At 34.1% G+C, this 72089-nt stretch overlaps 2 protein-coding genes and 3 pseudogenes across 2 annotated transcripts; 2 read left to right on the forward strand and 3 right to left on the reverse strand.

Moving 5' to 3' along the window:
• Nucleotides 1–1814: 1814 nt before the first annotated feature.
• Nucleotides 1815–2692, forward strand: LOC125810687 (F-box/kelch-repeat protein At1g74510-like; annotated as a pseudogene).
• A 3062-nt stretch (nt 2693–5754) lies between these two features.
• Nucleotides 5755–7530, forward strand: LOC125810698 (uncharacterized; annotated as a pseudogene).
• An 887-nt stretch (nt 7531–8417) lies between these two features.
• On the reverse strand, nt 8418–19179 carry LOC125810708 (uncharacterized; annotated as a pseudogene).
• An 11009-nt stretch (nt 19180–30188) lies between these two features.
• LOC125810716 (uncharacterized) lies at nt 30189–31003 on the reverse strand. Its single transcript, XM_049490195.1, has 3 exons — nt 30950–31003; nt 30600–30731; nt 30189–30530 (listed from the first exon to the last, which is right to left on the reverse strand). The coding sequence occupies exons 1-3, from the start codon at nt 31001–31003 to the stop codon at nt 30189–30191; spliced, it is 528 nt and encodes a 175-aa protein (XP_049346152.1).
• A 5421-nt stretch (nt 31004–36424) lies between these two features.
• Nucleotides 36425–37986, reverse strand: LOC125810724 (F-box protein At5g65850-like). The gene is made up of 2 exons (XM_049490207.1): nt 37044–37986; nt 36425–36498 (listed from the first exon to the last, which is right to left on the reverse strand). The coding sequence occupies exons 1-2, from the start codon at nt 37984–37986 to the stop codon at nt 36425–36427; spliced, it is 1017 nt and encodes a 338-aa protein (XP_049346164.1).
• Between the last annotated feature and the right edge of the window lie 34103 nt (nt 37987–72089).

Raw genomic sequence — 72089 nt, forward strand, 5'->3', positions numbered from 1 at the left:
GTTAAGAAGCCAAGATTAGGAGATATATTATTGTCGAGGGTAATCGTGCGACTGGGGGACGGAGTGGTTCCATCGAGATGGCCAAAGAGGTTATAGCCATACATAAGCATGGAAATTTGGGCTTTCCAGGTGGTGAAGTTGTGACCATCGCTTAGTTTGGTGGGTAATTGGGATGCGAGATTGAATTGAATGATAAAATTGGTACCCATCATGTTATCAGCATTGACAACTCTGGGATTGTTGCCATTATGATTGGTCATTGTTGCTGATCTGCGTGAGGAGAAGAAAAAAATATTTGGATCGTACTCGTTAGAGCGTGAAGAGCCCTGATACCATATAAAGACTGAATGTGCTGGAAGAGTATATTATTATTAATGCAGGCAGAAGGTATTAAATAGAGCATGAAGAGCCCTGATACCATATAAAGACTGAATGTGCTCGAAGAGTATATTATTATTAATGAAGGCAGCAAGGTATTAAATAGAGTTGCAGGGGAAATAATAAGACTCCTAAACAAACTGAACTAAAGGAAGCTAAATAAATAATAACTGTTGAACTAGTAACGCAATCCTAATACGACTAAACTACTAATAGATGTCCTAACGCCAGATGTTCTAATACTTGTGTGAGAGAAAAACTCCTTTTTTCAAAAATGTTTGAGTGTATGTGTATGAACTAGGTTATTTCATGTCAACCTAAGGTATATACTTATCTGATGGGAATGCACTATGTCCTTTTTTCACGGGCACCAATCCGTGGTGGAGCCAAAATTTTCAATAAGGGGGCTCAAAATCTACAAAAAATAGACATACGAAGTAGTCGAAAGAGGTTCTACATCTACTATATATACCTAAAAAATTATTTTAATCATGTATAAATTATATAATTTTCTGCCTAAGGTGATTCGGATGAACCCCCTAATTGTAAGGTGGCTTCTCCACTGGCACCAACCATGATAGAGTTGACAGCTTTTTCAGTTGTCCTCCATTTGTCTAGGAACAAATGATAGAGTTAAATTAGCTACTCAATGAAAGTATATGCCGAATAACAACCCCATTCTCATTCATATGCTTTTTGTCGCTAACTGAATTCCGAGGAGTTCAAGTAAGCTAAGTTCTTATTTTCTTGTACTTTTTTTTAATCAAATAAAGTGATACCCAATGCACATATTTTGTTGACAGATGGGTTACATAAACTTATAGAGGTTGAAGGAGATTATCGTATACACTGTGCACTCACGGTCAAGAAGTTTATGTTTGTGTTATCATAAAATCAGAAATCATGGAGAGATCTATTGTAGTCATGAGATTTATATTTATATAAAAATTAACTACTTTTGCATTAGTAGAGTTATTTATCAGTTTGTTAGCAATCCATGTTTTTTAATAAATTTAATCTTGACGAAATTCACTATTTTATGTATCAAATAGACTTCACAATAACCAAGTTTGCAGTACAAAATTGAAATCAATATTTCTCTCACCAACAAAGAATTAAAGGTCGTTGAGATAATTGTGGTGTCCGGACCAGCTTGCACGCAGGGGTGGAGCCACCTTGTTCCACTTCCTCATTATAAAAGATCTAAAGGCTGCAAGTGGATATACAAAGTAAAGTTTAAGTACTCAGAATTTCATTCATGTTTTTCAGTAAATATCTGCATATACTTGTATTGGGATACTTATTAATTGATTGGGTGTTAACACAATTCAAACGCGAATCAACAGGAATATGGAAGTGTAGTTCATCGAACTCTCAATTTGAACAATGGAAGCAGAGGTTTATCCATATAGCAATACAAATTAATGCTATATGAAATGAAAGAAAAAGAGCAAACAGAGATATGCATCACTGTTGGTAATGTTCAAATTGACATAAATACACAATTTAGAAATAGAATCGCGAGTGATTCAAACACTTCACTTTTCGTGGCAGGAATAAGAGGACTATTATCTGCAGCTGACGCTGATTACCTTCTTGGTGAATGAAGTTGTGCAACTCAAGTTGCCGAAGCAATCTGATGCTCTAAATGGAGAAGTCTCTCTAGATGACCAAGCTGGTAATCAATGTCATACTGCAGATAATAGTCCTCTTATTCCTTCAACAGGCCAAGACAACTCCATTAGCTCTCTTGTTCACTCCCCCTGGTCTGATTACGGGGCTATTACATCTTTGAATCGTAGCTTTCGCTTAATAATAAGGAGTGTGGAAGTTTACAGACTGTGTCATCAACATGGGGTGGTTGAACATTGCGTTTAGTTTTCTTGCTATCTACTTGAATGGGAAGATTGTTTTATCCCAGTCATTGTCATTGGATGCATGTACCATCAGTGAATCCTAATGAATGCTTTGTGTTCTCAGATGAGGAGTCTTTTGCAGTTAGGACAGAGCTTCTTGTGTTTGGAAAGGAGATTTTGTCCATATCATTTATCGTTACGGTATAAACACTTGGTCATCTAGAATGCAAATGAATGCACCAAGGTATTTGTTTGGCTTTGCCAGTTTTGGGGAGATTGTCATTCTAGCTGGTGGTTGTGACTCACGGGGTAATTTACTTAGAACAGTAGAACTATACAATTCTGAGACTGGAACATGCAAGATTTTACGAAGCATGAAAAAGCGGTGTAAGATGTGTTCTGAGGTATTTATGGATAGAAAGTTTATTATTTTTTCTATGTTGTCTTTAAAGTTTTGATGATTCAACAAACTTTGGACCTGATCCCAGACGAACCTGAGAGTTTCGTACTTGTAAAAAGATAAGTTTCCAAGAGTTGCAGCCTGCTGTGATTGGTGCACATCTTTTGGCAGAACAACAGACTCTCATCCAATGAGAGTGCTCCAAGGATTTGTGTTCATCTTATATTAGTCTTTTCTTCAACAACAAAAAATAGTGGCTATATTATTAGCTTCTTGACAGACCCTTTGCTTGGGTAAAATAATTAAACCATGCAGTCTAAGAAACTACGTTAAAATTCTTGTGTATTTCGATTCTTATGTAGTTGGACTACCTCTAAGGATATTGACTTGCTTGATCTATGACCTGGCAGACTACCGCCAGATCAGTGATCCTGTATCGTTGGTATCAGAGCCTTGGAACTTTCATGGTATATATAAAAGAGAAGTTAGTTATCCGGCATAGATATAATTTTTTAGCCGGACATAGTCACGGCTTAACTCAGAAATAAAAACTTGAAAATAAAAGAAAGTACCTTGTAGCAAACAACACACTTTACTATTCCTCCGGCCAAAGTCCGGTAAGGTTACAATACTTGAAAATATTTTACAAGTGGGGAGAGAGAAAGAAAGAAAGAAAGAAGGAGAGAGGGTTTCTAAAACCTGCTCTTCTTTAATGAAAAACAAACCTATTTATAGAAAAAAAAAAAAAAGCATCTATGTACAGGATACTGGGCCCCTATCTGGGTCCTGGTAACAGTGTATTTACTGTTGGTGAACAGTGTTGCTACAGTAGTGCGGGCCCACTACCGACGCGCCTAAGCTTTACACTTTGTCTTTTAATTTTGCCAAAAAATCTTCGGCTTTCTTCAGTGCATCCACTGGACTTTCTTCTTCATATTGTTGGGCTTCGTGCATATCTTCACTTGTTTCACTACACATTGAAGAATCTGATTTTGCGTAATGACTTATATTTAGAAGAATCTTCTTCTTGACTTCTTCTAGATATCTCATAATCATTTCATTTTGCTCTCCTTCATCATGATTAGAAATTTTTCTAGCCATATGTTTTACGGAGGTCGAGTCATCAGTCATGATTCCTTTATTAGGAATTGATTTATAATCGTGTATGGTTTTCGTAATTAGATCCAGCAGTTCTTGTCCGTATATAGACTTTGTTTGAGGATCTTTCTTTATCAACTTGTCCCAAAAATTATTATAATAAGTTTTGTATAGACAAGGGATTTGTTCCTCAGTAAAATCTACATCCGGAACCCATTTATGAATCCATGGAACAGAGAATTCTATAAAAAAGTATATCTGTTCAATTTGTTGAAAATAACAAATATGTTCTTGATGATATAATTTGTTGAGATCTGGGGAAACCTTGACCCATTCTTTGTATAACTTGTGAAATGGTTCGGGCAATATTTTTATTGTTGGCCCGTGGTATGACCACCAGTTTAAAAACCAATTTGGTATAGGATTCGCAAATATCTTGGCACATACTTTTATAAACCAAGTATGTTTATGCCTCTCATTGTTATAACAAAGAACTTTATTAAATGCCTGAATATAATCCCAATAGGTAAAGCTTACCATGACTTTGTTTAGACTGAATTGTCTTTCAGTCATTGAGGAAATACCCCAATCTTCAATATGAATGATGTGTTTTATAATCATTTTAGAGAAGTTATAAACATTCTCACTTGTATTATATCCTGAAAAATGTTGAAATTCAACACCTGTGCTTATTAGCAGTGTTCATCTGATCATGTTCCAAGGATTTGTGTTCATCTGATCATGTGATATTCACTAGTCATCAAAATTTTTAGTTGTTATTGAAGATTTTGTTTGTGCTTGTAAGTTTGATGCCAAAATTTTCTGCATATTCATGTTTGAATCGAAGGAAGATTCATATGACTTCTAACCACATTTAAGTTGATCATGACAATATTCAACATATGTATCAGTTTATATTTTACTTTTCAGGCATATTAGTTAACTTTATGATATATATATATACAAAGAAAGTTGAATAATATATGTATCATTTAAATTTACTATTTGCAATACAAACATTGTATCAGGTAGTTTGAGGTAAATGTGCAATACAAACTAGTATTACTAACTAAAGTTAGATTACCATTTTGACCCTATATTATTAGTTAAATATTAATTAAAGGGAAAATGGCCTGATATACCTCTCAGTTTTGTCTTTTAGAGCTGATATACCCCTCATTATATGAAAGTGACACATATATACCCTTACCGTTACACAAATGACTCACATATACCTATTTCTGTTACAAAAGTAGCTCACATATACCCTTCATCTAATGGACGTGAAAAAATTAATTTTAAATTTATATTTTTAACTTTTAATATAGAAAATTTCATGTAGGAGTATTTATGATCCTTCTAGCAAAGTTAAAAGTATATTTTAATTTTTTTCATACATAAATTATTTTTTGACTTCTTTGATTATATTGTTTGAGTTTCTTATTCTTTTTTTTCTTTCATTCTTTAGTGTAAAGAAAAAAATTTAAAACTAATCTTTTTGTGGCTATATTATAATTTAAAATATTTTTTTCGTCTATATTGTAATTTAGTTTTTATATTTGTATAAAAAGAATTAGGATATCTATAATAAATTTTACAAGAAAAATTTGTGAAACATGAATAAATTTGACCATCAAAATAATAAATTTAAATTAGTTTGATACAAAAAAAGTATAAAAAAATACATGTGAGGAGGATCAAATATACCCCATATGAATTATATATATATATATATTTTTTTATTATTATTATTTTTTTTTTTATTATTTTTTTTTAAAAATAATTAAAATAAATTTTTCCACTACTATTAAAGAAAAAAGTATATGAGATTTTGTACAATATTACTCTGCATCCACCTTATGAGTATGGACTTAGCAATAAGGTCATTGATATCCCAAAAGGTTAATAAGGTCAAAGGGCATTTTTGGCCCAAAAAGTAAATGGAATTCAATATAACACATATCATGTTTTCTATATAACTTCCCACATTATAACATTATCCTTCCGGTTTCCCTAAGAAAAATGGAGTCGTGGAAAGACTTGAAGGGGAAAGTAGTGATGATTACAGGGGCGTCGTCTGGAATTGGGCGAGAGTTGTGTCTCGACTTGGTCAAAGCCGGTTGCAGCATCATTGCTGCTGCTAGGCGTATTGACAAGTTGAAATCTCTCTGCAACCACATTAATTCAGAGGTGTTAACTTGTTATATTCTGGATAATGACACCTCGCAGGAAATCAACAAGGAAGAAAATCGAGTAACCTGGAAATCATGAAGGCATTATGGAAAACAACACAAAGAAGAAGCTCAAGACAAATCAAGATAACCAGAATCCTAGTCAGATTCATGGAGCCACACATGGAAGGCAAGAGATCTCAAGTCAAGCAATACAAACATTTGAAGAAGTAAAGAGAATATATGTAAATCAATCAAGGAAGAATATATCAGCCAAGATTCAAGGAGGGGATTGAAGATCAACCAAGATTCAATGAGATCATCTAACAAAGGAAGGGATTGATTTAGTCATGCACATATCTGATATGGACATGATTCAACAAATCAATCAAAATAAATCAAGGACTCAATTTGAGGATCCTTGATTTAAAACTCCCTTGGGTTTCCGAAACAGAGCAGCAGTCGTCCACATCTATATAAACCTCTCTTAGTCTTTGTAGTGAGGTACGTAACTTCACTTGAGCTTATAGTGCAATCTTCTTTTATCTTTCATAAAACTGTGTAATCACGTGAGTGAAACAATTGAAAAGAAAAGAGAAAGAAAGATTATGAGTGTAGGTTTACAAGTAGAGGAAGTGTAAAGGTAGAACATCTGATTTGCATATTAGACAAGATCAAATCACAGAAACCCTGTACCACCGAAGTTCACTTCAAAGCTCTAAAGGAAACCCTTGAAACCCAAGGGGACTGGACGTAGGCACCACATCGGTGTTCCGAACCAGTATAAAAACTATTTGTGTTTTTTACTTACTACAATATTTATTACTGTTTATCTATTCAACTAACGTGCAGAAGGAAATTTTAATTCACCCCCCTCTTGACTTTCAATAAGGTCTCGAACGAACATTCTCCCTCGAGCTTGATGTCACATCCAATGCTGCTACTATTGAGGTCGTTGTACAAAGAGCTTAGAATGCCTTTGGACTTATCGATACCTTGATTAACAACGCCGACATTAGAGGTATGGTTGAAGAGAATTGTAATTTCTTAAAAAGATAAATTAAGCTTTAGATAACATCAATGATTATACACTTCAACATGGTAACAATATCATATAATATATTTATATAGGTAATGTGAGCTTTTCACTAGAACTCTCAGAGTAGGAGTGGGAACATATCTTCAAGACGAATCTCAGAGGCGCATGGTTGGTGTCAAAATACATCTGTAGACGCATGCGCGATGCTAAACAGGGCGGAGGATCTGTTATTAATATGTCTTTAGTTTCTGGTCTGGATCTAGTACTATTACCAGGGTGTATTGCCTACTCTTCTTCGAAAATGGATCTTGACATGTTCACTAGAAATTGTAATCTTAAAACTTCTACCATTGATGTTTTATCAAATTATCCATTTAATTTCTTCTCTATTAATTATTCAAATTATTGCAAATTATGGCACTTGAAATGGGAGTATACAATATTAGAGTGAACTCAATAGCCCCAGCAATTTACAAATTTGAGATAACATAGAGTCTTATTCAAAAGGAATGGTACAAATGTGTTATTTCGAGAATTGTTCCTCATTTTCTCATCGCTCTAGAACAGAGAGATCGATTCACGATTTAAGTTTGATGTGTTAAGGATTTTGTTGGCACGTTATTCAGTATACACCTAAACTTTTTGTTACCTTCTTATGCTTTGGTTACTTGATATGTAAAACATATTTTCACGACCCGATTTCTCGAGTCATGATGGCACCTACTATACCCCACTAGTAGGTAAGCCAAACTTTAACCCAGAACATCAAGCAATGAGCGTAAAGGTAGAAACTAGCGAAAACAATAATCTAAACAAGAACAACAAGGTGGAAGCAAACTAAAATAAATATATACAAAAATCCCTCCCAGAACCTGGAATTCACTAGTACAGAGCTGTCTAATAAATAGTATAAGTCCCAAAAGTGGACCATAACAAAGCGTGTCTCAAAAGCAACAAGACTAGCTAAGCCAAAAGAAAGGATGTAGAGTGTAGCATGACTACCAAAACAACAAGTACTCAGTAGGCATGAAAGGCCGACTGAGCAAAAATGGTAAAAACAATAACAAAGGATAAAATCTAGACACGGAGAGGTCAAAACAGATATGAAAAGAAAGCACACGAGCATACCAGAAATAAAGTAAGTACAGCTAAACTAAACCTAACTGGACCCCATAAGTCCAGAAGGTACACTTGTGCGCAAGTTTAAATAAAACCTGAACGGACCCCCATAAGCCCGACAGGTACACATAATAGCTAAGTCTACTAAGAAAGAAGAAAAGCGGGCTCCCAGCCCAAAGTAACCAAGATAACCCATCAGACTCCACCCAGCTAGCAGTGCACTCCCAGCCTAGCTAGAAAGAGTGACTCAGGAGGCACCCAACCAAACAGTCCACTCCCAACCCAACTAAAAAAGAGACTCGACGGTGAGGTAGATATCGCGAGTCGTCCTACCATGTAGTCAGCTCCTAGCCCAGCTAGAAAGAGAAGACTCGTGGACACCCAACCAGTAGCACTCTCCCAGCCCAACTAGAAAAAGAGGCCCCGGGGCGATCACCGAGTCTACCCAGCCAGCGATACGCTCCCAACCCAGCTAGAAAGAACGACCCCGGGGATGATGGTATCTCCAATAGGATCCAATCCAGCAACAACCACCGTGGAACGCCGTCCACTAAAGAATATCACATAAAAGGCTCCAAGCTTATACTATCTCAATCCCATACCTCTAGTGATGTATCGAACCTTCGAGAACACGTCGGAACCGCAGAATTAGAGGGAGAAGATATAAAAGTTCAACAAGCAGCGATAACGCCTAATCTGAGGCTTAAACTATCAGACTTAAGTCTACTACTCTAGTCTACAAGGAGCTAAGTCATCCGAACGACGTCGGCAGAAAGTCAAGGCTATCTATCCCACACAGGTCATAAGTGTAAGGCAATGCTAGCCTAACCTAGACTAAGGACATCATGCTTACAATTGACAATGAACAAAGCTTGCAACACACAACATACAAGCATACAATAGCATTTAACACATAAGCATGTGATTCTACTAACCCGACTAACATTGTACTAGGCTCGAAATATGGCCAATCGATCCTAACATAAGGTATCTAATCAAAGTAAACTAAGAAACTGGTACCCACCCCCAATTCACTCCAATCCACATGCTTTTACACAATTAAGCGCAATCTAATAGAAAGGAAGTCGTCGCCTACCTTTAGACCGACCAAGCACGCTCCAAATCACTTTGCCGGAGCTTTTCCTTTCCAAATGACCTTTGAACGCTGTCACTCTATAAAAGATCACAACATTAGTACGGTCTTAGACACCAAAATCACAACAAACGGAGATGGGTCAATTGTGGAGTCAAAACAGGAATTGTGGGACTCGCATCAAACTTTTCAGATTTGACTCCCTAAGAGACCCAAAATAGTAACCCAAACTTGTGTTCCTAAATGGAACACAATTCGAAGCTCAAAACGCAGCAAAACCCAACATGCAAGAAGACCACACTTTAATCAACCTAAAAGAAAACATGCAGCAGTCTAAACTCAGAATTTACGAGAATCGAATGGTTCCCAGCACTCCTTGAACACTCCACAACGTAGCCACAATAATTTTCAACACGTGGTACTTCGAATCACCCAAAACCGAGCTAAAATGACCAAGATATCATTAATTCAAGAAAGCCAAAAAATAAGAACTCAAAAAAGGCTATAACAGTCTGGTAAATGATGAATTTTACCTCAAACGACGTGCAACTAACAACTTCCGATCAATCTACAGCGAAGACACCAAAAAAATGAAGCTTTGGCACTTCGAATCACCTTATTCGGTTGAGAGATGAGGGAGATATGAGGTTTTTAAGTTTCGAAAAAAGTTCTGATTTTTCTGTACTAGATACACCAGATTTCAGCCTATTTTTCGAAAACTTAAAAACTCCGACGGGGTGCTCCGAACTCATTCAGAACTTCGTGCATGCAAATGATATATGTAACCACACCAAATTCGATATTCTGGAATGAATGGGATAGTCAAAATTTTCATAGGAGGTCATCTTGACAAAAGTGGGTCCCACACCCAACCATCATTTTAAGTAAAAAACCACAAAAGGGTTTGAAAAAATATCGGAAACCTCGAGACACGAACAAAGGGTCAATCTAGACCAAACACGACATTCCAGAGTTAACTGCTATGACCAAATTCTCATCCGAGTGCATTTACCCAGAATGTTGACTAAAGTCAAACTTAGGCTTAAACTTAAAGTTAAAACGCTTAATCGCACTGACTCACACTGAAAACCTCGGGATCCCTGTCAACCATGCTGCTAGCCTAAAATGACCCTTCCGGAGCTGATGGAATCATTAGAATTGGATTCAGATGTCATTTTGTTGAACTTTTGATCGAAAAGGATCGTTCAAGGTTCATAAACTCCAAAAACACTAAAACCCGCACAATAACCAAACGAACGACCAGGTGACCGAACTGTCAGTCCCAGCAAGTCATAAATGACTTGGGGTCGCTACACACTCTAAACGACACATAAAAATGAATAGGAGGGTCATTGCAATATTCACTACTAAAAAGGACTTTCATCCGCAAAAGTAAGGGTCAAGAAGTACCTGAAGGCTCAAACAAGCCAAGAAACTGCTCTCGCATCTCCTGCTCGGCCTCCTAGGTAGCCTCCTTGATTGGACGATGCCTCTAACGGACCTTAACAACAAGAATGGCTCTCGAGCGCAATCTCCTCACATCTCTGGCTAGAATAGCAACTGGATCCTCTACAAATGTCAAACGGTCATCCAACTCAGATGCATCATACTGGAGCACATGGGACTTATCAGGAACTTATTGGCACATTATTGAGACATGGAAAACCGGGTGGATGGCTGAAAACGTTGGAGGTAGGGCCTACTCATAAGCAACCTTCCCAATTGTCTGAAGTATCTCAAAAGGCCCAATGTACCTGGGGCTAAGCTTGCCTCGCCTCCCAAACCTCATCACGCCCTTCATGGGTGATACACAGAGGAATACTTGATCACCAACAAAGAATCTCAAAGGTCGAAGCCTCCGATCCGCATAACTCTGGTGCCTACTCTGAGCCATCCTGAGTCTATCCTGAATCACTCTCACCTGGTCCAAAGCCTCCTGAATCAAATTTGTACCCTGCGGCCTAGGCTCTGTTGCCTCAAACCATCCTACCAGAGAGCGACAACGCCTACCATACAAGGCCTCGAATGGGGCTATCTGAATGCTAGAATGGTAGCTATTGTTATATGCAAACTCCGCCAAAGGCAAGAACTGGTCCCAATGACCACCAAACTCCAAAACACAAGCCCGCAGCATGTCCTCAAGGACCTAAATAGTATGCTCCGACTGACCATTAGTCTGCGGGTGGAAAGTTGTGCTAAGGTCAACCCGAGTGCCCAACTCATCCTGAAAGGTCCTCTAAAAGCTAGATGTGAACTGAGAAACACGATCTGATATAATAGAAACTGGCACCCCATGAAGTCGAACCAACTCTCGAATGTAGATACAAGCAACCTCTCGGCGCTAAATGAAGACTGAATATGAAGGAAATGCGCTGACTTGGTCAATCGATCAACGATGACCCAAGTGTGAAAAGACCCCAAAAATGCTCGAAAATGTGCTTCGGAAACACCTAGAAATGTAATTTCCATATATCTCAAAATCCGTGCATGATTTCGGAAATTCAACTTCATATTCTTATTCAGGGGGTCAAATTGAGTGGGAAATGGGTCTAACCCGAATTTTAGAGCAACCGTATCAAAATTCGAAAATCGCAAAATATGCAATTTGGAGGGTCAATTTTAAAGAGGCATATCTCTTAGCACACAAGGAACTGGAAGGTCCAATACCTTTTAAATTAAAGCCCTTTGAGTTAGCTTTCCAACGCACTTGGTTTCATCTCATTCCGAGTGAGGATGAGGAAGTTATGACCATTTTCGTAAAACCTGTCTCGGCAGAATTGCAAATTCCAGTAAGCTTTTTTTTTAGCGGGTTGGGGACATTTTTTATAAATGTCCCATACTTAGTCATATTTTTTTTACTTCAAAACACTCTTTAAGCCCTCTCCAAAATTCCACCAAGATCTTCAACCAAATTCAAACATCTCAAGCTCTAATTCCGAATTCAAGACTCAATCTCAAGCTTCAATTCTCCATTCCAATCTTCATCAAGGATTCTCCAAAGTTGAGGTATGTGGGTTTGATTGTGGAAACCTTCCTTTCCACAAGTCCAACCATTTATCCTCTATTTTTGCTTCAAGTTTATGGGTCCTTATGGTTATTTATGAACTCTTGAAGTATGGAATTACTACTACACACCCTATTATGGTCTATTTTGCATATTATCATGAAATGGAATTATTATGTGATGTTTATGGTTTTTATGCTTCTATGATCAAATTATGAAGGTTGATTTATATATATGTATGTTGTTGGTGGGCTAATTTATATGGATTTTGGAATTGGTTGGACTTAGTACTCTTGAATTACATGATTTTATTTACATGAACAATAGCCCACCATGTGTTTGATAAAATGTCCACTTATAGAATTCTTAGGAAATGGAAGGTTCAATGTACGCCCTATGAGTCGGATGGTCATATAATCATTGAAATGATGATGAAATGGATACATGTATATGATTTTCTCTATATAAGTGTTGTGAGTCGACCAAGCCTAGCTCGGGGGGTTGTAGGCCCGGGTAACCGTATCGAGGGGTTGGTACCTTGGTTGCCTAGTACGGGGGGTAGTAGGCCCGTATAACCACATTGAGAGGTTTGTACCTTGGTCCCTAGCTCGGGGGGTGGTAGGCCCGGGTAACCACATTGAGGGGTTTGTACCTCTTTCGCCTCTCCAAGGGGGTGGTAAGCGTTGGAAATACTATATTGATGGTCACTCGCCACACATGTACTACGTCCCACTAAATATGATTTTTATGTAAGCATCATTATCCATATTATCTCATCAATATGCTATCTATCGGGTATGATTATGCATTTTGTCTATGATGTCCATCTATTATTGCATTGCATTGCATCCCATATACTTAGTACATTCAAACGTACTAATGCATACTCTATGCCTACATGATGTCACCATGTAGGGACCGGAGCACCGCTTGACCATCCTCCTCCGCGTGGCTAATACGATTTTCTATCGAGGTTATTGGTGAGTCCTCCATTCCGGAGACGTTGCTTATGATCTTTTGCTATGTATAAGACTTTTTTTTTTTTGTTATGTATTGACTATGAGGGTGAGCCCGGTAGTTTGTCTTGGCCCCCGCTAAGTACCCATGTTTAGAGGTGGTGTTGGACAAGTTGTGTATTATGCTTGAGCTTGACTCATCTATGGTATTTATGTATCATTTCTTCTTCTTTTATCTTGCTCCCTTAGTCCCGATTTCCCCCTTGATTATGCTTATCGCTTATGGTCATTTTAATTGCTTCCGCGACCAAGGATGTGTAATGATACGCTATGAGGCTTGTTTGGGGTTCCTTCGGGTTCCCCATTCGCCGGTCACGTCTAGGCCCTAGGCTTGGGTCGTGACAAAGTGCTATCAATACCTCTAGAAGTTCGCGGTAGGCCAGCAACAAAATCTATAGTAATTCGATCCCACTTCCACTCCAGAATGGGTAATCTCTAAAACTTCTCACCAGGCCTCAAATGCTCGGCCTTTACCTGCTGGCAGCACAAGCAACGGGAAACAAAGTCAACAATATCTCTCCTCATGCCCCTCCACCAGTAATGCTGCCTCAAATCACGATACATCTTCGTTGTACCCGAATGGATAGAGTATCTAGACTCATGGGCCTCACAAAGTATCAATCTTACCAAATCCCCAACTCTCGAAACACAGATGCAGCTGATGAATCTCAACACTCCATCAGGATCTAAGGTAGCCTAACCACTCTCACCCACTAACACTCGATCTCTAAGGGCCACCAAGGCCTCATCCTCAAACTAGCAACCACGGATCCTATCCAGCAAAGAAGATTGAACTCCCATATAGGCCAAGACGCGTCTAGAATCTGAGATATCCAATCGAACCATGCTATTGGCTAAGAATTGAATGCCCAAATCCAAGGGTCGTTCCTCAACAAATAAGAAGGCTAGACTACCCATACTCACCGCCTTCCAGCTCAAGGCGTCCGCTACTACATTCGCCTTGCCCGGATGATAGAGAATAGTGAGGTCGTAGTCCTTCAGGAGCTCAATCGAACGACGTTGCCTTGATTAAGGTCCCTCTGGCTCATGATGTACTGAAGACTCATGTGATCATTATAGATCTCACATCGAACTCCATATAGGTAGTGCCTCCAAATCTAAGCGTGAAAACTATCGCCGCCAACTCCAAGTCTTGAGTGGGGTAGTTGCACTCATGCAACTTAAGTTGCCTCAACGCATAAGCAATAACTCGGCCCTTCTGCATCAATACACAACCCAAAACAACGTCGTATACGTCACAATAAACCATGAAGCCCTTGCCCTCAATTGGAAGAGTCAATATATGAGCGGTGGTCAATAACTCCTTGAGCCTCAAAAAGCTCGCCTCACATTCCTCTGACCAAACAAATGGAACATCAACACGAGTCAAGCGGGTCAGAGGTGCTGCCAAGGTAGGAAAACCCTCAATATACCGTCTGTAGTTGCCTGTAGTCTGACGAAGCTCCGAATCTCAGTAACTGAGGTGGGCCTAGCCCAATCACGAATAACCTTAATTTTCACCGGATCTACCATAATGCCCTCTTTGGACACAACGTGCCCCAAGAATGCTACAAAGTCTAACCAAAACTAGCACTTCGAGAACTTGGCATAAAGCCACTGATCTCTCAAAGTCTGGAGCACAACTCTCAAATGCTGCTCATGATCACCCCTCCTCTGCAAGTATATCAAAATGTCATCAATGAAGACTATGATAAATGAATCAAGATAAGGCTTAAACAATCGTGTCATCAAGTCCATAAAGGCAGCAATGGCATTAGTCAACCCAAGGGACATCACCAGGAACTCATACCATAACGGGTCCTAAATGCAGTCTTAGGGATGTCCGCCGCCCTAATCCTCAACTGGTGGTAAACAGACCTCAAATCAATCTTAGAGAACACTGAAGCTCCCTGAAGCTGGTCAAATAGATCATCAATCCTAGGCAGAGGATATCGATTCTTCACTGTCACCTTATTCAGTTGCCTATGTCAATGCACATGTGCATCCTATCGTCTTTTTCTTTACAAAAAAATGGGAGCGCTCCAAAGCGATACACTAGGTCTGACGAATCCCTTACCCAAGAGATCCTGAAGCTGAACACTGAGCTCCTTGAGCTCTGCAGGAGCAATCCGATATGATGGAATAGAAATAGGCCGAGTACCCGACTCAAGCTCAATCATAAAATCAATATCACGCTCTGGGGGTAGGCCAGGTAGGTCGGTAGGAAACATAACTAAGAAGTCACGAACAATAGGAACTGACTTAACCGGACGGACCTCCCTACTCACATTACGTACATAGGCCAAATATGATAAGCATCCACTAGCCACTAGCCTCCTAGCCCGAATAAAAGAGATAACCCCAACTAATGTGCTACTACAAGATCCCTTCCACACCACCAGAGGAATGGCTAAGGTAATGGTCTTAGAGAAGCAATCTAAAATAGTGTTATAAGGGGATAACCAGTCCATCCCCAGAATCACATCGAAATTAACCATGTCAATCAATATAAGGTCAACCCACATCCCTGGATAGTAACTAAACAAGATCGAAATACCTGATCCACTACTAAAGACTCACCAGCCTACCAGAGGCTTAGTAATCATACTCAAGCGAGAAGCATAGTAAACAGGAACAAACAAAAAAGTAGATCCCGGATCAAATAAAGCCAAGGCAGGCTACTAGCATAAAAGAATCATACATGTGATAACATCGTCTGATGCCTTAGCCTCCGCCCTCGTTAGAGCTACATAGAAATGGTTATGTCTGCCTCTGCCCTGACCATCAAACCTACCACCTGACCTCCCTCTTCGGGGACCACCCCATATACCCCGATGACTACATCTACGGTCCTAACCCTGACCACGGCCTCTAGCTGGAGGTGTTGGTAAAGCTGGGGGAGCTGCCTCAGGAGCAGGAGCAATCCGACTATGCTGAGGGCTGTCCTTGGTCCAATGACCCATCTCACCACACTCGAAGCAACCCTGCTGAGGGCAACTCCCAAAAGAACGGCCATGGCCTGAAGAGCCCGATCGAAATACCTCGCAGCCCTTACTCAAACTGGCCTCGCTTCGACCACCATCTAATGCCTGAAAAGAGGCTTGGGTAGGCCTGCTAGATTGACTTTGTCGAAATCGTCGTCCGGTCTTGTCATGATAATACCTAGACTTGGTGTGGGAGTAACTGTAGTTGCCCTCATGCCTAGCCTTTTTCTCGCTGCCCCCTTGGGCCTCGCGACGAAGATGATCCATAGTACTGGCATGGTCAACTATGTCTAAAAAAGATCGACCCACATAAACTAAGGACTGAGTCTCAAGCCGAAGCTGTAATCTCAACCCATGGACAAAGCTCCTAATCCTCTCCTCCTCTATAGGTAATATCATCTCTGCATGATGGGAGAGCTCGTGGCTCCTAGTCTCGTACTCTGCCACTGACATGGAGCCCTGCTCCAACCTGCAGATCTGATCCCTGAGGCGGTCTCTAACGCTACAAGGGATAAAGTTGGCCAAGAAGGCCTCAGAAAACTCATCCAATGACACCGGTGGAGACCCATCTGGCTTGGTCTAATGAATGTATGCCATCACTGCCTGGCTGGCCCATCTAGCTGGTAAGCGATGAAGTCGATCCCTCTAAACTCCACTAGACCCAAAGTGTGAAGCCTCTCACGGCAAGTAGTAAGAAACTCGTGGGCATCCTCACCCACAACCCCAGAAAACCTCGGTGGTGTCAACTTGAGAAACACACCAAGCATTTTCTGGTCCTCGAGTGCCAAAGGTCTTTTCGTTGCCAAGGGTTGTACTCCCTCATGTGGTACCTTGATCTGAGATTCCCTCACTAGAGGCTGATCCTGCGGTACTGGTGCTGGTGTAGTTGGGACAGATGGCTATTGTATACCCCCAAGCACACCCAAGAGCTGTGTAATAGCGGCCTGGAGATTTGGAGTCAGAACTGGTCCAGGTGGCGGCTGGGCTGGCCTCGACCCCACCGACGGAGCTGGTATATGAGCTGCTGGATGGTCCCCTACTAGCTATGGATTCTCCTCACTCTCCTGGGATGGTTCTGGTGCTGGTACCCGAGTCGGCATGGGAGGTCGACCCCTACCCTGTAACGATCCACCGCATGTACGAGCCATCATATGAAAAGAATGAAACAAGAGAGATTTTGAGGAACTGATAATCGACATGATGCACGATAGGATACAAAAAATAGAGAAATTTCCTTAGGACACCCTATAGCCTCCTAAAGATAAAACATATACGTCATCGCGTTTATCCGTAGGTCTTTACTAGGTGCTAGTTATGTACAATTGAGACCGGTGAACCTAGGGCTCTGGTACCAACTTGTCAAGACCCAATTTCTCGAGTCATGATGGCACCTACTATACCCCACCAGTAGGTAAGTCAACCCGTAACCCAGAACATCAAGCAATGAGCATAAGGGCAGAAACTAGCGAAAACATTAATCTAAACAAGGACAACAAGGCGGAAGCAAACCAAAATAAATATATACAGAAATTCCTCCCAGAACTTGGAAGTCACTAGTACAGAGTTGTCTAATTAAGAGTACAAGTCCCAAAAGTGGACCACAACAAAGCGTGTCTCAAAAGCAACAAGACTAGCTAAAATAAAAGAAGGAGACAGAACAAACCCAAAATGCCAAGTGCTCACCCTCATCTTCGAGTCACAACTACAAAAGAAGGCTGAAACTAATCACCACTGGTAACTGGTACTGGGACCTGCATCACGAAATAGATGCAGAGTGTAGCATGAGTACCAAAACAACAGGTACTCAGTAGGCATCAAAGGCCAATTGAGCAAAATGGGTAAAAACAATAAGAAATGATAGAATCTAAACACAGAGAGGTCAAAGCGGATATGAATAGAAAGCATACGAGCATACCAAAAATAAACTAAGTACAGTTAAACAAAACCTAACTGACCCCCATAAGCCTAGAAGGTACACTCGTGCGCAAGTTTAAATAAAACCTGAACGGACCCCCATAAGCCCGACAGGTACACACAATAGCTAAGTCTACTGAGAAAGAAAAAAATCGGGCTCCCAGCCCAAAGTAACCAACATAACCCATCAGACTCGACCCAGCCAGTAGTGCACTCCCAGCCCAGCTAGAAAGAGGGACTCGTGGGTGAGGTAGATATCGCGAGTCGTCTTACCATGCAGTCAGCTCCCAGCCCAGCTAGAAAGAGCGACCTAGGGACACCCATCCAGCAGCACACTCCCAGTCCAGCTAGAAAGAGAGTCCCGGGAGCGATCGCCGAAATCACAAAGTCTACCCAGCCAGCGATACGCTCCTAGCCCAGCTAGAAAGAACGACCCCAAAGGTGATAGTATCTCTAATAGGATCCAATCTAGCAATAACCACCGTGGAACGCCGTCCACTCCAAGAAATCACAGAAAGGCTCCAAGCCTATACTATCTCAATCCCACGCCTCTAGTGATGCACCGAACCTTCGAGAAGGCATCGAAACCACAGAATTAGAGGGAGAATACACTGAAGTGCAACAAACAATGATAGCGCCTAATCTAAGGCTCAAACTATCAGACTCAAGTCTGCTACTCCAGTCTACAAGGAGCTAAGTCATCCGAACAACGTCGGCAAAATGTCAAGGTTATCCAGCCCACACAAGTTATAAGTATAAGGCAATGCTAGCCTAACCTAGACTAAGGACATCATGCTTACAGTTGACAATGAACAAATCACGCAACACACAGTATACAAGCATACAATAGCATTTAGCACATAAGCATATGATTCTACTAACCCGACTAACATGGTACTACGCCCGAAATATGGCCAATCGATCCTAACAAAAGGTATCTAATCAAAGTAAACAAAGAAACTGGTACCTACCCCAATTCACTCAAATCCACATGCTTTTACACAATTAAGCTCATTCTAATAGAAAAGAAGTTGTAGCAGTCTAAACTTGGAATTTACAAAAATTGAATGGTGCCAACACTCCTTGAACACTCCACAACGTAGCCATGATAATTCCCAACACGTGGGACTTTGAATCACCCAAAATCGAGCTAAAATGACCAAGATATCACCAATTCAAGAAAGCCAAAAAATGAGAACTCGGAAAAGGCTACAACAGTCTTGTAAATCACAAATTTTACCTCAAACGACGTGCACCCAATAACTTCCGATCAATCTACAGTGAAAACACCAAAAAAAATGAAGCTTTGGCACTTCAAATCACCTTATTTAGTTGAGAGATAAGGGAGATATGAGGTTTTTAAGTTTGGAAAAAGGTGTTGATTTTTCTGCACTAAATACACCAGATTTCAGCCTATTTTTCGAAAACTTTAAAACTCCGACCGGATGCTCCGAACTCGTTCGGAACCCCGTGCATGCAAACGAGATATGCAACCATCCCAAATTCGATATTCCGGACTTAATGGCTCAGTCAAAATTTCCATACGAGGTCATGACAAAAAGTGGGTCCCACACCCAACCACCATTTTAAGTCAAAAACCACAACAGGGCTCGGAAAAATATCAGAAATTTTAGGACACGAACAAAGGGTAAATCTAGACCAAACTCGACGTTACGGAGCTAACTGCACTGATAGAATTCTCATCTGAGCGTGTTTACTTAGAATGTTGACTAAAGTCAAACTTAGACTTAAACTTAAAGTTAAAACGCCTAATCGCACCGACTCACACTGAAAACCTCGGGAGTTATATCGACCATGCTACTAGGCTAAAATGACCCTTTCGAAGCTAATGGAATCATCAAAATTAGATTCAGATGTCATCTTCTTGAACTTTTAATCGAAAAGGATCGTTCAAGGTTCATAAGCTCCAAAAACACTAAAACTCGCACAATAACCAAACGAACAACCAGGTGATCGAACTGTCAATCCCAACAAGTCATAAATGACTTGGGGTCGCTACAGGAATGCTCTAAACGACACACAAAAGGCAAAACATAGAAATGACTAGGAGGGTCATTACACATATAGTTGTTTCAACTATATGTTCTTCTTTTCGAACCATAAAAATATGTATAACACTTTGCTAACTTTGTTATTTTTAAGTGAGAAAATTGAAGATTGCACCAATATACGCTTTATGGAGGATTTTCACCTATCATATGCATGTTCTTCTCACAATCAAACAATCTATATGTATACTAAAATTATATATAGACAAAGTGATCTGGCAATAGAGCTGTATAAAATTGAACTGAAAATCGAATCAAAAAGCAGATTAAGTCAAACCAAAAAAAATCAATCCGACTAATGGTTTGGTTTGGTATTGAAAAAAACTCTCGACTATATTTGCATTAGTTTGGTTTTAACTAATTAAAATCAACCCGACATTATATATATAATTTTTAAAATTTATTTTATACATAAACATATTTACTTTGATATAATTTCTATTTTCTTATACTTTTTCATAATTTTTAGGGAAAATTGTGCATTATATAGCTACTTTTTCATTTAATTCCGATCCAATTCACACCAAATTCTTGCCATTTGCCTCTCTCGCTCTTCTATGGAATCTCGCTCGCCACTCTCCTCTTTTTCAGTCATCTATCCTTCGCCTCTCTCACTTTAAACAAACACAAATGTATAATTTGTGGTTGTGTTTGTGTAGAGAGAGAAAGACTATATATACAAATACAAATATAAATACATATTTCTCCGTCATATACACTTGTAATTATACAAATACAAATCTTTTTCTACCCAGTTCTCTTTTGCCTTTCTCTCTCTCTCTCGCTTTATACAAACACAAATTATACAAAATACAATGTATAATTTGTGTTTGTATAAAGCGAGAGAGAGATTTGATAAATACAAATATTTTAACTCGATTCAATTGAATACGACTTCAAAGTTAATGCAGATATACAAACACAATCATTGATACATATACATAATAGTTACAGATATACAATTATCTAACTAATATACATATACAATTCACCTCTCTCTACTCTCTGCCCTCTCTCACTTGCCTCTCTCCTCTCTCTCCCAATCTCACTCGCAACTCTAGCCTAACACAAAGTACATATACATATACAAATACAATTTTCATAGACACCGATGAATTAGCACCCGATTTATATAAATTACTGCGATTTATACAAATCAGATGGTCCATAGCAAACATAATTTGGCTATGGAGCGCAAATAACAAAACTATAGCTATAGAACGCTAATATGATTTTTATCTTTGCTATTCCTAAAATTTACTCTAATTTTTATCTTTTAACATATGATTTCAAGTTTTTGAGATCTAGAATTTTGAATGGTCTAATAAAGGTTATAGTCCGTAGATATTAGTAACTCTAATAAAACTCAAATCAAAATCAAATCAATATTAATGCTAACAAAACAAATTAATTCAACACTAAGAATGACAATATTGTTGAATATTTGTTCTTTAGTTTTACATTAGTTTACACATTTAAAATACATAACCTAATCTTAATTTTTCTTTAATGTTTAATCATGTAACTAGTACTTATTATGACTTATTAAATTGCAATATTTGTTTTATGTGATTTTATTATTATATTTTTGTTGAATATCTTAGTGTCATCATTCATCTCATATATTGTGTTATTTTCTTAAGAAACACTTTAGATATTTGTATTTAGGTAGGACTAAAGAAATATTAGGAGCACAAGTTAATTATATGTTTGCATGATTATTTTTTTGAAAAATCCGAAATATATTAGTTTCGTTTGGTTTATAAATTTAAAATTTTGACACAAATAGTTTGGTTTGATATTTAAAAAATCTGAACCAATCCGATTATGTACACCCCTATATATGGCATATTGATCACCATTTCTATTTATTTATTTTCTCTTTTTATTTCTTTACATTTTGCATACATTCTTTTAAATTAAAAATTGGAAAAAGACTCAAATATGTCATCAAACTTTGTTAAAAGACTCATTTATGTCATCTGTTAAAAATTTGGCTCATCTATGCCATTTTCGTTTGGGAAAATCTCATCAATGTCATTATTTGTTAACTGAAATGGTATAGGTTGGTTACCTGAATTCTGACCTTGTTGGTGACGGTCTGATTCCCATATTGTAATCCTCTCCCCTATTTCCCTTCCCCCACCCCCATTTCTTTTTGAAAAAATAATGCAAGGGAATTTAATGCATGCATAAATATGTTTAAATACTCAATTACTCCTCAAAATCTCTTTTACATCTCTTCCACCAAATTATAGATATCTTTATAAATAAAATAATAAATATTTTTATGCAATACATGTTATTTTTAATATGATAAAGCAAATAAACATAGTCAATACAAGCATTACTAATACGAATATTATTGGTACACTCTATTTAACATTATTTTTATAGGATCCGTCTCCTCTCCATTTCTCTTCTCTCCATTTTCCCCAAGTTCTTGCTTGGATGTGAGGCACATGGCATAGGTAAAAATTAATGGCTAAGATTTGATTGATTACAATAAGATTTTAATTATAATTTAGATAATTAATATTTCATAAAAATAGTAATGCCACAATCATACATATATATTATCTTTTCTATAAATATATTATAAAAAAAAATCTCTTTTTTCTAATTTTTTTCCTGCTAGTATTATCATCTATTTTTGTCCTAAATATGTTAAATATTTTCTATTTTTATATTATTTTTTTCCTGTGAGTATTTTTGCTATTAATTATATGTGATAACCAATTTTAAAGAGAAAGATCAAAATTGCAATCTAACAGTAACCCAATTTTTTTATAAAAAAAAAAACAGAACGTAAATACTCGTAGAGAAAAAAAAAGAGATTTTTTTTATAATATATTTATGGACAAGATAATATATTTGTATGATTGTGACATTACTAATTTTATGAAATATTAATTATCTAAATTATAATTAGAATCTTATTTTAATCAATCAAATCTTAGTCATTAATTCTTACCTATGCCATGTGTCTCACATCCAAGCATGAACTTGGGGAAAATGGAGAGGAGCCGGATCCATTTTTATACATACCCTGCCAAACAATTTCTGGGAAAAAAAAACGTAATCATGGGTGTTTTATTGCAGAAATCATCCAAACGATTGAACAATTCAATGTTTAATTAATGGTAGCATTTTAATAATTAATTAATAAAGAAAGAGACAAAGCACCATTAAAATCTTTTGTAGACCAACCGTTTTAAACCAATGCATCTAATCATGAAGGCAAATGTTTTTAATAATTCACATAATACATAAACGTCTCCTATCTTAATTCTCACATTTTTATACTAACAATGAATGAAAAAAATTAAATAAAAATAGCATATTCAAATAATAATAAGCAAATACATCTATAAGGAGATATTTAATTCAAATTAGCAGTTGAGTCAAAGAAGTAAAAAAAAAAAGATCAAATATATCCTGAACTTTCTTAGAACGATCACACATACCCCTATATGGATTTAATAAAAAATAAAAAGATATAAATTTAAAGTAATGTTTTTGCTACCATTAGATGAAAATGGAACATGTGAGTGACGTTGCAATGGTAAGAATATATGTGAATCACTTTTATAATGAGAGATAAATCAATTCTAAATCGCAAAGCTAAGAAATATATCATACCTTTTTCCCTTTAATTATATCAATGGTTTTTTTCAAAGGGTGACCTAGGTTAGGCCAAAGTATAGTGGATGCTCGAGCACCAATTATTTGTGATCCAAATTTTATATTAAAACAAATGATTTGCAAAAATTATTACATTTTATTTGTGAGGACAATTGTGTGTTGTGATTTTTTGGGCAAAATAACGAGTGGCCAAATCAGAGAAAATGATCAAAATTGTCCTTTATCTTTGAGTTAAGAGTCAAAGTAATCCCTGCCTTTTAACATGGAGCACTAATAGTCTTCCATGTTTCAAGAATTGGTACACTTTTGATACTCTTCCAAACATCTGTCTATATTTTAACGGCATTTCTCATTGCACGTGAGAAAGTTTCCCTCCAAAACTCATTTTTCTATGTTCCTTTTTTTCTTATCAAATCAGACTTCTTATTTGTCTCTTTCCTTTCTTTTTCAAATCAAACCCTGTGGTAAAAACTTTGTTATGAATTTAATTAAAATCTTGATCAATTTTCGGAAGCAACTATGTTGTTAAGGCACAGCAATGTTAGAGTCAATTGTGAAACCAAGAAAAACACCACAAAAACCAGGCAGAGTAGGCAATGCAGTAGCATTTAGGCTGTAAGTAGTACTCCCTCCGTTCACAAAGAATGACCTAGTTTGTCTTGGCACGGAGTTCAAGAAAATATAGAACACTTTTGAATCTTGTGGTCCTAAATTAAAGTTATGTCAAATGTACAAAATTGTCCTTTAATCTTGTAGCCTTAAACATGTCACGTGGAAAGTTAAAATTAAAATATTACCAAAAAGAGAAAGAGGTCATTCTTTTTTAAACAAACTAAAAAGAAAAGGAAGTCATTCTTTTTTAAACGGAGGGAGTAATAAAATTCATCAAGCATCTGTAGATGAACTGTTGAGTCTTAATGCTAGTAGAGCTATCTATATTGCTTAGGGTCGTCATAGCAACGCAATATGGTGCACCAGGAATGGGATCTGGTGTGCCATAGTTCACGAAGTTGGAGCATATTGATACCGTTGTCACTGTGTTGTTTTAGTGTGAATTTGATGCTATTGTTTTGGAGCAATTTCGAGGTCTGTTTTTGGTGTTTTTATCGTGTAGTTTTTGGTCCAGTTCCAATGCTTTTCTGGTGGTTTTGTTGGTGCAAGTGTAATGTGTTTCAGAGGTGATTCTGATGCTGATGTTTTGGTCTAATTCCAATGCCGTTTTGATACTTTTTTGGTGTAAATTTAGTGCAGTTTTTTATCTCTTCTGCCTTTTCTTTCTGAATGTAAACAATCTATCGCAGAGGACATCGAAGAAGGCTTGATGAAGATTGCTTTGTATTCATAAAAACAGAAAAATTTACTCTTGCCGCGGACTTCCACTGATGAAAGATACACAAAATATAAAAATGAAAAGCAGATATTCTTCAAAATCAAAAGATGTAACTGAATGAGTTTTACTTCTCCAAATATCAGTCTTTTTAGTTTGATTTTGTTTCTCATAGGAAATCAGAGTAGTGGAATTGTGAATGACTACTATTTGAAGGGGGGAGGGAAAGACTTGCTTAGCAATGGTGGAAACATAGTTATGGGAAAATTTCTCACGTGCACAGAGATCAAGTGTCGTAAAAATATAAATGGATGTTTGGATGAGTATGAAAAGTGTACCAATTCTTGAAACATGAAGGACTATTAGTGCTCCATGTTAAAAGACAGAGATTACTTTGACTCTTAACTTAAAGATAAAGGACAATTTTGATCCTTTTCTAGGCCAAATCATTTCGGTGCAACTTCCCTTTCTTTCCTTCCTAACTTGGAATGATTTTTCCTTTCTTTCATTTTTGTTTTAAGGTGGGTTTGGTGAGGACAAAATTATTTTCAATATATATTTTAAATTTCTTTTTATGTTTGGTTGATTAAAATACTTTAAAAAATATCTTTTCTTTTAAAAGAGATAAGACACAAGTACCCCCTAGACTATGACCGAAATTCCAGAGATACTTAAACTTAACTAGGGTCCTATTACCCCCATGAACTCATTTTTTTTCCTATTTGTGTGCACCTTTTGTGCTAGCGTGACACCTTCAACCACCCAAGTTGGTTGTGTTTGTACACACTCGTCTGCCACGTGTGTAAATATTTTTTTAAAAAATATTTTTATTTTCTTTATCTTGTATTTAAATTTAAGTTAATATACATTTTTTTAACCTTGTATCGAAACTTTTTTTTACCTTCATTCATTGTTTTTTCTCTTTTATTTTTCTATTGATTTTATTTTCTTTGTCTTTCGTTTTGATTTGATTTCAAATCCAATTACAAATGTTTTGTATTTAAAATAAGTTAATTGTGAATGGATATCCAAATAAGTGAAGAAAATCAAATAAAACATTAAAAAATTAAAACGTTAAAATTAAAGGACACTTTTAACTTATTTTAAGAAAATACACATAATTTTTTTAAAAATTAATTAAAAGTGAAAAGATAATAAATTAATTTTAAAAAAAGTTTAAAGTGAGAAAGAAATTAAAATAAATATTTTTTTTAAAAATAAAAATAATTAAATCATATAAATTTTAATATCAATAAATATGTGTACTAACTAATTATAAAGTTACAAATCAAAAAATGACATGTATCCAATTTATGCACTCATCACTTGCCTTCAAGAGAGTGTGCACACTCTTTGTGCAATGTCAGCATTTGTGGTGTATATATCCATTTGAAATTAGTTTAGGGGGTAATACGACTCTAGTTAAGTTTATGTGTGTCTCTAGGATTTCGGTCATAGTCTAGGGGGTACTTGTGGCTTATCCCTTTTAAAAATAATAAGTTACTCAAGAATTAGGAAAATGATTTAAATCAATTTTGGTCTTGATAACTTATACGAGTCCACCACTCGTCACAAGACAAGGTCCTTAACACAATATAACACATTAAAAGATAAAGTACATAATGAACCAACAAGGATGTTTACATGGAAACCTTCTTGCTCAAGGGAGGAAAAATCATGACTTGTCCCACATGATTTTTAAACTGCTCTTTACTATTTTCAAGCAACAAGTGATTACGAACTCCAATAATCATACGAGGATTAAACTCTTAATCCTACAACCTATAACAACTCTATTATAGAATGAGCCAAAGCAACAACTATATTGCCAACTATATCAACTAACTCTAGTTAATATAGACTTCAAAAACATACTACTTAGCTAACCGTAGCTATGCTCATTGTCAACTGGAATAAGAATAACACGATCCAAATTCCTTTATAGATTAGGAATAGATCTTATAGGTTAAGATTCAAAAACATAACTTTCTGATGAACAACTAAAGGCGCACTTGATAGCTCTATCAGGTCCCTTCCGATTCTTGAAAAGTTGTTGTTTTCTTGTGAGAGCAGGGGCAACTCAACATAATTCGTGGCCTAAAGCAAAATTTTAATTAGAGGCCTAAAATTTAAATAAGCTTTATCCGTATTTATTTATTTTTCTAAATCTTTAGATGTAAATTATTACTTAATATCTTTTATATAAATGATTTTTCAAATACTTTTTTAAATTATTATTTTAGGTAAGTTTTTATCAATTCAACATTGAAAAACATCCTTTTATTGAGACAATTATTATATGAATGGTTAGCATAATTCTATAAGTAATAAGTTGATAAACTTTAAAGATAATAGTTAGAATCATAGAATCTGATTTACAAAGTTGATAGCTTGGTATACCTACTTTAATATGAAAATTTACGTAAAATTAAAAAAAAATTGTAATCACTTTGGTCAACACTTTTCGACTATTTGATTCATATTTTTGACAGATAACTATCATCGATTTGAAGAAATATAGTGCAAAAAGAGTTAAAAAGGATAAATAATGTGAGTGTTAGCGAATAAAATGTAAAAATCCAAAACAATTTTTTCTTGATTTATTCTATTTTAATTTGGTTAAGATACATAATTTTTATTTGTAGAAATTTGAGGCCCCCAAAAATTGGAGGCCTTGGGCTTGCTGCAATTTCTAATGGAGTTGGCAGATCTGTAACTATGGGAAGTTTGGGTGTGGAGTCCGAAGAACTTGGCAGTGTTGTTTTTGCCCATTCTAGGTGGGCTGATTTAATGGCAGTGTTGGAGAACAATGTCTTAAATGGAAAAACATCCTCAACAAATCGCACATCTCAGGATAAGTACACCTTTGCAAAAATTGGATCAAAACACCGGTGACAGTGATGGGATAGTGAGAATCCAAGATACACATGGGGTAGATTTTGATTCAAGTTTATTTCTGGAGTATGGTTTAAGCCATGGATAGCTTAAACAACCAAAAATCCGTAGGGAGTTATCAGGGCCGACTCAACAACATTAGGGGCCTAAAGCAAAACTTAAGAGAGGGCCCTAATATTTTATTTTTTTCATCATATATACTTTTATTTAAAATCTACTTTTCAAGCTATTTTAGATGCAAAGTCATTAGGTACTGTTTTATAATCAATTTGTTTTAATAATTCCTTTTCAAATGATAATATAGCCAAATTATTCGATCTCTCTTGAGACATCGTGATCTTAAAGAAGATTTAATCAATTTTAATTTCGAAAAAACTTCTTTCGGTTGAGGCAACGGTTACATGTACTGTTAACATTATTCTATAAGCAATATGTGTATTTGGAAAAGAATCAAATCTTTTTATTTGATTGAGTATTTTGATTAGATCATTATCTTCTACTTGTATTATTTCCCTTAACACTTTTATTCAAAAAATAAATCTAGACCATCAATATCAGAATAACAATTACGTGTTAAAGAAAATTCAAGGTTAAAACAATATTTTTTAAATTCTCAACATCTAGTGATCTCAATATTTTACCACTAAATAAGAAATCAAAAATATTTTCATATGCTTCAATTGGTTCAAATCTATTTTGAAGTGAAAAAATAGTTTGATCTACTCTACATATATAAAGCAATCAACTCTAAAAGATTCTTCGAGGGACTTTGTGATTTCGATATCCATATTTTCATCAAAGTGTCTCTTACGAAATTCAGGTTTATTTTCATCTCATATGCAATTTCAAATCATAACACTCATAGTACATATAAACTTTTTTAAAAAATAACATATATAAGTAATTGTTTTTTTTAAAATGGATCCCCTAAAATTATGGGGCCCCAAGCGATGGCTTTAGTGGCCTAGGGGTTAAGACTATCTTGGGAGTTATAATCAGGTGATTTTCTAAGTAATCTTTGGAATGGGGATTAATTATCAAGGTGAGAGGTTGGAAGACAATTGATGAGGTAGACAGTGTGATGGCATGCAAAAGACCTGAATCGGGGTGGGAGGAACGCCTCATGTAAGAGTGTTCTTGCAATTTTGACAATATGACGATGTCGTCGTTTTGCAAGTGCAACTTGTTGGGGTGTATAGGGTGGGGTGGAGAGGTGTTGAATGTAGTGAAGTGAAACATAGGAGTCAAGACTTTTATACTCACCTCCTCCATTAGTATACAATGACAAAATTTTGGTGTCAAAATGTTTTTCCATCATAGGATGAAAATTTTGAAAGATCTCTTTAACTTCACTTTTCTTTGTTAGTGTGTAGAGCCAAGTGTACTTTGTATATTGGTCAACAAAATATAATAATACAACTTTTTGTCAAGAGATAAGATTGGTGATGGCCCCCATAAATCACTAAAAATAATTTGAAGTGGTTTAGAGTTACACAGTGAGAATTGGGTAAAATGATGTCAATGAGCTTATTAGATAAACAAGAATTACAATGAAATTTTTTGTCTCGCTCATGAAACGGTAGTGAGAATTTATTTAAAATAAATCTAAGAACTCTAGAGTGAGGATGACCAAGACGTTGGTGCCAAGTAGTGAGAGGACTGGATGTGGAGATAATGTGAGCATGGGGATGTGAGACAGGTCAATCGTACAGTCCATTGTTGGTCTGACTGTGCACTAGTGGCTTCCGCGTTTTCAGATCCTTCACAACAATGTTAAAAGGAAAAAATTCAATAGACTTAAGATTGTCTTGACAGAATTTAGAAACAAAGAGAAGCTTGCGTTTAATTGAAGGGGCACACGGAGTGTTGGTTAGCTTAAAAACACTATTTGATGCATTTAATTTAGTAGAACTAGTGTGAGAGATGGAATTTTTGTTACCATCACCCATAGAGACATCCTCGTTACCACGGTATGACTGTAGGCTGTGCGACTCTGTTGTGATGTGATGGGTGGCTCCTGAGTCAACTATCCATGGGTTGGTGGCTTCCGTAAACCTAGCGACATAGGTGGCTTTCGCTTCAAAGTGATTATGAGACTTCGAGCGGCAAACATTGGCGGTGTGGCCAATTATGTTACATAGTTGACATCGAGTAACACCGTTTGGATTTAAATTGGACTGTCATTGTGGTGGAGTGCTTGGACGCAAATTCTGGAGCCATTGTTGAGAGTTGTTGGTCTGTCTACGATTGTTGTGATTATTGAAGTTGAATTTAGGGGGAGTAGCAACTGCAACAGTAATGGTACTAGGTAGTTTCTTAGCATCCTTGTGGAGAAGGAAGAGTTCAAAGTCCAGTAGCTTTTCAAACAGTTCCTCATAGGAGATAGTTGTATTGCGTGCACGAATGGCAGCACAGATCTCACAAAATTCAAGACCTAGATCACTGAGTATTTTGATGATGAGTTCAAGATTGGAAATAGAAGCACCAACAGTGGCTAACTCATCAGAAAATGATCGAATAGTCTGAAGATATTCAGTAATTGAGTGAGAGTCCTAAGTGACACGGGAAAGCTTATCATGCAAACCGAAGACCCGAGTTTGAGATTTGTTTGCATAAGTGGTATGCAAAGCATCCCAAGTTGATTTAGCCGAGTTCGCAACAACAACAGTAGAGGCAATAGTGGGTTCGACAGAAGCCATGAGGGCATTCTGGATGAGTTGATCCTGACGGAACCAAGTTAAGAAGCCAGGATTAGGAGATATATTCTTGCCGAGGGTAATCGTGTGACTGGGGGACGGAGTGGTTCCATCGAGATGGCCAAAGAGGTTGTAGCCATATATAAGCATGGAAAATTGGGCTTTTCAGGTGGTGAAGTTGTGACCACCGCTTAGTTTGGTGGGTAATTGGGATGCATGATTGAATTGAATGATAATATTGGTACCCGTCGGGTTATCAGCATTGACAACTCTGGGATTGTTGCCATTGTTGTTGCCATTATGATTGGTCATTGTTGCTGATCTGCATGAGGAGGAGAAAAAAATATTTGGATCGTACTCGTTAGAGCGTGAAGAGCCCTGATACCATATAAAGACTGAATGTGCTGGAAGGGTATATTATTATTAATGAAGGCAGAAGGTATTAAATAGAGCGTGAAGAGCCCTGATACCATATAAAGACTTGAATGTGCTCGAAGAGTATATTATTATTAATGAAGGCAGCAAGGTATTAAATAGAGTTGCAGGGGAAATAATAAGACTCCTAAATGAACTGAACTAAAGGAAGCTAAATAAATAATAATTGTTGAACTAGTAACGCAATCCTAATACAACTAAACTACTAATAGATGTCCTAACGCCAGATGTTCTAATACCTGTGTGAGAGAAAAACTCCTTTTTTTGAAAATGTTTGAGTGTATGTGTATGAACTAGGTTGTTTCATGTCAACCTAAGGTATATACTTATCTGATGGGAATGCGCTCTGTCCTCTTTTCCCGTGCACCAATCAATGGTGGAGCCAAGATTTTCAATAAGGGGGCTCAAAATCTACAAAAAATAGACATACGAAGTAGTCGAAAGAGGTTCTTCATCTACTAGATATACCTAAAAAATTATTTTAATCATGTATAAATTATATAATTTTCTGCCAAAGGTGTTTCGGATGAACCCCCTAATTGTAAGGTGGCCCCACCACTGGCACCAACCATGACAGAGTTGACAGCTTTTTCAGTGGTCCTCCATTTGTCCAGGAACAAATGATAGAGTTAAATTAGCTACTCAATGAAAGTATATGCCGAATAACAACCCCACTCTCATTCATATGCTTTTTGTCGCTAACTGAATTCCGATGAGTTCAAGTAAGCTAAGTTGTTATTTTCTTGTACTTTTTTTTAATCAAATAAAGTGATACCCAATGCACATATTTTGTTGACAGATGGGTTATATAAACTTATAGAGGTTGAAGGAGATTATCGTATACACTGTGCACTCACGGTCAAGTAATTTATGTTTGTGTTATCATAAAATCAGAAATCATGGAGAGATCAAGTCGTAGTCATGAGATTTATATTTATATAAAAATTAACTACTTTTGCATTAGTAGAGTTATTTATCAGTTTGTTAGCAATCCATGTTTTTTAATAAATTTAATCTTGACGAAATTCACTATTTTATGTATCAAATAGACTTCACAATAACCAAGTTTGCAGTACAAAATTGAAATCAATATTTCTCTCACCAACAAAGAATTGAAGGTCATTCAGATAATTGTGGTGTCCGGACCAGCTTGCACGCAGGGGCGGAGCCACCTTATTATACTAATTAAGGGGGTTCATCCGGCTGAAAATTATATAATGTATACATAGTTGAAATAATTTTTATGTATTATAAGTTTTATGTATATATAGTCTTATTGAAAATTCTGATTCCGCCACTGCTTGAGCGTACGTCGACTAATTACATGAGATATCTGTTATTGCCACCAGCATCCACAAAGGTTTATATGATCTAATTTCTAGCTTAAGAAAGACACAGTAAGCTAGTAAAGTAACCACTGTAGTTCTTACACGTTTATCTGAGTTGCTGATGATGATGATGTTGATGTTGATGATGATGACGACAATGACGATGATGACGACGATGATCTAGGTACTAGGTGAGTTGATTCATATCTTCTGTCAAATAACTTCATGCAATATCTTATTTTAAGTGGTTAGGAATTACAATAATCAATCAACCAAATCATAAATTTGGACCATAGAGGTCGACGATTCTCCTCATCTTCGATACTGCTGAACAACTGAAGTAGTACAGAGAAAGTCTACAAGAGGCAAACATCCACCGTAGTTGGATGAAGGAATTTGTATCCTTAAATGTGCATGAAAATGTTCCTTCCAAATATATCTTCTATGATCATTTAACTTCAAAATTTCAATCTTATCTTACTACTTTCTCTAGTGTTGTTGAACCTACATCTTATGGAGAGGCTGTGAAAGACCGAAGAGATAGATGCATTGGAGAGTAATCAAACATGAACCATTGTTCCACTTCCTCATTATAAAAGATCTATTGGCTGCAAGTGGATAGACAAAGTAAAGTTTAAGTACTCAGAATTTCATTCATGTTTTTCAGTAAATATCTGCATATACTTGTATTGGGATACTTATTAATTGATTGGGTGTTAACACAATTCAAACGCGAATCAACAGGAGTATGGAAGTGTAGTTCATCAAAACTCTCAATTTGAACAATGGAAGCAGAGGTTTATCCATATAGCAATACAAATTAATGCTATATGAAATGAAAGAAAAAGAGCAAACAGAGATATGCGTCACTGTTGATAATGTTCAAATTGACATAAACACACAATTTAGAAATAGAATCGCGAGTGATTCAAACACTTCACTTTTCGTGGCAGGAATAAGAGGACTATTATCTGCAGCTGACACTGATTACCTTCTTGGTGAATGAAGTTGTGCAACTCAAGTTGCCGAAGCAATCTGATGCTCTAAATGGAGAAGTCTCTCTAGATGATTAAGCTGGTAATCAACGTCATACTGCAGATAATAGTCCTCTTATTCCTTCAACAGGCCGAGACAGCTCCATTAGCTCTCTTGTTCACTCCCTCTGGTCTGATTACGGGGCTATTACATCTTTGAATCGTAGCTTTCGCTTAATAATAAGGAGTGTGGAAGTTTACAGACTGTGTCATCAACATGGGGTGGTTGAACATTGGGTTTAGTTTTCTTGCTATCTACTTGAATGGGAAGATTTTTTATCCCAGTCATTGTCATTGGATGCATGTACCATCAGTGAATCCCAATGAATGCTTTGTGTTCTCAGATGAGGAGTCTTTTGCAGTTAGGACAGAGCTTCTTGTGTTTGGAAAGGAGATTTTGTCCATGTCATTTATCGTTACAGTATAAACACTTGGTCATCTGGAATGCAAATGAATGCACCAAGGTGTTTGTTTGGCTCTGCTAGTTTTGGGGAGATTGTCATTCTAGCTGGTGGTTGTGACTCACGGGGTAATTTACTTAGAGCAGTAGAGCTTTACAATTCTGAGACTGGAACATGCAAGATTTTACCAAGCATGAAAAAGCGGTGTAAGATGTGTTCTGAGGTATTTATGGATAGAAAGTTTATTATTTTTTCTATGTTGTCTTTTAAGTTTTGATGATTTAACAAACTTTGGACCTGATCCCAGACGAAACTGAGAGTTTCGTACTTGTAAAAAGACAGTTGTCCAAAAGCTGCAGCCTGCTGTGGTTGGTGCACATCTTTTGGCAGAACAACAGACTCTCATCCAATGAGAGTGCTCCAAGGATTTGTGTTCATCTTATATTAGTCTTTTCTTCAACAACAAAAAATAGTTTTTGAATCCAAACAAAACTCACAAGCGCAAAAAGGCAAGGCCATTCTCTCAAGAAATATTATTCGGAAGAACAACGGGTGACCTAATACAGTTATCATTGTTCTTAGTTTTCCTCTAGGTTTATATTTCTGTGCTTATCATGTGTAGATCTATTCCTGTGATATAAATTAGATCGGATGCTTGTCTGAGTTTTTTAGCTTTGAGTCACATTAACTAGAGTTAGTCAGTCGAATCTTCTATATTCCAGTCGAGCGTCTTTTCGTTTTCTTTGTTTGATGTTCTTTTGGGTAGAGTTGCCTAAAAGTATCAACTAGAGTTAGTTGAAGTGTGGATGCAGTAGAGTTGATGTTTGTTTCTTGTCTTATCCTTGAGATCTAAGTTGGTGGCTAGAGTTAGCCAGTTGGGTTCTTGAAGTCTAGATCGACTGAAGCTAGTTGGTTTAGTGGGCAATAGAGTTATTGCTTAGTTCTTTTGCTTGTAGTAGAGTTTCAGGGATCAAGAGTTTAATTTCTAGATTACTAGAGATTTGTAATCTGAAGCTTTGCTCCTTTATAGTTAATTGAGTTTGGGTTGAAATCCTGTGAGGCAGGTCGTGGTTTCCTCCTCTATTGAGCAAGGGGGTGTCCACTTAAAACTCTTCTGTGTGTTTTACTTCCAGATTCTTACTTTCTGCATTGTAATTTGGTAAAGGGACCTGGTCCATTAACTATTAGTGGACGCATACATTCTATCAAAGTTTTATGTAATTGGAGGCAATGGAGGAACAGAGTTATGAAAGGTAGTAATGACTTGTGGAAAGGAATATGATCTGGAACAGGAAAATTGACTGAATTTTCGAACATGTCTTCTGTCCGAGCTAAATCTAAGGATGATACGCCTGCTACATCTGAAGAACCTCCTTTGGTGGCAGTTGTAAATAATGATTGCATGCTACTGTTTATGCTAACATGGAGGTGAGGAAGTATGACAAGCAAAATAAAGCACAGGTTACCATGAATGGTTGGGATTTGGCTTTTAGAGCTTGTGGTGATAGGCTAATTGTAATTGGAGAGCCTAGAGCCATTGGTGTAGGGTATTTCGAAGTGAATTCATGGGTTCAAGTGAAGGACCCCCTCAGTGGAACTTGCTTTGACGAAAGCGATCGATGCTTTGTGTATAACTGTCCTGTTGTGGGTTGCTGATCATGTGATTTTCACTAGTCGAGACAGAATGAGTTTCTGGGATTCTTTTCAATCTCTATCTCTGTTACACAGTTTCATCATATGACTTCATCTCGAACTTTAACCTTAAATTCCCATGAGAATGCTGGTTAAAGTTTTTCATGTCTCTTTTCTCTGCCATTTAATCATAAGGCTTACGTATACCCCAAGGATAAAAGCAAACTGGACTACATTCCCATGCGTCTCTATCTCTTCCTTCTTCAGAAAACTGTATACGTAAACTGGACTACATTCCCATGCGTCTTGATTTCAAAAACTAATAAACTGATTCCAAATCCATCATTTTGATCTGAGTCGTTGAACAGTCTTTACTTTCTAGCACAAACACAACCAATCCATCATTTTGATCTGAGTTGAAGCCCAAATCTCCAACACCTTTTTTGTGATGAATTAGAATACTTCCAGCTCTAGGCACCTTTTTTGTGAGGACTCATATTGTGGCTGGCATAGTCTATGCATCCGATGCTAGTGATGTACGTATGGATAGACTTGCAAGAAAGGTTTAACAAAATTGATGGTTCACAAGCGTATAATCTACATTAGGAAATACTCCTTTTATTACGGATGTGCAATCTGTATCTGTGTATCTACAGAGGTTGAAACTGTATCAGTTTCTAGTGGGCTCAATTATACATAAACAGTATGATCAATTCTGCAGGATTCTAGAAAACAAGAAGACTATCGTACCCTCTGCTACATCAAACAACCCAAGCTAATATGTTACAAATGAACTCAGACAACAACAGATTCATGTAGTGAACATTGCAGTACAACATAAGTCTACAAGAGGCAAACATCTACCTAGTTTATGAGATTCTCATCACTGGTTACAATCTACAACCAGAGAGTATGATTACTGGTAAACGAATAGGAAAGCTGTTATACCTCACAGTAACAAGGCCTGATATATGATTGTGAGATTCGTTAATTTTCAAAATTCTTTATGTTTTGAACTCTTCTGTTTTATTGTCAATACAACAATGCTTCTTCACTCTTCTGTTGGCCTCATTTACTTTTGGTTTTGGAGTCGATGAAACAATTTTTTTTGCTACATCAGTTAAGATTCTTACAAGTTACTTCACCCATGCCATAGTAATTTTAATGGAAATCTGCATTATAGCTTCAGCAAACAATAGTTTAGTATTTGCAATCGATAACAGTGAGTGGGATTCTTCACTTCAAAGATTTGCAATATATTTGGATGAATTTGCGTGAACAAAATCTTATCATAAAATTAAACAGTTCCCGAAAGGTTATCAACTAGATATTTCGGTGAAACAGAAGCTAAGGGTGTACAAGCACTAAATTCATTCCAGTTTCAACAAAATTACCCTAAGGAAACTAGACTTTCGACATAACTATAAATGCCTTTGATGTAGTTTTCCTTAGGAAGCCCCATGATTTTTAATTCCCTCCAACTCTTTCTCGTGACATCATAACACAAACAAGCACCACCCGACTTGAAGATGACGACGAATACAATCTCCCCATCACGGGACATGACGGATGATACGAATCCAGGCTTCATAGGATTCCATATTGAGGGAAGGCGAATGATATGTCTCTCCCATTTTCTTTGTGGAGTCTGCTCTAAAATCCATAAGTCAAGGTATCCACCTACCCATTTTCTGCAATCTATGACCTCTAATTTACCCTTCACCTCTATCAACTCGTAGTAGTTCGGTGACTCATGAGATGAGTTCCACAATGCAATAGTTTCACATTTTTCAGATTTAATATCAATTGCAGCTATAGCACCATTAATAAGCTGATATATAACTCCACTAATGCAGACACTAGGCTTAAAATACGGAATAGCAAAGGAAATGTTTTTATTCTCTCTCCATGATTCGTCTATGCCTAAAGTGAAAACCCAGTGTCTTTCTTTGTACCTTGAAAAAACTTTGAACTTCTTTTCTTCAGGCTCAAAACCTAATGAATAGTTACAAGAAGAAAATTCTCCATCTATGTTGGGAAGAAATCTTACTTCTCTTGTACTCGGATTGAAAATTGCAGCAGGTCGTGTAGATAATGAGTCCCACATGCAACATAAACCATTACCGCAATTCAACCGAGAATAATATGCAAGGCCATGGAGGTAGAGGTAATTATATCTCGCAATTTGCAAAAAAGGGGCGGAGTCTTTTTCATCTTCTCTTTGCTCAGCCGTGAAAAAAATTGATTCCCATTTTTCGCGCAGAATGAATTTTGTTCCGCCAGGACGGCTCATAGAACGACAAGTATGGATATTCACAAAATCTAATTCCGAGACAAGAGATGTACAAAATTTTGTACTACACTTGAATCGCAATAAAGATTTAACCGGAAGCCATGAAAATATTTCAAACATAATTTCTTCCGGAATCAATAGATTCATCTTATGATTCATAGTTGCACGCTTTTTTTTTTTAGGTCTAAAACAATTTTATTATATAATGTATATTTATCAGTTCATTTATATTGGGGTTTAATGACTTTAGGACTCTCTTTTTTTCTCTCTCTAAAAATAGTACTAGTACATTTTTTCTATTAGAATTAGGAGAAAAAGGGTAAAATTATTGATCTGAAATACAACTTCTTCCAAAGAGTCCACTTAGGATTAGTTTAGACTTTTTACTATCACTTTAGGTTTAGAAATCTTTTACCAAACCATTACGTAGCTTTAATTAAATTCGTTTTATATTATTATTTATTGACCAATATTGTAGAGGTAGATTATGCAATGTGTAAAGTAAATATAAATTCTCTTCTCATATAATTTTTTTTTTTGCTATTGGGTATATAATTATGTAGATTAATACAGTATTATTTATAATCATACATTGGTTATTGTATAATTCTCTTTATATCTTTTAAAATATGTAATTTTATTAATTATTTATTGTCAATATCTATATATGATAGGAGAAGTAAAAAGTGTCACATGTTAGCACCACATAATTTCTTAGATTTATATACAATTAAAATTATTAAAATTAATTATTTGTAGTTAATTTAAATAATACATTACAATTTAAAAAAATAAAAAATTTAAAGCTTTTAAAAAAAATTAATGTGATATATTTCATTACAGTATAAAAGTCGTATAATTTTAAAGCATTATTTAACTGATATATAAAATTGTAAAAATAATTTAAAGTTACCTTAAAATTTAAATTAACATCAATTGAAAATAAAATATTATATAAATATTTTTAAAACTTTACATAAGGTTTATTATAGAAACATATAAATATTTTTAAAACTTTACATAAGGTTTATTATAGAAACATATACATATTTTAAAAACTTTACATAAGGTTTATTATAGAAACTTCTATTTTTATATTAAAAAAATAGTAACCAACTAAAAAATGTCATTTCCTCGCTTATAAAAAAAAAATCGAAGTACTATTCAAATTTAACTAATCAAAACAAATAAAAATTAACTAATCAAAACCAAAATCTAAAAAAATAAAACTAAATCTGTATTTTAAATTTTAGGTGGAAAAAAACTCCAAAATCTAAACAAATAAAGCCACACAAACAAAAATAGTAATATATGAATCCAAATATTTAGGGATTACAGTTATCTTAAAAACGGTAATAGAGTACGCTTTTTTTTCAATTAAATAGAAATAAAAATTTCAAAAAGTGAGGGTGATTATTAATTTTATTCAAAAAAAGAAAAGAAAAAAGAAATGCACCACGTTAGTCTGTGGAGAATTTTAAGGAACAATTTCAATCAGTGGAGAATTTTAAGGAATAATTTCAAATTTTAAAATTAATATAGACACTGAAAAATAAAAGTAAAAGTACAAACCTAATAATAATAATAATAATAATAACAATAATTATTTTATTTTATTTTTTACAAATGTTCCAAATGACAGCCACACAAAATAATATAAATAAAATTCTACAATTTCAAAATATATATATACACGTCCTTTTCCTACCAAAAAAATTACGAAAATATTAAAAATATACAAAAACAAATAATATATATATTCTTTTCAATTTTAATTTGAATTGATATGAATCCTTATTTGATTGATGTTTTATGAATTTCAAATTGATGACAACTTCTCATCAACGGTTTATTCAGACATGGAGTTTTCGGGTGCTCGAGCACCCATTAACCTCGTATCGAACTATATATACTTATATAGTAATTAAGACAAAATCGTATAAAACTAAAGGTGAGCACCCATGCAACAAACGATTCATTTGGCGTGTTGGTTGAAAGTGGCTGCTCAAGCCTTACATTTTGCTTCTCAGCCCGAGTTCAAATTCCTCTAAACACATTATTTCTACCTTTTCAACTCTTCTCTGTCTACCTTTTAATTTCCAATTACACTTTCTTTTATTTATTTATTTACTTTTGTCCTTGATCTATTTTCCCTTTCACATTGTCCCGCTGAATTTTCTTAAATTAAATTTTTTACAAAAGTTGCAAAATTCCTTCTCCCTTTTTCAATATATTTTTACTCTAGTTTTTTTATTAATTTTTTTTTGCTATCATATTTAAATATCATTGTTATGACTAGTGTTAAATTTGTGCATTTATATTTTGTGATTGATAGTTAAAGAAAGCAACCGTGATCTTAAAATCTTGAAGCGGCCACTGCTCATGTTTATTATGCAACTTAATCACGATTTTCCATGTTTATTTACGTTTTCTTTCTTGTCAGTCTAATTAGGGGAAATGAAAAGGAAAGGGAAAAATATTATATTCTAGAGCCTTCATTTAAGTTCTCCAACTCAAAAGCAAAAAAATTCTCCTTCTCGTTGGTTTGCCGTTTTGGTAATTACAATCGTACGTGAAAGTATATTGTTCCTCCTCTTTATTTTTTTGTTGAACCAATTAAAAGAATTTTGATTGACTATTGAATTTATTTTTTAAAAAAAAAACACTCTTGTTGAGGAATTTTAGCGCGCAATTACGCTCTTTGGTTAATACAAGTTTATATTAAAAATAGTAAGCACCCATAACCATAAAATCCTGGATCCGCCACTGGGTTTATTAACTTCTCATAATAAATGACTTCTTACTGCATTAACCACAATCAATTTGAAATCTATCTATATATCTATCTATACTATAATTGATAAATTACTTATATATACATCTTTTTTTCCCATTATTCCCTACCAGTTTTAAAATTTTCCAAAATCCCTTATTTTTCTCTCAAACTTCCAAAAGCTGGATACATAAATCCTAACTCCCAAAAGGTGAAAATTGTCACATGTCACATGTCAGCCCCACAAAAATTCAATAATTTTAAAATTCAAAAAATAATTTAACAATCTTTTAAATATATATCTTAAATCAACAAAAAAAAAACTTTAAAAAAATAGTATCCAACTAAATAATTCCATGTTTCTTTTTATTTCCTAAAATTAAAAATTAGTTATTGTTTTTTAATTGAATTTAAAACTTCATGTTTTGAAATATAATTTATAAATAAAAGGCAAATTTATAAATAAAATGAAATTTTTTAAATAATAATAATAATATTAGTAATAATAATAATATTAAATAACAATATAATAATAATTTGAATAATTATGAATTTGAATTGCAAATCAGTTAGTTTCACGAAAACAATTTTTTAATTTGAATTTTAAAATTTCTTGTTTTGAAATACAATTTAAAAATAAATGGAAAATTGTTAAATAATAATAAAAATAATGATAATACTACTACTACTAATAATAGTATAATATAACACTAATAATATAATAATATAGCAATAATAATATTATTATTATTATTATTATTATTATTATTATTATTATTATTTGGATAACAATAAATTTGACTTGCAAATCAGTATTTCAAAAAAATATAGACAACAAAGTGCATGTTTTCCCGGCTCCTCTATTTTAGCCAGAGCCATCAATATGGACTAGGCACGTTGTGCCGGCTGGCCTAATCCGTAATTTGATAGGATTGGGTACAATTTTTGAAGCCCATTTAAGAAAAAAACTTTTTAGCCCAACCTGAATATGCCTGTCGATTTGTGGAGATTGAGAAATATGGATAGGGTCAGCCCGTGAGCCAAATAAAAAAGAATTAAAAAATAAAAATAAAATAAAGTATTAAAAATAACAGGAGTCTACACTCAAAATTTGTGTAAAGTTTGAAATAGTACAATATAAATACAAATTATGTTTATAAAATAAGTACTACATAAAATAAAGTTTCTAAAATTTCTAGGGAATCACTACATAGGCCATCATAGCCTATGGAATATTATCATATTTTTTGTGTTTTATTATGATTATTGGAAAATAATTAGGTTAATATTTCTATTTAGCTATTTATGTTTTTACTTGAAATCAAACTCAATAAATATTATATAGATAATTTTATTTGTGTATTTGATTAATAAGTAGTAACACTAGTCGATATTTATGATAATATTTTTAAATTATAATTTAATTTTAAAAATTATAAAAATATATTTTTAAGAAAAGAGGGCTGACCCATAGCCCACACACTTGTAGGTTGGGACGATCATTTTTTGGCCCACTTAAAAAATGGGATAGCCTAGCCTGACCCGTTAAATTGCAAAGCCTTTATGAGTTAGCCCGGATGACATGGGTCAGCCCTTATTGACAGCTCTAAATATTTAACAATTAAAATAGAAGTACAAGTTAGTTTTTACTTCTTTATTTTTTTTACAAAATAACATTTATCCGAAATCAATATCTTAACCAGCTAGCTTTTTGAATTTATTACCAATTACTTTCTTATTTGTATTAAATTAATTTAAATGATTAATATAAATATTAAATTAAAGTTAAAGTTAAAAATCTATTGATTGCCTCACGTTTATTAAACTTTAAAACTTATTACAAATTAATTAATATAAATATTAAATTAAAGTTAAAGTTAAAAATCTATTGATTGCCTCACGTTTATTAAACTTTAGAACTTATTACAAATTTCTGAGGTTTTTGAATTTAAAACTGATTATAACTTATATTTACAGTTTTAGAGTTTTAGCTTTTCTGTTCTTTGTTTCCTCTCTCTATAAATACAAAACACTGTAATTATGTTCTTTTTTTATGTAATTTTTTTTAAAAAGAGAATCATTGTGAGAAATTTTAATTATGCTTTATGGCTTTCAGGTAACAAATTAAATTATACCTTTTTTTCGTTGAGTTTATCTCTTTGCACTGTTTCTATAATAAAAATTGAATTAAGAAAATACTCAACATACACAAGAGGATCTTCATTTGAAGGACCCAAATTCAACATAAGATTTTTTTTTTCTTTTGGTCTTATATATTCAACATAAGATTGAAGTAAAGGTATTGCGACGTAGTCTTTAATAATATATATATTACGAAAATATGAAAATGTTGATCAACTTTTTGAACGAATTGACAACATTATACGTGAATAATTTTTTTAGTAATATTTTAGTATTATCATTGCATATATTGAAGCCACAATTCCTGAATGAAGAACTCTTCCGTCTCTTAGAATTAGAGTTTTAAAAAATCACTTTAAATATAGCTATATTGTACATAAATAATTACATTGAAGAATCTTCTTAGCGTAAATTATCACTTAATTCATTAAAGATAAATTAATTATTTGTTTGAGTTACTAATTTTCTTTTTTATTATTATTATATTAAAGTGTCTATCTTATTATAATTGCATATAATTTGATAATTGTAAAATCTTAATGTAATAGTGATATTCAGACATGCTTGCCACACTTCACTTTGATTAACTCATAACTCATTAAGAAAAAAAAGAGAAGGAAAAAAGATCGAGTTCTCATACGAGGGAGAAAATGCACACTTATCATCTTTAACCATTTGGCAGATAGCTATATAATGAAACATGAAATCAAAATTATCATGCATACTTACGTGTAACCTATTTTTTATTTTTACTTATTGATTAATTTAGGCATACTAAGATTTATTATAAAAAGTTAAAAATTGCTTATTTCAATAATTTGTGTTTGTTGTCATTTCCCAAGTACTCTTTAACCATCTATCCCTCTGAATTGATAAATAGGTTATTTTAACAGTATCATGTTAATTTAAAAATTAAAACTTAAATTCATCCCTAAAATCAAATTCAACCATGAATTCAACAGATAAATAGCAATTTGTTATAATGGGGCCGGTCACATATTAATTTAAATTTCCTACGTATGATGAAAATTAATTTAGATATGTTCTTGAATTTAAAATTTTATCGAAACATATACATAAACTAGTAAAGAAAGCCCGGGCGCTGTCCGGGCCCAACATTAATAAAGTTATATTGTTACTCTCTCCGTCCCATATTAGATGAGAATCTTACTAAAAATATTTTTTTCATATTATTTGAGCACTTATTAATTGTATGTGTATTTTTTGTAACTCATTTCAATGTGCATTGATATAAACAAAGGGCAAAATGGTGAAGTCTTCCAATGTATTAATGATTTCTTAATCACCGTGTAAAGTTGGAAGTGCCCATCTAATATGGGACGGAGGGAGTATAGTTTATGTATTGTTATAAAATTAGTAAAGATTGTTATAATATATTTTGCTCATAAGTGAGCTAATATAGAAACTTATTTGTCATTTGTCTTTTTAGTTTCAATTTTAAATAGCAAATAAATGTAGCGATAAGATTGAGGGTAGAAATGAAGCATATCTTTCTAAATTTAAGTAAAAATAAACAGAGTAGAAGTAACATTAGGGTTATCGATAGGACGATTCATTCGGTTATTTTTAAAAAAATTATATCATTCAATTTTTCGGCTATTTTATAATGTATAACCAAAATTAAAATTTTAAAATCATCCCAATAATCCTAATTTATGTGACAGAAGCAGTACAAAAATTAGTCTTTTTTTTGTTGTCTTGTAGATATTTTAAGTTATTAGTTTTAATAACATATGTTACTTTTTATGTTTGAGAGTTAAACCAACTTTTTTTTTATATGTCTTTTAATTTTATATGTGTTTTGTCCTTTTCCATTTTGAAAAATCAATACTCTCTCCATTTTATTTTATATGTCATTTCTTTTTATAAATATATTGGTTATTCCCTCTTCTTATTGGAACACATGTTGACTTGTGGTGAATACTTATTCCCTCTTCCTATCTTATTGGAACACATGTTGACTTGCGGTGAATACTTATTCCTCTTTTTATATAGTAATTCATTCGGTTATTTTTAAAAAAATTATATTATTCAATTTTTCGGCTATTTTATAATGTATAACCAAAATTAAAATTTTAAAATCATCCCAATTCTAATTTATGTGAAAGAAGCAGTACAAAAATTAGTCTTTTTTGTTGATGTCTTGTAGATATTTTAAGTTATTATATATTGTAAATTATAGTACTTTTTATTAAAGTTTTTAATAACATATGTTACTTTTTATGTTTGAGAGTTAAACCAACTTTTTTTTATGTGTCTTTTAATTTTTTATGTGTTTTGTCCTTTTCCATTTTGAAAAATCAATACTCTCTCCATTTTATTTTATATGTCATTTCTTTTTATAAATATATTGATTATTTCCTCTTCTTATTGGAACACATGTTAACTTGTGGTGAATACTTATTCCCTCTTCTTATATAGTAATAGAGGGTAAAATAAAATTAAATGCATGATTTTAATAATTATAGAATAAAATCAAATTTTAAATAACCAAGAAATAATCAAATAGAAATACTTTTAAAATTAAAAATCACACAACCTTTTCAGTTTCAAAAGGAAGTTACACACGTTCTTATATGTTTCAGATCATACACTTTTGAAACCGTATTTCCAAAAAATATAAAATTGCATTTCTAAAATTCATTTGTTTATATCTACTTAAATTTTAAATTATTGTTAATTTTTTTAAATTTTATATATATACACACACTTCTAACCAAAAATATTACTACCAAATAATCAACAAAAAATTGACATTTTTAGGACAAACCTCCGAAAGATTTGTAAATAAATAAATTTATTTTAAACTTAAAAATAAAATAAAAAATGGATTTTAAGTTGAGAATAAATTTATAAATAAATAAATTATGTATAGTTTATTAGTTAGAGTTAATGCAGCAATTTTAAATTTGAATTAAGATGTAAACATTTTCAACTATTTAATTATTATAATTAAAAAATAAACACTTATATACATGTGTTTTTAAAAAATGATTAGTTACAAATATATATTACCAAATTCACAAGAAATGATCTATCCATCTTAATTAAGCTCACCAAAAGTATAAACATTGGAAGAAGATTAAATTTGGTGAGAAAACCTGTTTTTTTTTTAAAAAATAAAAATAAAAGGAATAGAAAAAAGTCATATTAACTATGGTAACTTTCTAATTGAGTATTGCAATTCAGTAATTCATACGGTTACAGTGTGCTACGGATAATGCTTTTCACTTAAATTTTTCTTTTTTTATGTTTCAGTTATACTGTTTTTTAAATTTTGAAATCAATTTATCTAAAGAATAAATTTAATTGTTAGTAAAGTGTGAACTGAAGAGGAAATATAGGGAAAATGAGTTTTTTAATAGGAGTTTTTGTTAACTCTTTGTTTTGTTTTTATTGTATTATTTTTTTGTTAAATTATAATTAACAGTTTTTAGTATATTACTTTTTTGTTAAATTATTATTTATAAATTAAAATTATTTGAATTATGGAATTTTAAATTGGAAGTAGAAAAATCTTAATCAATTTACCTATATTTTAGGAATTCACCACTTTCCTTTAACTTAACTCAAAATTAAAAAGTTAACAATCATAAACATAGACAAGGTGATGTGGCACCTCTCTATGACTTTCATTCCTATTTGTCCTTTAACTCTTTTTTTTTTTTTTTGCCTTTTTTCATTTATTTTCATTAAATAATTTGTTTATTAATTAAAAAATTCAATCATATTTACTATTCTAATTATATCTAATAAGTTACAACAAAACCTCCATCTATTTACATTCCCTACTTAAATAATATATCTCCTTAACTCATTTCTAATTATTCTTATGGTTTACACAATCTATAAATAACAACTATCTTAAAGGAGAAACATAGACAAGGTGATGCAGCACCTTTCTATGGTCTTCATGGAATTTATCCTTTTTCTCCTTTTTTTTGGCTTTCTTTTTCATTTCTTTTCATTAAATAATTTGTTTGTTAATTAAAAAATTCAATCATATTTACTATTCTAATTATATCTAATAAGTTACAACAAAGCCTCCATCTATTTACATTCTCTACTTAAATAATATGTCTCTTCAACTCATTTCTAATTATTCTTATGGTTTACACAATTTATAAATAACAATTATCTATGTTCAATGTTCATTTTCATTTTCTCATTCTTTCTTTTTATTAGTATAGTTTTTTCCTCTTTTTAATTATTTTTTTCTTCATCTTTTTCATCAATCATGTACTTAATAATGTCACCATATGGTCTTCATTTTGATAAGATCATAGATATATTCTTGAAGATTCATCACATGGATGTTCACATTAGTTTGGTACAAGTTCATCAAAATAAAGAAGGAAGCTTAATTATCTCGAATGATTTCATCAAGAGAGGTGGTCATAGTAGTGCAAAAGTTTGAATGATTTTCAAATATTTTGAAGATTCATTCATGTATTGTTTTGATTTCAAATAATATTATTCTATTTTTTTTATTTTTTATTTTGATTAGATATATAACTTCCTGTTATTAAACAAAAATTAAATTATGAAACTCTACTAATCAACATATTAGAAAGCTCAATTAGCATTTTTTACTCATTTAACTTTGCTCTTCTTCTTATTATTATGTGAATGAATGAAGATGAAAAGTTATACGGTTTTATTTTTGTGTATATCTGGTTGTCAAGATCTAATTAATATGTTAATTTCTGTCACACTTGAAAGAGATAATATTACACATGATACATTTCTCATAGCTATTCATATTGCTGCCCCTAAAAATATATGATATAGTTTATCATATTAAAAAACAGTCACAGAATAAATAAATAAATAAATAAATAAGTAAGTAAATCATCTTTTTAGTATTTTTAAAACTTTTAATTAATAAACAAATTATTTAATGAAAAGATTGAATAAAAAATTTCCCCTTAGTCACATTAGTTATATTAAAACTAAAAAATGTTATTTCCTGAACTTCTCTCAATTATTGTAAATGAGAAACATAAAAAAAAATGATGTAACACACCGGGAAGTCTCACATTGGGGGTAAAACGCTTTCTTACAAAAGCGACTTTGTACCCATATATTTTTTTATGGAAAATAAGTTTCTTAAAAATACTCATAGATGATTCTAGAATTGAATAAGTTGAGATTAGTGTTAAAATTGTTTTCCTATTGGTGTGATACTATTTTTATGACAATAAATAAGTGATTTTACTATTCAATTAAGCTAGTGATCATTTAAGAAATTTACCCTATAAAAATGAACAATTTATTATGAATCTTTAATTTAATATATAGACCTAAATAGAGCGCAAGTGCGCAACCAATCCAAATGATTTATATAGTTGATTAATTAGTTATCTTCGCATTCCTTTTTAATTGAAAATATAATTTTCGACACCAATTTAATGATGTGATAGCTGTAGATTTTTTTAAATTTGTTTAGAACTTACCTAATCACTCTAAATAAAACCCAATCTATCTATCTATCTATCTATCTATCTATATTACCTTATAAGCATGAACTCCTAACTTGAATGTTAAATTACTATAATATTCTTAACTTAGGTTTTGACTTTTTCGATGAGTTGTGACTTTTCTAATAAGTTGTGACTTTTTTCAAAGGGTTGTGATTTTTTGGATGAGTTATGACTTTTCCAAAGAGTTGTGATTTTTCAATAAGTTGTGACTTCTCGGAAAGGTCATGACTTTTAAGATAAAACCCAAAAATAACATGTTCATACTAACCTTTGTTAACTATAAATAGAGGGGTTTCCTCTTATTCTTCAACCACAATTTTTTTTCTTAAAATCTTCTACTCTTCTTCTTGCATTTAAAAAAAATCGTGTAATTTATTGTTGTTGAGTGAGTTCGAAGTTTAGCGGAATATGAGGTACCACTATTCATATGAAGTAAATTGTTCTAACCTAAGAGACTATATTCCTTAACCTCAAGTACTTGAGGAAAATAATTCTTATGATATAATAGCTATTTTTTTTGCTTAATATATACATTAGTATGTAATGTTCCAATATATGAAGTTAACATGATGTAGTCTAAATTCTTTTGTTTTTGTTAACAATTTCTCTTGTGATGTAGATAGATGCTTCTGAATATCTTTTTCAAAAATTATTAAGCCTCTCAAGAGTTAGAGAATTGTCACGATTTGTTTTTTTGATGCTCAAGACAAAATAATAACTTTATTTATCAATGCTACTTATGTGATTTACATTCTCAGGAAGTTTGCTTCAAAATAGTTCTTACTATATAAACATTGCCCTTTTGTTTTACTGATTTACTATTTCTCAATATTTAAGTATTTTCAATGAAGAAAAGTTTATATAACTTGTAATAACGTCAGTTGAAGTTTGTATTAGTTTAATTTTTGTTGTAGTGTAAATTTATTTATTTTTGTTAACAATTTCTCTTGTGATGTAGATATATGCTTCTGAATATCTTTTTTCAAAATTATTAAACTTCTCAAGAGTTAGAGAATTGTCACAATTTGTTTTTTTGATGCCCAAGACAAAAGAATGACTTTATTTCAATGATACTTATGTGATTTAGATTGTTAGGAAGTTTGCTTCAAAATAGTTATTACTATATAAGCATTGCCCTTTTGTTTTACTGATTTACTATTTTTTAATATTTCAATATTTTCTACGAAGAAAAGTTCATATGACTTGTAATAACGTCAGTTGAAGTTTGTATTAGTTTAATTTCTATTGTAGTCTAAATTCATTTGTTTCTGTTAACAATTTCTCCTGTGATGTAGATATATGTTTCTGAATATCTTTTTCCAAAATTATTAAACTTGTCAAGAGTGAATTGTCATGATTTGTTTTTTTGATGCTCAAGATAAAAAAAAATGACTTTATTTATCAATGCTACTTATGTGATTTAGATTGTCAGGAAGTTTGCTTCAAAATAGTTATTACTATGTAAACATTGCCCTTTTGTTTTGTTAATTTACTATTTCTTACTATTTCATTATTTTCGACGAATATTGATATATATGGGTAGGTATTTATATGTCACAAATGTATTATCAAGTTAACAAGATCATCTAACTTCAAAATATATTTTAAAAAAAGCTCACAACAAATGTGAAAATATGTGAATATAGATGAATCATTTAAAATTTATCATTATCAAAATAAATTTTATATTCAGTAATATGGAATAAACATTTTCATTTCGTCCCTACACTAAATTAAAATCTAATAACTATAAAAAAATAGTAACATTAATTAAAAGTCCTATTTATTTATGTAAGTATAAAATTTATTAGAAATTCATCTATTGCACATTAATTCTTTAGTTATAACATTATAAATTCTCTTAGTTATTAATAATTATTGCAAATGTTATTCACACTCTTTTACATTCTTTAGTTATAATTTATGAATTCTCATAGTTATTACATTAATTATTTCTATCTTCTTCTTTTCTTATATTAACTTTTGACCAATAATTTTTCATATTATTATACCTCCCCTATATATGTGATAACACATTGTTGTTATTTTTCCTTGAAAGAATCATGGTTTGTTGAATAAATTGAAAATTGCTTACAAGAATATGAATTATATCTTTGTTGGGTGTAAGATAAACATGTGATTATATATACGATTTCACAGATAGAATATATTCTTTAATTTTAATTTTTAATTTTTTCGGTTAAAAAAAAAAGAAAACTTTTCTTTGTTAACTATGGACAGTCAGATAACTTTCTTTGATTTATGTACATAGTCGATCAAGACGTCAAATATGAGAGCCCATAAACAGAACGTCACTATGTTATAACTTATAAAATAAAAATTAATATACAAATATAGTTCTAAAAAATAAAATGTAGTTATTATCCACAATAACATATGACATCTAAACAGATTTAGTGGAATACATGTGCAAAACACATCTAGTTAGATGACAAGAAAAATACACAACAAATATCGTCTATAAGGTAATATGAGTGAGTTACGACTAATTAAATGATTGAACCTCATCAAATTGAAATAAATATATACATTATGGCATTCAACTAATAAAGGTAGAAGTACCTCCCTAGCCTATGTCTCAAATCCCAGAAACACACCTTAACTAAAGTAAGATCCTATTACCCCCCTGAACTCTTTTTTTTTTTTTTTTGTAATTTTGTACACCTTTTTGGCTTATGTGACATCCAAATATCTCCCATGCGCCTCAACTGTGTGGAGTCATGGGGTGTGCCACATAAGCCAAAATGTATACAATTGTAACATCCGGCAATTTGAAATAACTATGAAGAAGCTGGAAATTGGAAATAGTCATTTTTAGAAAGAATTCAAAATCTGGAAATTTGGTTAAGTATGGAAAAGAAATTAGTTTTTGGTCAACTTTGAGCAGTCATAACTCCTAGCTCAGGATGATTTAGGTTAATTTCCAATTATGATTGGAAATCCCTTGGAATTATCTTTCCAACACCACCGAGTTTGCTCGATTCCGAGTTCGTATGAGTGAGTTATGCCCTTTGGAAGTTGGGCTATTGGCATAGGGTAGTTTAGTCCGAATTTGTAAGGATATTTTGGTCTTTTCCCTAACCATTTCTTTTGGTTATATTTAGAGTATAGATTTATTTTAAATCAGTTTTCCCTTTAAAAAGTGAGAGTTAGGGTTCTTGAGAGGAAAAGAGAGAAGAGGAGAAATGAGAAGAAGGAGCTAAGTTCGTCGAGATCATCGTGGTTCTCGTCGGGGGTGATCCCTAATAAGGTATGTGAGATCATAGTGTTGGGTTGGTTCATTCCCCCACAAGCCAAACTCGTTTTAATCCGAGAAAAGATTGGTTGTGTTTGTTGAAGTTGTTGATTGTGGTTGTTGAAGTTGTTGGTTGTGTTGTTGAAGTTCCTTGTTGTCTTGGTACATGTTTCCGGTTGTGATTTCGAGTTGAATCTAGTGTATGTTGAGGGGTTTGATGATTCTAAGTGTTTGGGGCTGGAACCTTTGAAGTTAAGAAGGTTTAGAGTTGGAAAACAAAGGAGAAAAGTCGGGTTTTCGGGGAAAAAGGCTGGGGCGTCGCGCTAGCCAGCGCGCCCCAAAAGGGATTTTGAGCTTCCACCCTTGGGGCGGAGCGCCATGCAGAGCCCCCCACCAGGCCTTCTGAGCTTTGAAGGCTGGCGCCCCGCGCCTCTTAGAGCGCCAAGGACGCCAGTCTTTCTCATTCTTTCCCCACTTTTTCATGCATGTTCCTTGGTAATGTACCTATGTTTTATAGTTGTTTTCAACACTCTAGGGTACATCTAAACGTCAAGAACTCATCCATAAACATGAAATCATTACCCTTGAATTCATAATCCAATTCGAGGAAAGTTCGGATCAAAGTCAAGTGAAGTTAGAGTCAAGTCTAGAAGTTAAGAAACAAGTCAAAGCAAGTCTTCAAAGTTTTTCAAGAATTTTTATTGAACGTTTTAACTTCATTTTAAGGCTCAAGTTTCAAGTTGAGTAAAGAGTAAAGAGTTTCAAGTTGAGTAAAGAGTATAGAGTTGAGTTCATTTCTCAAAGTATTAAGGAACTACGTATTCCCAAAGAAGTTTATAAATGTTTTCACATTTGAGTAAGAGAGGAACTATGATTCCAAAAGAGCCTTTGGGCTAGTTTTAAGAAAAGGGAACATCGATTCCAAGTGAGCCTTTGGGCTAGATTTTGAGCAATTATCTCAAACTAAAGAAAGATGTGTTTAAAACACTTATGAGCTAAAGTATTTTAGGAGTAGTATTGAGCACCGAATTGGGGACGCAAGTTCATATTAACTCAACTCTCCATAAGAAACATGTAGCCAAATATGGGAATAAACGGGTCATTCTTTTTAGATGATCACGTAAGATTAAGCTAGTGGATCCACTAAGTTAAGTAAGGTCCTATATCACGACAAGGTATATGATGGTCCTTGGGAAACGTGAGGTAAAACGTTGTATCATCACTAAGGCTCATAGTGGTGGTTGTCGGTTAAAGAATCTCCCATTAAAGTAATATTACTTTTTTATAAGTAAAGTTGAGTTCGTTATTTTTGTCCTTAATGAACTAAGTTGTTTTTAATGTTTTACAAGCTTTATGTATTGCATGTGTCTTATTGCTTTACATTTGAGTTCAGTTATTCATGAGTCGATCAGAGCTAAGGTAAGTGTTCACCTGTACTCCTTTCAAGCTTAAGTTGTTGTTTAGCTTTCCAGCTCGCATACTCGTACATTCAATGTACTGATGCTAGTTGGCCTGTATCTTATGACGATGCAGACGTAGGTACCCAGGATCAGCATCCAGCACGCCATTGATCCAGCTGAGCACTCCAGAGTCAGTGGTGAGCCTCTTTGCATTTCGGAGGACTCGGTTATTTTGTTTTCTTAGTTTTGCTTTATTAGGATGTTGCGGGGTCTGTCCCAACATCCATCTCTGTGTATAGAGGCTTCATAGATAGTCAGTCAGTTAGTTTTGAGTCTCTCATCTATGTATATATGTAAATATTCTACTTTGAGACTCGAGTTGCCTTTTTGGCCAAAGATTTTATCAGTTGGGTTGTTTTATGACCTTTTATTGCATGAAGTTATTCTGTTGAGTTAAGTTTCCGCTAAGTTAAATAAGCCAGGCCAAGGGTTTGCTTGGGGCATGCAATGGTCTTCGAGTGCCGGTCCCGCCCAGGGTGTAGGCTCGGGGCGTGACAACAATATTATATATAAAATGAGTTCAGTGGGTAATAGGACCTGACCTTAGTTTAGTTAAGGTGTATCTCTGGAATTTGAGACATAGTCTAGGGGGGTACTTGATCCTTCTCCCTTTTTTTATTGATCATCTTCATAGGTTCGTGTGAATAAGATATATATATATATATATATATCCTAATTGAACATTCACAAAGGAATCTACAATATTATTTTGTGCAAAGCTTATTATTCAAATCTTTGCTTAAATTTTTTGAATTGATAATCATGTGCAATACACATGTTGAAAAACTAGTTCTTGAATAAGTTGAAATGACCTATACAAATTTTCATTATTTTATTTTAAGCTAAGTGTATTATTTATTAATAAAATTTACCATGAATTGACAAAATTTATGTTGATGGTCTAATTTATTGTAAATCACCTCTCTCCGTAGCACTTGTGGTGCTTTGATCCAACCTTCACTTTGTTACATACAAGGCAAGCTAAAAGGTTATCATTCTTAGATTGTACTATTACTTGTATTAATAGATTTATAACCAATTAAGTTTTCTTCTTTGTTTAGTTTAGTAAATAAAAATGTTTTTTTAGTCGCAAAGATTGGACACAAGCAACCAATCCATAGTCTGAAAGCACACCTCTTTTTTGGATGCAAATTAGCTTCATTATATACCCGGTATTGGCCATAATTCACAAGAACATTTTGTAGTCTTAGTAAGAGGGGGAAGGGTTAAGGATTTACCCGGTGTGAGATATCACATTGTTCGAGGAACCCTAGATGCTGTTAAGGTAAAAGATCGTCAACAAGGGCGTTCTAGTGCGTTGTAGATTCTTATCCGAGACTTGTATCATTTGATGAAGCCAATCCCAGGGAACAGTGAAGCTTCATAGGGTCTTTCTATCCAGGTGCAGGTAGTCTGCATCTTCATAGACATGTCTATTTCACCGACCCTCTCTCCGAGACAGTGCCCAGATTGTAACGCCTTTCGTGCGGGTCGGAACTTACCCGACAAGGAATTTTGCTGCCTTAGGAACGTTATAGTTATGGTCCCCGTTCACCGGGGCTTCGGTCTCCGGATGCTCTTTCAAGGACAAAATGCCCTGGATATGAGTATGACTCTTTAGGGTAATACAACATATTATCCAGGTAGTAGCGGCGAGCGAGAGCGGATTGGGGTTTGAAGAAAAACAAACACGAAGCTTCGTTCCTCTCTTTTTAGGCGAGCTACTTCGTTCCTTGTCCTACCGATACTCGATAGAAATATCGACTTTACAAAGGCTAGCGGGTGCAGGTTATAAGGTCCATTCTCTGGACAACCTTTACATATAACTTGAAGACCCAAATTATTGAATCCATAGTAAGCAATATTAAAAGAGCCTCCAGCTTTTGTAGACGATGATTATTATCCAAGACCCAGAAACCCCTCTGTTCTACTCTTTGAAGATCAGCAAGAGATAGATGTGTTAGTGCAGTTCTATAACGTGAGATAATATCTAGAGAGATGTCGTTTATGTTTAGTTCCTTGAATTTTGCTCTTGTTAAAACATGAACAATTAAGTAAAAGAGATCCACAATTCCTTGATCCCCAACGAGTGGACAATTTTATAATCCAACATGCTTAAGGTTCGGGCAATATTTACCCACAATTTTGAGAGACTTATTCCCAATATATGAACAATCATTTATCGACAAAGAGTTAAGATTGAGACAATTCTTTGCTATATCTAACAAAGACTTATTAGTAATTCTTGGGCATTGGAAAAGATCAAGATTCCAGATGACACCCATGAACAATCTCAAATAAGCCTTCATCACCAATAGTAGATACACTCCACAAGGAAAGTTCCCTGAGAGGAGGGCTCATTTTCACTATGTCAAAGCTAAAAATATGACGAATAGAAGGAAAGAATAAAAAATATACGTGAACAACTTGACTATAGTATAGCTCAGATGCTTTCGTGAGTAGTAAGGAGTAGATCTCCCCTTATTTTGGGAAAACTGGTGGCTGTGTGTGAACTCATTCAAGGGAAAGGGAGGCCTGATTCAACATTGTTGTTTACTCTGATTTGGTCGAGGTGGAAACCTCAAAGAATCAAGAACATACCTCTATTTATTGGCCATTGGAAAAGATTAAGCATCTCTAACAGATGACATGCACCCATGAGCAATATCAAATAAGCCTTCATCACCAACAAAAACACATTCCACAAGGAAAGTTCTCTAAGAGTACGACCCATTTTTCACCAGGTCAAAGCAAAAAATATACTGAATAGAAGGAAAGTAGATCAGAAAGATAGGTGAACGATTAGACTATAGTATAGGTTTGATGTTTCCATGGGCAGTAAGTAGCAAATCTCCCCTTATTTTGGGAAAGCTGGTGGCCGCATGTGAATTCTTTCAAGGCAAAGGGCGGCCTGATTCGACATTGTTGTTTACTCTAATTCGGTTGAGGTGGAAACCTCAATGAAACAAGAACATACCCCTATTTATTAGCCATTGGAAAAGATCAAGCCTCTCTAAAAGATGACACCCATGAGAAATCTCAAATAAGCCTTCATCACCAACATAAGACAAAAATATGATGACTAAAAGGGAAGTAGATCAGAAAGATAGGTGATTGACTTGATTATAGTACAGGTCGGATGTCTCTGTGAGCAGTAAGAAGCATAACTCCCTTTATTTTTGGAAATCTAGTAGGCACATGTGAATTCTTTCAAGGCAAAGGGCGGCCTGATTCAACATTGTTGTTTAGTCTGATTCGCTTGAAGTGGAAACCTCAATGAAATAAAAACATACCTCTATTCATTAGCCATTGGAACAGATCAAGCTTTTTTAACATATGACACCCATGAGCAATCTCAAATAAGCCTTCATCACCAACATTGGACACATTTTGCAAGGAAAGTTCCCTGAGAGTAGGGCCCATTTTTCACTGGGTCAAAGCTAAAAATATGATAAATAGAAGGAAAACATAAAAAATATGCGTGAATGACTTCACTATAGTATAGGCCAGATGTTTCTGTGAGTAGTATGCATTAGATCTCCCCTTATTTTTGGAAAGCTGGTGGCCGCATATGAATTCTTTCAAGGCAAAGGGCGGCTTGATTCGACATTGTTGTTACCCTGATTTGGTCGAGGCGGAAACCTCAATGAATCAAGAATATAACTCTATTTAGTGGCCATTGGAAAAGATCAAGCTTCACTAACAGATGACACCCATGAACAATCTCAACTAAGCCTTCATCACCAACAAAATCCACATTCCACAAGGAAAGTTCTCTGAGAGTAGGGCCCATTTTTAGGAAAGTTGGTGGCTGCATGTGAATTCTTTCAAGGTAAAGGGTGACCTGATTCAACGATGTTGTTTTATCTGATTCGGTCGAGGTGGCAAACACAATTAAACAAGAACATACCTCTATTTATTATCCATTGGAAAATATCAAGCTTCTCTAACAAATGACACTAAGCCTTCATCACCAATAGTAGACACATTCCACCAGAAAAATTCCCTGAGACTTGGGCCCATTTTTCATTGGGTCAAAGCTAACAATATGATGAATAAAATGAAAGAAGATAAGATACGTGAACGACTTGACTAAAGTATAGGTCGGATGTTTTCGTGAGCAGTTAGCAACACATCTCCTTGTATTTTGGGAAAGCTGGTGGCCGCGTGTGAATTGTTTCAAGGCAAAGGGCGGCTTGATTCGTTATTGTTGTTTTCTCTAATCCAGTTGAGGTGGCAACCTTGAGCAATATCCTTGAGACAAATATTAGTCATACCACGACAAATGTTGTTTCCATGAATAAATAGCTTTGCTAAACCTCCACGGTTTGCAGTTCCAACGGCAATAGTAGAAAGTCTGACATCTGTGGATTTCCTATTAACAAAAGACATTGCTAGATATCCATTAGATTTTGCAATCTCATCCTTAGGAATGTTGCTTAAAAGTATGAGCCATCGCTTGGACAAACATTTGTCTCTTGGCCACTAGGAAGACATCTAAATACTTCAAAGAGGAATTTATCATAAAGGATTTCAATGGTAGTATGATTTTTCTGCTTAAAATTTTCAAAAGTGGTAGTGACACAAATCCTCTTTCCATTTCGCCAACGTGATAAAAGCAGAGATGATTATCTTGAGCTTGGATATGCAGCTTGGAAAAAAGTACCATTTTTTGAAAAATTTGAAGATCAAAAACATCAAACAAAGACCATTCTATATAAACTATCATTTTGATAGATATTTTCCCTCAACAATGCCCCTTTGTGGATAGATATATAAGGAAGAAGCTGACCTTTTTCTTTCTTACTTGCAAAGAAATACAGTCCTATATCTTCTTTACCCGAAATATGATTGTTGAATAGACTTTCCCAGATATTGCCACGACGATCTAGTTCAGATTTAATAGTATCAGGCAAAAGGCCTGAGAACTCATACACCTTACGTCTAACTATAGAAGGAGGATGAGCCATGATATAACTATTGAGCATTCCAGGTACAAATTCAAAAGAACCTAAGATGTCAAAACTTCCCTGAAATGCAAAAAGGAAGAGAGGACAGATAAATTATCATCTGACTAAGCAATACACATTCAGATTATCATTATGTCATTTATTTTTCAGTGCCTTAGTCATTATTTTAACGATATTATTAATGGCATCCCTACCAGCTTGCATGTACCCCAACTAAAAAGATATATCAACATTATTTTAAAAAAAACAATTCAGAGTATGTGCTAGAAAATGAAATTTCTAAAGAATAAAGGTATAAGAATAGGACAAATGAAATCAAGTTATTATTACAAAATATGGTGGTGAACACTTAACCTTAAGATAATTGTACTATTTTTTTTGCTTTGTTCAGTGTTTTTGGCAATTTGAAGATTATGAGGTTTCGTATATCCTATTGATCCTGAAGGCCGCGGCACTTTGCTATTTTCACGAAAAGAGTTTCAAATTTGAGCTCTGGGCTTACTAAAAATCCCTCGAGCCACGGTTGCCATGGATTTGGTTGACACAACTCTTGAGGAGATCGTGTTTATCCGCGGAGATCCATATTTGTTGATGCTTGATGATAAACCAAGTGCTTCTTCAACATGTAGATATCTCATTTTCTGGTCCGTACCTCCTTTTCCCATTTAATACGATGTCCACCAGGAAACTTACTATGTTTCTTTGGTTGCACAATACTTTGACAAATCTTCTCAGAGGCAGGTAACCTGGGTCCCTCATAATGCACATTTTCTAGTCCACTGGATGAAAACATTATCCCTTTTCCAATATCACATTCTTCACAACATCAATCGACTGGTGCATCAACAAAATAGCCCATCATGCAATATCTGAAAGGAAGAAAAAATAGAAGAATATTTTTTAAAACAAGAAGAGGAATAGGTATGCATAAAAGATACATGGAGTAATTATGAAAATTAAATGCCACATCATGCAAAAAAGATTCAAAAAGGAAAGAAAAACTGATAAACTAACTAGCAATTTTCTTCAAGAGGAACAATCCCTTGTGTAAAAAGATATATCAATATTATATTTAAATAAACTATTTAGAGCATATGCTAGAAAATGAATTTTTTAAAGAATAAAGGTTTAAGAATAGGACAAATCAAATCAAGTTATTAATACGAAATATGGTGCTGAACAATTAACCTTTAGATAATTGTACTGTTTTTTTTTGCTCTATTCAATGCTTTTGACAATTTGAAGATTCTGCGGTTTCGTATATCCTGTTGATCCTAAAGGCCACTGCACTTTGCTCTTCTCCCAAAAAGAGTTCGAAATTTGAGCTCTAGGCTTGCTAAAATTCCCTCTAGCCACGATTGCCATGGATTTGGTTGACACAACTCTTGAGGAGACCGTATTTGTCCACGGAGATCCATATTTTTTTATGCTTGATGTTAGACCAAGTGCTTCTTCAACACATAGATATATCATTTTCCCGGTCCGTACCTCCTTTGCCGAGTTAATACGATGTCCACCAGGAAACTTACGATGTTTCTTTGGTTGTACAGTACTCTGACAAATATTTTCAGAGAAAAGTAACCTGGGTCGCTCATAATGCACATTTTCTAGTCCACTCGATGAAAACATTATCTCTTTTGCAATTTTACATTCTTCTCAACACCAATCCACTGGTGCATTAACATAATAGCCCATCATGCAATATCTGAAAGAAGGAGAAAATAGCAAAATAATTTTGAAACAAGAAGAGGACTATGTATGTATAAAAGATACATGGAGTAATTATGAAATTAAATGCCACATCATGCAAAAAAGATTCAAAAAGGAAAGAAAAACTGATAATCTAACTAGTAATTTTCTTCAAGAGGAACAACCCCTTGTGTAAAAATATATATCAACATTATTTATAAAAAAAACTATTTAGAGTATATGCTAGAAAATGAAATTTCTAAAGAATAAAGGTATAAGAAGAGGACAAATCAAATCAAGTTATCAATACAAAATATGGTGGTGAATACTTAACCTTTATATAATTGTACTATTTTTTTGCTCTGTTCAGTGTTTTTAGAAATTTGAAGATTCTGAGGTTTCATATATCCTGTTGATCCTAAAGGCCGCTACACTTTGCTCTTCTCACGAAAAGAGTTTGAAATTTGAGCTCTAGGATAGCTAAAAATCCCTTGAGCCACGGTTGCCATGGATCTGGTTGACACAACTCTTGAGGAGACCATATTTATCCGCGGAGATCCATATTTGTTGATGCTTGATGATAGACCAAGTGCTTCTTCAACATGTAGATATCTCATTTTCCTGGTCCGTACCTCCTTTACCCAGTTAATACGATGTCCACCAAGAAACTTACTATGTTTCTTTGGTTGTACAGTACTCTGCCAAATCTTTTCAGAGGCAGGTAACATTGGGTCCTTCATAATGCGCATTTTCTAGTCCACTCGATGAAAACATTATCCCTTTTCCAATATCAAATTTTTCACAACACCAATCCACTGGTGCATCAACAAAATAGCCCATCATGCAATATCTGAAAGTAAGAGAAAATAGAAGAATGTTTTTTAAAACAAGACGAGGAATATGTATGTATAAAATATACATGTAGTAATTATGAAAATTAAATGCCACATCATGCAAAAAAGATTCAAAAAGGAAAGAAAAATTGATAATCTAACTAGCAATTTTCTTCAAGAGGAACAACCCCTTGTGTAAAAAGATATATCAACATTATTTTTAAAAAAACTATTTAGAGTATATGCTAGAAAATGATATTTCTAAAGAATAAAGGTATAAGAAGAGGACAAATCAAATCAAGTTATTAATACAAAAACTGGTAACCTTTAGATAATTTTATTGTTTTTTTGCTCTAGTAAGTGTTTTTGTCAATTTGAAGATTCTAAAGTTTCGTATATGATGTTGATCCTAAAGGTCGTTGCACTTTGCTCTTTTCACGAAAAGACTTTGAAATTTGAGCTCTAGGCTTACTAAAAATCCCTCGAGCCACGGTTGCCTTGGATTTGGTTGACACAACTCTTGAGGAGACTATATTTATCCATGGAGATCCATATTTCTTGATGCTTGATGATAGACCAAGTACTTCTTCATCCGTACCTCCTTTTTCCAGTTAATAGGATTCCCACCAAAAACGTACTATGTTTCTTTGGTTGCACAGTACTCTGACAAATCTTTTAAGAGAAAGGTAACTTGGGTCCCTCATAATGCACATTTTCTAGTCCACTCGATGAAAACATTATCCCTTTTCCAATATCACATTCTTCACAACACCATTCCACTGGTGCGTTAACATAATAGCCCACATGCAATATCTGAAAGGAAGAGAAAATTGCAGAATATTTTTAAAACAAGAAGATGACTATGTATGTGTCACACCCCGAGCTTACACCCTGGATGTGGCCGGCACTCGAAGACCATTGCTGGCCCCAAGCTAACCCTTGGCCTGGCTTTCTTAACTCAGCGGAAACTTAACTCAACAGCATAACTCAATGCAATGCAAGGACATAAAACAACTTAACTGATAAAATCTGGCCAAAAAGGCAACTCGAGTCCTAAAATAGAATATTTACATATATACATAGATGAGAGACTCAAAACTAACCAACTGACTGACTGTCTATGAAGCCTCTATAACACTGAGATGGATGTTGGGACAGACCCAGCAACATCTTAACAAAAACCAAACTAAGAGAACAAAATAACCGAGTCCTCCGAAATGCAAAGAGGCTCACCACTGACTCTGGAGTGCTTAGCTGGATCAACGGTGTGCTAGATGCTGATCCTGGGTACCTGTGTCTACATCGTCATAAGATGCAGGCCAATTGGCATCAGTACATGGAATGTACGAGTATGCGAGCTAGAAACTTAAGCTTGAAAAGAGTGCAAGAGAACACTTACCTTGGCTCTGTACGACTCATGAATCACTGAACTCAATATATAAAGCAATAAGACACATGAAATATATAAAACTTGTAAAAACAGTGTAAACAACTTAGCTCGTTAATGATAAAACAATAACAAACTCAACTTTACTTATATAAAGGTAATATAAGTTTTGTGGGAGATTCTTTAATCGACAACCACCACTATGAGCCCTAGTGATGATAAAACGTTTTACCTCACGTTGCCCAAGGACCATCCTATACCTTGCCGTGATATAGGACTTACTTTACTTAGTGGATCCACTAGCTTAATCTTACGTGGTCATCTAAAAAGAATGACCCGTCAAGTCCCATGTTGGCGCATGGTTCTTATGGAGAGTTGAGTTAATATGAACTCGTGTCCCCAATTCGGTGCTCAATACTACTCCCAAAAATACTTTGGCTCATAAGTGTCTTTAAACACATCTTGCTTTAGTTGAGGTAATTACTCAAAACTTAGTCCAAAGGCTCTTTTGGAAAACATGGTTCCCCTCTTACTCAAATGTAAAAACATTTATAACCTTCTTTGGGAATACTTAGTTCCCTAATAGATTTTGAGAAAAGAACTCAACTTTAAACCCTTGACTTAACTTGAAACTCGATACTCTTTACTTGACTTGAAACTCGAACCTTAAAACAAAGTTAGAACGTTCAATAAAGACTCTTGAACAACTTTGAAAACTTGCTTTGACTTACTTCTTTAACTTCTAGACTTGACCCTTAACTTCGCTTTGAATTGATCCTAACTCGCCTTGAATTGGATTGTTGATTCAAGGTATATGATCACACGTTTATGGATGAGTTCTTGACGTTTAGACGTACTTTGGAATGTTGGGAACAACTAGGAAACATAGGTACAATACCAAGGAACATGCATGAGACAGTATGAAAAGAATGGGGAAAATTGGCGTCCTTGGCGCTCTGCAAGGCGCGGAGCACCAGCCCTCGACGCTCAGAAGGACTGCTGGGGCGCACTGCTAGGCGCGGCGCCCCAAGGGAGAAAGCTCAGAAGCTCCTTTGGGGCGCGCTGGCAGGTGCGACGCGCCACCCCTTTCCCCAAAAAACTTGACTTTTCTTCCTCTTTTTCCCAACTCTAAACCACCTTAACTTCAAAGGTTTCAACCCCAAACACTAAGGATCATAAAATCCCTCAACATACAAGAGAGTCAACTCAAAAACACAACCAAATCATGTCCCAAATCAACAAGAACTTCAACAACACAACCAATCTTTTCTTGAAAATAAAATGAGTTTGGCGTGTGGGGGAAAGGACCAACCCCAACACTATGAACTCACATACCTAGTAGGGATCACCCCCGACGATATCCACGATCTTTGACAAAACCTTGCTTGATCTTCTCTTTCTCCTCTTCTTCTCCTCTTCTCTCAAAAGCCCTAACTCTCACTCTCACTCTTTTAAATGGGACAAACTGATCTGAAAATCAGTCTAACACAACAATATAACCAAAAGAATTGGTTAGGGAAAAGACCAAAATACCCTTAAAATTTCCGGACGGATTTCCCTGCCAACTGCCCAACTTCCAAAGGGCATAACTCCCTCATACGAACTCGGAATCGAGTAAACTTGATGGCGTTGGAAAGATCATTCCATGAGCTTAGCAAAAATAACTGGAACTACACCTAAATCATCCTGAGCTAGGATTTATGACTGCTCAAAGTTAGCCAAAAACTCACTTTTTCCCACACTTAACCAAATTTCCAGATTTTAAATTCCTTCCAAGAATGACTATTTCCGATTTCCAGCTTCTCTATAGTTATTTCAAATTGTCGGATGTTACAGTATGCATAAAAGAAACATGTAGTAATTATGAAAATTAAATGCCACATCATGCAAAAAAGATTCAAAAAGGAAAGAAAAACTGATAATCTAACTAGTAGTTTTCTTTAAGAGGAACAATCCCTTGTGTAAAAAGATATATCAACATTATTTTTTTTAAAAAAATATTTAGAGTATATGCTAGAAAATGAAAATTTTAAAGAATAAAGGTATAAGCAGAGGACAAATAAAATCAAGTTATTAAAACAAAATATGGTGGTGAACACTTTACCTTTAGATAATTGTCCTTTTTTTTTTTACTCTGTTCAATGTTTTTGGCAATTTGAAGATTCTGAGGTTTCGTATATTATGTTGATCCTAAATGCCGCTGCACTTCACTCTTCTCACGAAAAGAAATTGATATTTGAGCTCTAGGCTTGCTAAAAATCCCTCGAGCCATGGTTGCCATGGATTTGGTTTACACAACTCTTGAGGAGACCGTATTTATCCGTGGAGATCCATATTTCTTGATGCTTGATGATAGACCAAGTGCTTCTTCAACATGTAGATATCTCGTTTTTCCGGTCCGTACCTCTTTTTTCCAGTTAATACGATGTCCACCAGGAAACTTACTATGTTTCTTTGGTTGCACAGTACTCTGACAAATCTTTTCAGAGGCAGGTAACCTGGGTCTCTCATAATGCACATTTTCTACTCCACTCGATGAAAACATTATCCCTTTTCCAATATCACATTCTTCACAACACCAATCCACTGGTGCATCAACATAATAGCCCATCATGCAATATCTGAAAGGAAGAGAAAATAGAAGAATATTTTTTAAAACAAGAAGAGGACTATGTATGAATAAAATATACATGGAGTAATTATGAAAATTAAACGTCACATTATGCAAAAAAGATTCAAAAAGGAAAGAATAACTAATAATCTAACTAGCAATTTTCTTCAAGAGGAACAACCCCTTGTGTCAAAAGATATATCAACATTATTTAAAAAAAAAACTAGTTAGAGTATATGCTAGAAAATGAAATTTCTAAAGAATAAAGGTATAAGAAGAGGAAAAATCAAATGAAGTTATTAATACAAAAAATGGTGGTAAACACCTAACCTTTAGATAATTGTACTATTTTTTTCTCTGTTCAGTGTTTTTGGCAATTTGAAGTTTCTGAGGTTTCGTATATCCTGTTGATCCTAAATTCCGTTGCACTTTGCTCTTCTCACAACAAGAGTTTGAAATTTGAGCTCTAGGCTTGCTAAAAATCCCTCAAGCCACAGTTGCCATGGATTTGGTGACACAACTCTTGAGGAGACCGTATTTATCCACGAAGATCCATATTTCTTGATGCTTGATGATAGACCAAGTACTTCTTCAACATGTAGTTATCTCATTTTCCTGGTTCGTACTTCCTTTTCCCAGTTATTACGATGTCCACCAAGAAACTTACTATGTTTCTTTGGTTGCACAGTACTCTGACAAATCTTTCAGAGGCAGGTAACTTGGGTCTCTCGTAATGTACATTTTCTAGTCCACTCAATGAAAATATTATCCCTTTTCCAATATCACATTCTTCACAACACGAATCCACTGGTGCATCAACATAATAACCCATCATACAATATCTGAATGGAAGAGAAAATAGCAGAATATTTTTAAAACAAGAAGAGGACTATGTATGCATAAAAGATACATGGAATATTTATGAAAATTAAATGCCACATCTTGCAAAAAAGATTCAAAAAGGAAAGAAAACCTGATAATCTAACTAGCAACTTTCTTCAAGAGGAACAACCCCTTGTGTAAAAGGATACATCAACATTATTTTAAAAAAAAAACTATTTAGAGTATATGAATGAATTTTTTAAAGAATAATGGTATAAGAAGAGGACAAATCAAATCAAGTTATTAATACAAAATACAGTGGTGAACACTTAACCTTTAGATAATTGTATTGTTTTTTATCACTGTTCAGTGTTTTCGGCAATTTAAAGATTCTGAGGTTTCGTATATCCTGTTGATCCTAAAGGCCGTTGCACTTTGCTCTTCTCACGAAAAGAGTTTGAAATTTGAGCTGTAGGCTTGGTAAAAATCCTTCGAGCCACGGTTGCCATGGATTTGATTGACACAACTCTTGAGGAGACCGTATTTATCCACGGAGATCCATAATTGTTGATGCTTGATGTTAGACTAAGTGCTTCTTCAACATGTAGATATCTCATTTTCCTGGTCCGTACCTCCTTTTCCCAATTAATACAATGTCTACAAGAAAACTTACTATATTTCTTTGGTTGCACAGTACTCTGATAAATCTTTTTAGAGGCAGGTAACCTGGGTCCCTCATAATGCACATTTTCTAGTCCACTCAATGAAAACATTATCTCTTTTCCAATATCACATTCTTCACAATACCAATCCACTGGTGCATCAACATAATATCCCATCATGCAATATGTGAAAGGAAGAGAAAATAACAGAATATTTTTAAAACAAGAATAGGTCTATGTATGCATAAAAGATACATAGAGTAATTATGAAAATTAAATGCCACATCATGCAAAAAAGATTCAAAAAGGGAAAGAAAAATTGATAATCTAACTAGCAATTTTGTTCAAGAGGAACAACCCCCTGTGTAAAAAGATCAACTTCTGTCTTTGAAATGTCAAGTAAACTAAAAAAAGGGGTTTGGGATTTGGAAAGTGTTTGAGGTTTACAAAGAACATGTAGATATGACACAATGTGATGAAGCTTGACAGAGAGTCATGGCTTTCAGCTTTTCTAACTGATTGTCCACCTTTTCATGCTAGCTAGAGAGAGAGAACTTACTAATGCACGTCAACATTGTTACACTGATAACATGTAGTGATTGTTTTTTCAAAACCTGTATCACAACAAATTTCACAAATTTTTTTCTGCAAGTTCACATAGAAAACACGAGAAATTTAGAAGTTGACTGACTCTTGATTGAAATTAAGATTAATATATGAACTGAATGATATGTGGAGACCAAATATCATTATATACGGAAAGCTAAATCATAATCAGCAAAATCAAGTTCTCGTCTTCTTTCATAATATATAGTAGAAGCATATCCACTAGTGCATTCCGAGTATTCTATTTATGTTTGTTGTTTTTTACTTAAATGTTATACCATTAGACACTGTAGCTGTTGTCAACATCTTCTTTTGGACAATCTGTTATAGAGCAAAAACCTTGATGCACAAAATATATTTATCTAGTCTATTTGTCTAGCTAAAAATGCACTATATAATAAAATCTTTATCTTTGCAGCAAACTGAAAAAGAAAAACCCAATTATAGTGTAGTATGCATTGGTATTAAACTATTTTAACCTAAAATTTTAACAAATCAGTAAATTGATTTTGGAGCAAAATGTTCTAAAAACTAACTAAATTTTAATCCCTATCTGTTAAGTACAAGTAGAACAAGGTATAAGCAAACATTCTAAGTAGCGAAACAACAACACAATATCCAAATAATGGGGGATGCATAGAGTAAAAATCAAATTAGGACGTGGACAATTGAACTGTACTGAAAGTAATTAGGAAAAAGCATCCAAACAAACAACAACATTGATTACTATTGCCTAATGGAGATAAAAAATCAAATTGCTAATAGTTGTGTGATATATATAGCTGATACATTGTTTGACGATCAAATTCAGAACTTTAGTACTACATGATTAATGAAGGGGAAAGACAATATTTTAGTTAATTTTCAAGATTTTCTCTTAATCTAGTCACTTAATAATATAGAACAAGTTATTACTCATCTGGTTAGAAAATTGAAATTTGTTTAAAGAATCTAATATTGAACACTCCTTTATGTACTTTAAGGTGTTGAATACTCCTTTATGTACTTTAAGGTGTTGAATACTCCTTTATTTATTTTATAATCATGATGTCTAGACGAGCTTTGACAACTTTGTCCATCCTTAAGAAAGATATTCAATAGAGTATTAATCTACACAAGTCCAACTACTCTCCCTGACCTCTGACCTTTCTAACGGTATATTACTAAACCAACTCAGTCATCCTTTCATATGTTAAATATCAATAATAACAACTTTTATTTTCATATTTGCATATAATAGGGGAAACATATTAAATTAAATAATAATATAAAATAAAAATTTAAAAAGATACACGCTTAACCCCACTTTAATCATCCCAAAAAGAATATCTGCCTTTTTCCATGGAGAAAAAACAAAGACATATGCAGGTGCATTGATCGCATGATTAGTTGTTTTTTACATAACTTTTTAAGTCTTTTAAATATTTTGAATTATAACTTATTATAATTTATAATATTTTTATATAATTAAAATATGTAAATTTATTTTTAAAATCATAAAATGTTCATGTCGATATTCAATCAAAAGTTTAAAATAAACTCTTGAAGTTCTAACCATGACAGGTTCGTCGAAACTTACTAAAAAAGGCTAGGTTCTATCTTGTGGGGCATTTGTTCCTTTTGCCTCAGAGAGCGAGTGGCCATTTGCGCTCCACAATGGCACTCCAACAAAGAAAAAATATGAATAGGTCCTACACATCACATAAATTTTGGTCAAACATAACTCAAATTTCAACTTCAATTTTGAAAAATCCAAATTTTTTTTTATGATCAAACGCCTACATAATAACAAATGACTCATGCTTGATAGTCTTGTATGTGATTAGAGTTGTCACAACAGTCAAAATAAACAAATTTAATAAATCAATATAAATTAGTGGCAACTACAATTTTTTTTTTGAAAAAAACTCTAAGAGAACATACATTTGAATTAACGAAGTGTTTTTAGATAGATTTTCAATTAAAATAAAGTTAAAAAGCACATACGAAATGAACAACAAATATATAACTATCGTACCATAAAAGTTGAAACTCTAATCTCAAATTTCAAATCAACGTGTATAATAATGGATTATTTCTCTCATCTCGAGGTATACTTTTATATATATATATATAGGTGAAAGTATTTTTGTTATAGACAAAAGATAAGAAGAAAATAGTAAATGTAGAGCCATAAACTATAATCTAGAAAGTATAAGTAGATATAAAAAACAACTAATTAATTGTAATATGTCGACTAGCGGTGTATGGGTCGAATCTTCAAAACAAATTGGACTGAGAACTAAGTCAAATTGAAGAAGAAAAAAATGGACTTGTAGTTTGATTTGGCATTGAGAAAAAAAACTGACCACTCTTTATTTGATTTGGTATTGACCAAAAAAGAAGAAGTTAAATTGATCCCAAAACAAACCGACATAATATATAATTATACTATTCTATACATAAAAAATAATTAATTATAATCTCTTTTGTTAATATATTTTAAATTAGTTTATACTTTTTCAATGTTTAGATATATTACTTCTATCGAAGGGAAGTGACTTATTGTTCAAAGAAATAGGTTCTTTCCCTACAAATTTTAAGAATCAATAAATTAATTTTACTATCAGGAACAAAAGGAAATTAATTAGTGAAAATGAAAAGAAATTTTTGTCCAATCAAATATGAAGTCAAAGTCAAAATGAAATCGAGTGAGTCACTACGACGACGCAAGGGGAGTCTCTCTTCTCGACCATTTAATAGCTAGGATGAATATTTTTACTCAAGAGTACAAAAGGTTTCCTCTGCACCTCATATTTAAAGCTTATCCTTTAACGTAACCCAAAATTCTATATGAATGAGGAATGACTATATTATGATAACATGCATGAAAACAATTGTGTGATATAAAAATAAGAATTAATCACATATGATAAGTGTGTTTTCCTTTGAACTCTCATAATGAACATACAATGGGTAAACTTGGTAAATCGATAGATTCAATACCTTTAAACTATCGAGTTTTTCCGTATACCTAGATAACAAATGTCACACAATCAATCCTTAACCACTCTTGGTTCTCATTATTGTGTTTATTTCAGTCGCAAACACCACATAATTTCATGATTGCGTAGAGAATCGGTCTTACACTAATAATTCTTCTTAAGTCGGCTTATATCTTACATTCACATAAATGATTTCTAAATGTGTAACCCGTATATACGCTATTTTGATCATGTCATGTCAAACTTAGAAATTTTTAAAGAGTCTCAACACTTTATCCTTATTTCTGAAAATTGTCTTATTTTGAGATTGGAATTAGTTTGGCAACAATGTTGAACCATAATTCATAACTTTTTTTGATCTCCTTGAATATAGATTTTGAAATCTCAAGTCAGCTAAGTAGAATTACCATTGTGATGACTTTTCCTTGGCCATAATCTCATTCCCTTTGATGATTTATCAACTGTTGATCTCTAGTTAGGCCTTTTGTAAGTGAATTTGACACATTATTTTTTAACTTAACATAGTCAATTGTGATAATTTCACTGAGGCTCAATTACGATATGCAAATAACCTTTTGATGAAACTATTTCAAGGTTACACGTGACTCCCACAAAGGTCGATGGCACCTTGATTGTGCTATATGTTAGAATATCATACATTGCACGACAAAAATATATATGACTATCAAGTATAAAAGGAAAATAACTTAAAACGTTGGATTTTAGCTTTGATACTCAAATGAAACCAAACAAGTATCCCCTACTTTAAAAAGGCATAATATTCACATACATAGGTAAATGTATTACGTAAATGTTCATTGAAAATGAGAAAAGAACTAGAAATTATAGACGTACTCTGAGAATCACTGCACAGGGTTGTGGATGCAAGTATAAGGAGCTCAACATCATTTATAAGCGTTCTCATCACCAAATCTTTGCTACACATGAAATCCACTAGATTAATATATCTCTCAGACCTACATATAATGGGAATGAGAATGAATATCTAGTAAAAACGTTCCTGGGCAAGGGGGCACTTCTACTTTGTAACTCCTTACCCCTTTACGGACAGATATATAAGACATAAGGTGACCTTTCTTTCTCACTTGCAAAAAAATACAGTCCTATATCTTCTTTGCTCAGAATATGATTATTGAATAGACTTCCCCAAATATCCCCACGGGGAACAAGTTCAAATTTAAGAGTATCAGACAAAAGACGTGAGAACTCATACACCTTATGTCTAACTCTAGAAGGAGGATGAACCTGGATACAACTATTGAGCATCCCAGTACAAATTCCAAAGTACCTAAGATGTCAAACTTCTCCTAAATGTAAAGAGGAAGAGAGATTAGATCAATTATCATCTGACTAAGCAGTACACATTCAGATTATCATTATGTCATATATTCTTTCAATGCCTCACTCATTATTTTGCGATACTAATGGCATCCCTACCAGCTTGCATGTACCCCAACTAATTCAGTGGACAACTTATCCATCTCACAAGAACATATTGACAAGGTAATGCTGCCCAGTAAGGATAGATCAGATGGGCGCACCATGTGTTGTAGCAGGGATTCAAACCTAGAATATCCAAGTTGTTAGTCTATGCCTTAACTACTAGGCCATCTCCTCATGGCCCAACATTACGTCTTGACAAAATGTATTATATATATTTCTGTACTTTTAAATAGGGAAATTACGAAGAGTAAGTTAATCAGTCAGTTGACTACGAGCAAGATGGGCCATCCAAAAATAGGCATGTGCTGAATTCACATTAGTAATAATTGTACACAATGAAGGGTACCTACTTCCAGGAACGAACAAGATTAGGATCACAAGGGTTTGTCGTAGATGAATTCATCATTTGACACTCATTCACAGCATCGGAACTCCTATGCTCCAGACTGGTAGAACCATCCAAACTAAAAAATAGGCTACATCAATTGGATGGAAGTACATAAGTAAATAAATTTTGCTATAAAGCTTTACAAATATTGATGGTGTATAATATCAACTCTAGATCAATCAACATCCTTTTAAAAAAGTTTTTAAACGAGTTTTATTGTTTTGGAGCTTTTGAACCTTGAACTGTCATTTTTATCAAAAATTTAGGAAATGACCTCGAAATCCAATTATGATGTTTCCATCAGCTCCAGAAGGGTCATTTTAGGCTAGTGGCATATCGACTTGACTCCCGAGGCTTTCAGTGCGAGTCAATGTGATTAAGTGTTTTAACTTTCAAGTTAAGGCCTAATTTTGACTCTAGTCAATATTCTGAGTAAACAAGCTTGGATGAGAATTCCATCAGCATTGTAGCCCCATAATATTTAGTTTGGTTTAGAACAAACCTTACTTTAGGTCCCGAGGCTTCCGGCTAATTCTAAGGCCCTCGTGGATTTTGGCATATAATAGAAATTGGGTGTGTAATGGACTAAAACAATCATAAAAGAAGAAAGAGCAAAAAAAAGAAAAGAAAAAGGCAAAGGATCTTCACTACACAATCAAGAACCAATTTTAGTGCAAATTTTCTAACCCCAGAAGTTTAAAAGAGAAATAA

The sequence above is a fragment of the Solanum verrucosum genome, unplaced genomic scaffold (assembly GCF_900185275.1).
Source record: "Solanum verrucosum unplaced genomic scaffold, falcon-dt-bn FXZP01000057.1, whole genome shotgun sequence".
Classification (NCBI taxonomy): Eukaryota; Viridiplantae; Streptophyta; class Magnoliopsida; order Solanales; family Solanaceae; genus Solanum; species Solanum verrucosum.

Coding starts and splice junctions, on each gene's coding strand:
- LOC125810724 (XM_049490207.1), bottom strand. CDS start 37,986: ATGAATCATAAGATGAATCTATTGATTCCGGAAGAAATTATGTTTGAA. Junction 36,499..37,043: donor CTTCAAGTCGGGTGGTGCTT/GTTTGTGTTATG, acceptor ATCATATATCAG/GCCTTGTTACTGTGAGGTAT.
- LOC125810716 (XM_049490195.1), bottom strand. CDS start 31,003: ATGGCAACAACAATGGCAACAATCCCAGAGTTGTCAATGCTGATAACC. Junction 30,732..30,949: donor CAATGCTGATAACCCGACGG/GTACCAATATTA, acceptor TGGTTCCGTCAG/GATCAACTCATCCAGAATGC. Junction 30,531..30,599: donor CAAACAAATCTCAAACTCGG/GTCTTCGGTTTG, acceptor GAATATCTTCAG/ACTATTCGATCATTTTCTGA.